Source organism: Heptranchias perlo, chromosome 2 (assembly GCF_035084215.1).
Source record: "Heptranchias perlo isolate sHepPer1 chromosome 2, sHepPer1.hap1, whole genome shotgun sequence".
NCBI lineage: Eukaryota > Metazoa > Chordata > Chondrichthyes > Hexanchiformes > Hexanchidae > Heptranchias > Heptranchias perlo.
The window spans coordinates 3756355-3828443 of NC_090326.1; the positions used below are offsets into that span (position 1 = coordinate 3756355).

The 72089-nt window shown below is 45.8% G+C and overlaps 2 protein-coding genes across 2 annotated transcripts; both read right to left on the reverse strand.

The window, feature by feature from the left end:
- Positions 1 to 3732: 3732 nt before the first annotated feature.
- LOC137331579 (probable G-protein coupled receptor 139) lies at positions 3733 to 12747 on the reverse strand. The gene is made up of 3 exons (XM_067995470.1): positions 12742 to 12747; positions 7033 to 7183; positions 3733 to 4637 (listed from the first exon to the last, which is right to left on the reverse strand). The coding sequence occupies exons 1-3, from the start codon at positions 12745 to 12747 to the stop codon at positions 3733 to 3735; spliced, it is 1062 nt and encodes a 353-aa protein (XP_067851571.1).
- Positions 12748 to 21291: 8544 nt separating this feature from the next.
- LOC137331587 (probable G-protein coupled receptor 139) lies at positions 21292 to 26978 on the reverse strand. The gene is made up of 3 exons (XM_067995479.1): positions 26852 to 26978; positions 25701 to 25826; positions 21292 to 22196 (listed from the first exon to the last, which is right to left on the reverse strand). The coding sequence occupies exons 1-3, from the start codon at positions 26976 to 26978 to the stop codon at positions 21292 to 21294; spliced, it is 1158 nt and encodes a 385-aa protein (XP_067851580.1).
- Between the last annotated feature and the right edge of the window lie 45111 nt (positions 26979 to 72089).

Genomic DNA, 72089 nt, shown 5'->3' on the forward strand with positions numbered 1-72089 from the left:
AGCCTGTGGGATGAAAGGGAAAGTGGCTAATTGGATCCAAAATTGTCGCAGTGGCAGGAAGCAAAGTGTAATGGTTGACAAGTGTTTTTGTGACTGGAAGGCTGTTCCCTGTGATACAAGGTCCCTTGCTTTTTGTGGTATATTTTAATGATTTGGACTTGAATGTGGGGGGCTTGATCAAGAAGTTTGCAGATGATACAAAAATTGGCTGTGTAGTTGATAATGAAGAGTAAAGCTGTAGACTGCAGGAAGATATCAATGGACCGGACAGGTGGGCAGAGAAAATGGAATTCAATCCAAGGAAGTGTGAGTTAATGCATTTGGAGAGGGCAAATAAGACAAAGCAGTAGACAGTAAATGGGAGGGTACTTAGAGGTGTAGAGGATCAAAAGCGACCTTGGAGTGCACGTCCACAGATCCATGAAGGTAGCAGGACTGGTAGATAAAGTGGTTAAAAGGGCATAAGGGATACCTTCCTTACTAGCCGAGGCATACAATATAAGAGCAGGGAGGTTATGACAGAACTGTATAAAATACTGGTTAGGCCACAGCTTGAGTACTGCGTACACTTCTGGTCACCACATTACAGGAAAAACGTGATTGCACCAGAGAGGGTACAGAGGAGATTTACGAGGATGCTGCCAGGGCTAGAGAATTTTAGTTATGAGAAAAAATTGGATAGGATGGGGTTGTTTTCTTTGGAACAAAGGAGGTTGAGGGGTGATTTAGTTAAGGTATGTAAAATTATAACAGGACTAGATAGAGTGAAGAGAGATGACCTATTTCGCTTAGCAGAGGTGCCAGTGAACAGGGGGCATAGATTTAAAGTGATTGTAAGGGGATTAGAGGGGAGCTGAGGAGAATCTTTTTCACCCAGAGGGTGGTGGGGGTCTGGAAATCACTGCCTGAAAGGGTGGCAGAGGCAGAAACCCTCACGTCATTAAAAAGTACTTGGATGTGCGCTCGAAGTTCTGTAGCCTACAGGGCTATGGACCAAGTGCTGGAAAGTGGGATTAAACTGGACAGCTGTTTTTCGGCCGGCACGGACACGACGGGCCGAATGGCCTCCTTCTCTGCGGTAACTTTCTATGATTCTGCCTTTTTTACATCTGTCTCCCTGTGCCCCTCTCTCTCTCTCTCTCCCTCCTGATTTAATCCGTCTTTTTGTCTTTCCACCTCTGTCTCCATATCCATCACTCTCTTTCTGTTTGCTTCTGTTTATCTCTGTCTTTGTTTCTCTGTGTGTGCCTTTTCATTCTCTCCATCTCTTTCGTCCTCCTCCCCTTTGTTTCATACTGTTTGTTTCTCAATCTCTCCAACTCTGCTTCTGTCCACTTCTTTCTCTCTGTTTCTAGTTGATTTCTCGAACTCTTCTTTGCATCTGTATCAGTATTTCATTCCATTTCTGTCAATCTCAGTTTTAATCATTATAATCCCCCTATCCTGCTTCCTATTTTTCTCCTTGCTTTCTATTCCTCTTTCTCTCTTTCTCTTACTATTTATTTTACGCCGGACGCTATCCTGCCCTGCCTCCCTCTCAGTCTCTAATTATTTTGGTTTGATTTGTTGACTATTTAAGCCTCCGTTTCTAACACTTTGTAATTCTTTGTCAGTGTCTCGCTCTCGAAACATCGATGTCTCCTTCCTCGCTCTCTCTCTCTCTCTATATATATATATATATATGCATTTTTCATGTCTTTATTTTTCTCTCCTGTCTTATTAACTCTATTTATCTCCGTCTCTGAGCAACTCTGTCCCTTCCCCTCTTTGATTCTATCTCTGTCATACGCACACACTCCCACCCTTTTACGTGAATCGTTCTTAATTTTCTTTGCGTTCTTAATCGTTCCATTTCTTTTGTCCTTTTGTTCTCTCTCCGTGTCTATCTTTCTATTTTTATTTTTGCCTCTCTTCATATCACTTCTTTTCTCTGGCCCACTTTCTGTCTTCTCTGTGTCTCTTCACTTCATTCTTTTCCCTTTCTTTCTTTTTTCTGACTATCTGTGTTTCTTTCTCCGTCTAGATCTTTGTCTGTCTTTATGTCTTTCTAGTGTTCTCGTGTTTTTTTCTTATCTTTACCTTTCTCCTCCTCAGTCACTGTCTACTATCTTGCATTTCCCTCCCTCCTCATTTCTATCTCTCTCTTTCCTGATCTCCCTCTCTAAATCTCTATATCTGTTTCTGACTTTAAATCTGCCATTCTCTCACTCTCCCTTTCTGTCTGCCTGCATTGGTATGTTGTCTACTTGTGTAACTATGTCTCTTACGTTACATGCCGCTCTCCCTATCACTCGCTCTCACTCACTCACTCACTCTCTCACTCTCTCTCACTCACTATCTCACGTCTCACTCTCTCACTCTCTGTCAACCTCTCTCACTCTAACTCTCTCGCTCTCTCACTCTCTCTCTCACTCACTTTCTCTCGCTCTCTCTGTCATACACTCCCTCACGCTCTCTCCAACACTTTCTCTCTCTCGCTCTAGCAGTCGCTCTCTCTCACTCACACACACTCAAGAACAGACGCACCCATTCAATCGCCAGAAGCAGTGATGAATATCCTGCAGCTGTTGTACTACACAATGCAGTTACAGGATAGTAGCAGACTTCAAGAGGACATAGACAGACTGGTGAATTGGACCGACAAGTGGCAGATGAAATTTAATGCAGAGAAGTGTGAAGTGATGCATTTTGGATGGAAGCATGAGGACAGGCAATATGAACTAAATGGTACAATTTTAAAGGGGATGCAGGGACTGATCGATCTAGGGATTTAGGTACACAAATCATTGAAGATGAAAGGACAGATTGATAATGCTCAAGGAAAACATACAGGATCCTTGACTTTATAAAGATTGGTCAGGGGAAATTTAGAGCGGGAATTATCGAAGGGGAGTTCAATATAGGGTGAATATAAAAGTGATTATAACTGTAAGGAATAGGCACCACCTGCAACACTCCATTTCTCTTTTGGTCTCCGTCTCCACTGCTCTGGACTTCTCTCTCCTTCTCTTTTGCATACTTTGTTTTTCTCTCTCGGTTTACCTCGTTCTTTCTCTCCCACCTCTCTCACTATCTCTCTGTTTATCGCTCGTTTTCTCTTTCTCTCATTCGGGCTCTCTTTTCCTCTATTTTTCTCTTTTTGTTTCACTGCCTCTTTCTCTGTGTCCATCCCTTTCTCTATGTGTGTGGCTGTTTCTCTCTTTCTCATTCTCTTTCTCTCCCCCATCTCTCTTTTTCTCTTTCTCTGTCTCTCTCTGTCTCTGTCTCTCACTCTGTCTCTCTCTCTGTCTGTCTCTCTGCGTCTCACTCTGTCTCTGTCTCTGTCTCACCCTGTCTCTCAGTCTCTCTCTGTCTATCTGTCTCTGCCTCCCTCTTTCTCTCGCTCTCTGTCTCTCTGTCTCTCTCCCTCTCTCCCTCCCTTTATGTGGAGTGCACCCATTCTGATCAGCCCCACATCAGCTACTTTCATTGGCAGGTTTGCCCATTTTGCAGGGCGGTCATTTAGATGAATTCAGCTGAGCTCTTCGGTGCAGCCATTTTAAGCTACAATTCATGTGCTGCCTGCAGAGCAAATCCTGCCTCAATAGGTCAGATAATCAATAAAATATATCAGAACCAGATTTAAGGTCATTTCATGGCTCCGTGCTGCTAACATAAAATGAACTTTCAGTCTCCAGGGGATGGTGTATGAAATGGGATTTAATTCTATTGCTTGAAACCCTTTAACTTTCTCTATGATTTCACTAATTTAACAATTAGATTGAATGGGTATTTCACCGCGTTCTTCAGCTCCTCCCTGAATTTAGTCTGGGTCAGGACATAAATACACGTATTTGTGCAGGAACTGAGAAGCTGCAGCATAACTGATGCCTGTTCTGTGATATAACGAGGGTCTGAGTAGGAGTAATAATACTGAATGTCTGTAATTCGTGCATAAATATAAAATGCAACATGTGTCATCCATAACAGTATAAAACTGCCCGATATACTAAAGAGTAAAATGATGGATTTCTTTCGGTTTTCCATCTCTGGATCCTTGTGATTCTCTCCATTGCTGCGGCCCCGGAATCCCTTGCGAACTCGACTGGACACTAAAATACGTCTGACCGTCAGAACATTGAGCAGCAAAATCAGACAGAACGGGACACAAGGGGTTAAAATGAGGTGAAACATGTCAAATGCGGCCCACGTGGGGGAAGTAAAGAAGCTGGCTTTAGTCACACAACGCCAGGGAACATTATAACTTATATATCGAGGTTCACATGTAAAGTTCCAAGGGACGTTCTCTAAACAGCCCAGCACACTCACTGTTCCCAGAACCACAGCCGCCGTTTTCTCGGTGCAATATTTAGTTTTCAGTTTCTCACAACAAATGGCCACAAATCGATCAAAGGTGAACGCGACTGTGAGCCAGACAGAAACCACCGTGGCTGCATAACCCAAGAACTTAATAAAACTACACACTGGCGTAATGTCCAGGAATGACAATGGGAGATAAATCACCTTAATCCGCACCAATATCACATCAGCGATAACGACCATGAGATCGGCCACTGCCATTCCCACCAGGTAGACACTGATACATTTGGAGAGACCGCACTTTCCTCGGGACAGGATCACAATCGCCACCAAGTTAACTGTAAGAGAGAGAAAATGAAGCAGAGAAATTACTGATCAGACCCGGAGCCAGAGCAGCAGTTTGAGTCGATCTGGGGGAAAATTTCCAGTTTTGTTTCATCATCAAATGGTGGAAAGTGGTTCACTGATCTGGGCTGCGTTTTTGGGCAGAGAGATATTTTTAAACACAAAGATCAATAATGAATTGGGCGATCGATACAGAAAACGATTAATGTGAGCAGCGGATCCACTGGAAGGGCTGAGTGAGGGCGCAGTGCCGGTGGGGAAATGATATTGGCTTTTACACGCCGGGAATCCATCGGATTAAAGCCGGATTAGGGCTCCAGGTGGAAGGGAATGAGAGCGAAGTGTCGGGAATGTGAGTGGACAGGGGGAGGTGCAGTTGTTTTGTTGCACTGGGTCATGAGGGCCGAAAGGGGCTGACACAAATCGGGAAAGGCAGCTGGGGACTCAGCCAGTGAGTGAGATTGGGCGTATGACAAGGAAAAGGACATGTCGGAGCTGGAGGGGAGTCAGGAGCAGATGGTTTGCGAAAGAGGATCAACTGAAACAAGGGATGAGGAGACAGAGGATTCATTGCATTGGGAGGAGAGGCTGGGATTCACAGGGAGAGACTGCAGCAGAGTGTTAGAGGAAATTTAATCTATAGGCCCCACTAACACAATTCAACTAATACACTCAACAGTTCACTTCTGTGGTTATTGGTGTCAGTGAGCCTGTGTTGGGTATAAAATGTGTTCAATAAATTTACTTTGTACATTCAATTAAAATTAAATTTAGAAGTATTAATTAAATCAAGCTCGTTGTTTATTGATATCTGCCAAGCTTTGAAAATACAATATCCTATTAATTCTTATGATCAAGAAATTATTGATTCCATTCTTGAAGTTAACTTCAATTACGTTTAGTGTTAAGTTGGAAAACAAGGAACGTTCATAGAAACAGACTGAGGACCTGACAGAGATATAAACATGAGGAGCGAGTCCCACAATAAAAACTCACCCAATCTGACCACATCATAATAACTCCTTCAAATCACCTCTTTTATGTTGAATTGTACTGGAAGATTCAGCAGTTCATTCTGATGAATTATTCACACCACAGCCTCTTTATCTCTCACTCTACTCTCTTTCTCAAGTCCATTTTCTTATCTAATTAAATTCTATCATCCTGTGCCTGCATTCTGTTCACCAGTCCCATGTTCCACCGATCCTATTCTCACTGTCAGTTTGTTAAATAGTGAAGCCTCTGTGGAATAGTTTCATGTTTCTACAGATCATTCGGGTCTCCACCTGTTCACCCACACTGTTCACTTCATCTACAAATCATGGAATAAATAGCATCAAAAGCCTCTTTCAGATAGATCACAAAATAATTGAGATTCCTGTAATTATACAGTAAAGCGATAGATGGCGGGATTGTTCAATTAACAAAACGCCAACATCATACTTATAATCTACAAATAAAGAGAAGGGCTCCTGATTGCAACAGATACAGTGCAAACTGAGACAACATGACATCAAAACATTTCAGTTTTACAATGAATTCCAATGATTGTCAGTGAATTCACCCACAGTGAAGCAGAGCAGGAGATGTGCAAGAGTCAGCAGCAAACTCAGCTCAGTGGCCAGACATCTGAAGCGGCGTCAGATACAAACCTAATGGAATAATATTTCATAACTGTGATAACCAATAAATACATTGCAATCCCAGTTAAAGGGAAACATGTTATTTGGCGAGGGAGGATATTGTGCCTCCTCCTTGTAGCACTGAGACCGTGAGCTGTCTCATTATCAATCACTGAAAACACACTGATAAAAACATATTCCAGGATGAGTTAGTTCCACTATATGAAACTGTTAACAACTCCTGATGGTCTGATACCAGCTCTTAGCTCAAATGCTTGATTCCAATATATTCAGTACAGAGGATAATCCAGTAACAATGGATATGCAAAGGTCATTACAGATATAATGCAACTCCTACAATACCGGACGTCGAGAAGCCAAGGGAACACCATTATTCAACATTGCATTCACTACAGAGAATAATCTAGTAACAATGCCAGGTTTGGATATACAAAGGTCACTACAAATATGTTGCAGCTCCTACAAGACCGAACGTTTAGACGTTAAAGAGATACCATTATTCAACAATACATTCAGTACGGAGAATAATCCAGTAACAAAGCCAGGGTTGCATACAGAGAGTTCATTACGGATATAATGCAACTCCTACAAGACCGAAAGAGCAGAGAATTAACACATTACATCATTCAGCCAGTAGAATAGAACATGTTACTGTGTAAAACATGCAGGGAGAAAACTAATTTGCCAAGTACAGCAGCAGAGTTATCATCGATTTACACCATTAACAGATAAGATAACGGCTTACCTGGAACTCCAATGGCTGAAAGAACAGGATAATAAATTAATATTATCTGACCGATTACCGAAGAATGCATTTCTGTGAGAAGCAGTGACTTCTGTTCGCCTGGAAAGCACAGCTCCGGCAGGCACTCTGAGATGATCCATTCCAACAAGCCCTGATTTATACACAGGATAAGTTTCCACTGACATGGTTATACTTCTGATCACTGCTATTAGTTAAAGTTACTTGAACAAACACATTACATCACAGCTTTGACTCCGATGTAAATAATGTTATGAATATAACACATACATCTGAAAGTCCAGGACATTATCTTAATCAGAACTCTCCCAGGAATAAAGTTAAAATACGTGCTCGTATAGGACTGAACCAATAATAATGAGCGGATTCATTTATATTTTCCATATAATTTTATGGACCATGTTCACTTCTGGTGATTCACTTATAAATGTTACCGATTCTCCGTGGGCGTAGACTGAATCCAGGGACACAAGCAGACCCGTTTCACTCTGTTCCTGCTATTTCCCAGTTAAAATATGAATTGTGAGTCTCTGACACGAGAATAGTTAAAGGGCGGGATGGGGAATGCAGCCTGTAAATTCCTGTGGGGAATATTAGGGGACGGACACTGAACGTGCCACATTGTCATCCCTCTCTCCGCTATTTCACTGCAAATGTTTACCCGTTGTCCAACATTGGTTAACGGCTCCAGTAAAATTGGTCCCTTGTAACACCGAGCTGAGCTCATGGTCCAATTTATCTCCATCACAAAGGTCCCGTGATTCCCTCACCCGACTCCATTCCTTCCTCAGCCCATTGCCATTGAAACTCTCCTCAATGCATCTGTCCCCTCCAGACTCCACTCCTCCAATACACTCCTGATCGGCCACACAAACTCCACCTTCCATAAATGTGAGCTCGTCCAAAACTCTGGTGTCCGTGACCAACCAGCACCAGGTCCTGCTCCACCTCATTGACCCTCACTGGCTCCCAATTCAATATCCCTTAAATTTGGAATTCTCATCCTTGGTTTTAAAGCCCTCCATGGGCCACAATTTCCTACGGTTAACAATTGGGAAGTCATGAACTTGGGTCCCACAATCCTTGCCGCAGATTCCATCCCACCCCTGGCTCACCAATCACGCAAGCCCTTTCTAACCTGCATTGAATTCCAGTATCCAAAGCCTGTAGTTTATTTATATTCTTTCTTACACTTAAATCTATCAGGGCCTCATCCCTCCCTACCTCTCTGACGACCTGCAGCCCTGCAGCCCCTCCCAACACTGTGTTCCTCCACCTCTGGGAGCTTGTAAATCTGCAGTTCCTTTTGCCCTACATTTCACAGTCATGCCTTCAGCCATATCCACGCTCCAGGATGCCCACCACGAGCCCCTCCATTCCCCACCCCCACATTCAGGTGTCAGCCGTGGCTCAGTGGTAGCAGTCTTGTCTCTGAGTTAGAAAGTTGTCAGTTCAAGTTCCACTCCACAGGCTTGAACACATAGTCCCGGCTGACATTGCAATGCAGTGCTGAGGGAGTGCTGCACCGTTGGAGCGTCAGGACTGAGGGAGACCTGCACCATCGGAGGGTCAGTACTGAGGGAGCACTGTACTGTAGAAGGGTCAGTACTGAGGGAGCACTGCACTGTCGGAGGGGTAGTACTGAGGGAGCACTGCACTGTCGGAGGGGTAGTACGAATGCAGTGATGCGCTGTAGGAGGTGCTGACTTTCGGATGACACATTAACTGAGGTCCCCTCTCAGGTATAAGTAAAAGATCCCATGGCACTATTCAAAAAAGTGCAGGGAGTTCTCCCCAGTGTCCTGGCCAATAATTTTCCCACAACCAAAATTATTAAAACCGATTTTCTGATCATTTATCTCATTGCAGTGTGTGAGAGCTCGCTGTTTGCAAAATGGCTGCCGCGTTTCCTACATTATCACGCTGACCACACTTCGCAATGTACTTCGTTGACTGTTTGGGACGTTCTGAGATCTTGAAAGGCTCTATATAAAGGCAAGTTCTTTCCTTCTTTCGGACCTCCTATGAAACCCATCTCTTGCTTCAAGCTTTTGTCATCCCTCCTAATATCTCCTTCTTTGGCCAGGCGTCCATTTTTGTCCATCAGACATCTGAATTCTCCTCTTGAATATCAATCCTATCCCCTCCGACTCCCCATTTATTTTTCCTCCTTTTAAATCCTCCTTCAACCCACTCTTTGACCAAGGTTTTCGCCAGTCCTCCTGATATCTTCTTATTCCTTTTGTGCCTGTTTTCCCTCACTCCTCCATGAATCGCCCGGGAATGTTGATTGCATGAAAGGCGATCTGTGCGAGCAAGTTGTTGTTAACTTTCATTGGAACGTGTTCATTAGTTGCCCATTTTATGAGCAAATGTAACATCTGGGATCATATTCTTGTACAAGAAAGAGATTTATGTCATAGACGGACTTGTTGAAATAAATTAACGTTGTCAACTATTCGTGGACACCGCTTTTTTAGAACCACATAACTCGGCTTATGTACAGACATCGCACTGAAATAGGTTTGTACAACTCTGAGGCAGGCTTTAGGGAGTCCTCTATCTAATAGGAGGCCAGCAACACTGAGTAGGATGAAGCTTTATCAGTTATTTGTCTTTTTCCTCTTTGATTATAACCCATTTTACTGCTCCCTGGGACTGGTGACTAGGATCAACATTTATTACTTATACTCTTTTGTCAAAGCCCGTAGCTCCAGAATATAGTGTGCATTTTTGGGCCCCATTATGGTGTTGACCGGAGGTCACCGGTTACAGTTATTGGCTTAGTACAAAGAGGAGCAGAGTCAATTCTCTCTTAACTCTCAATTCGCTTTATTCACGTCGTTAGATCATATACATATAGCTTATACGTCTGGTTAAATATAGACATGCAGTTTGCACCAGATCATACAGTTTTATACCCAAAATAGGATCTAAACGCACACACTAGGTTTCTCTGACACTCCCTGAGTGGTCACAGAATATAAAAGATAATACCCGAAAAGGAGAGCTGACGCTGGCCAGGCGTTCTGTTCTCTCTGTCTCTCTCTCGACGTCATCTCTACGTTCCTGTAGCAAGACCTAGTTACTCTAACACTCCAACCGTCTTGCAACAAAGGCTAACATACCATTTGCCTTCGTAATTGTTTGCTGTAACTGCATGTTAACTTTCTGTGTTACGTGTGCAAGGACCACCCAAATCCCTCTGACAACACTTAATAGTTTCTCATCATTTAAAAAATACTCCGTTTTTCTATTTTTCCTACCAAAGTGAATAACCTCACATTTCCCCACAGTATACTCCATCTGCCACCTTCTTGCCCGCTCACTTAAACTGTCGATATCCCTTTGCAAAGTCTTTGCGTCCTCCTCACAGCTTACCTTCCCACCTAGCTTTGTATCGTCAGCAAATTTGGATACATTACACTCGGTCCCCTCATCTAAGTCATTGATATAGATTGTAAACAGCTGAGGCCCAAACACTGAACCTTGCATCACCCCACTAGTTATAACCTGCCACCCGAAAATAACCCGTTTATTCCTTATCCCTCTTTTCGGCCCATTAACCAATCCTCAATCCATACAAATATATTACTTCCAATCTCTGAGCCCTAATTTTGCATAACAACCTCTTGTGTGACACCTTATCGAATGTCTTTTGAAAATCCAAATATACTAACTCCTCTGATTCCCCCTTATCTACCCTGCTAGTTACACCCTCATAGAACTCTAATAGATTTGTCAAATACGATTTGCCTTTCATAAATCCGTGTTGACTCTGCCAAATCTTATTATAATTTTTAAGTGCCCTACTACTAAGTCCTTTAGAATAAATTCTACCATTTTCCCTACTACTGATGTTAGGTTAACTGTTTTCTCTCTCCCTCCTTTCTTGAATACTCTCCAATCTACGGGGAACGTTCTAGATTCTATGGAATTCTAGAAGATCAACACCACTATCTCTGCAGCCACCTATTTTAAACTCCTAGGCTGTAGGCCATCAGGTCCGGGGGATTTGTTAGGTTTTAGTCCCATTAATTTCTCCAGTACTTTTTCTTTACTAATCTTAATTACTTTAAGTTCCTCACACTCATTAGCCCCTTGGTTCCTCACTATTTCCGGTATGTTTTGTGTCTTCTGCTGTGAAAACATATACAAAATATTTGTGTAACGTCTCTGCCATTTCCTTACTCCGCATTATAATTTCTCCTATCTCTGGATCTAAGGGACCGACGTTTACTTTCGCTAATCACTTCCTTTTTACATACTTCTCAATATCGATTTCTTGGCCATTGCTGACTTGTAAAACCCTCCCAATCCTCACGCTTACTACTCTTTTTTTGGCAACATTTTAAGCCTTTCTTTTAATGTATTCCATGAACTCGTCATCCAAACTATCATTGCCAATTTGGTTTGCACAGTATGTATGAAGATTGAAGTCCCCCATGATTATTGAATTAACCTTGTTATATACTCCTCTCATTTCCTGGTTTATACTCTGTCCAACACAATAACTACTGTGAGGGGGACACCTGTGTTTTCTGCACCTTTTTATTTCTTAGCTCCACCCATATTGAATTTCTGAGCTAAGATCCTTTCTCACTACTGTCCTTATTTCATCCTTTATTATCAAGTCTACCACTCCTCCTTTTCCATTTTGCCTATCTTTTCTAAACGTCAAGTAGCCTGCAATATTTAATTCCAAACCTTGGTCACCCTGCAACCACGTCTTAATAATGGCTACTAGATCAAACCCATTTATCTCTATTTGCCCCATTAATTATCTAGCATGTTACGAATTCGTCGTGCATTCAGATATAGAGCCTTTAATTCTAACTTTTTACAAATTTTCCGTGATGTGACCTTAGTCACAAATGCCCGAAAACCTTTGTTAAACACTCTGTCCCTTCTTGACACACTCTGCATGCTTTTACCCAAATCGCTACTCTACTCCACAGCCGTGACTGTTTTATTTAGACTTATAAACTTATCTTTACCTAACCCCCACCCACCCCACCCCCACCCCCCTTACGTGTTTCAAGTCCTGTCTACCTACCTAGCAATTTGTTTCGCCAGGACACTGGTCCCAAGCCTGGTTTAAGTGGAACTTGTACCAATTCAACAGCTCCCTCTCTTCCCAGCACCAGTGCCAGTGTCCCATGAATTGAAAACCCTGCTTCCCACACCACTCTTTCAGCCACACATTTAACCATCTATTCTCTTTGTCCGGAAGCAATTTGTTCAGGTAGTATTCCAGAGATTATTACCTTTCAGGTTCTGCATTTTAATTCGGACCCTAGCTCCTCAAATGCCCTCAGCAGAACCTCATTCCTAGTTCGACCTATGTCATTGGTTCCTATATGGACCACGACAACTGGATCCTCCCCATCCTGCTCACGTTCTTCTCCAGCCGCAAATAGATATCCTTAACCCTGGCACGAGGCAGGCAACACATCCTTAGGGACTCCCGATCGCAGCTGCAGAGAACAGTATCTATTTCCCTGACTATACTACCCCCTAATAGTACAACATTCCTTTTCGCTCCCCCCACTTGAATGGCCTCCTCTATCATGGTTCCATGGTCAATTTGTCCATCCTCCCTGCATATTTTCGTTCACATCCGTATCTTGCACCTGTTAGACAAGGGCAAAGGCTGAGGCGCCCCCAGCACTGCATCTGGGGTTCCCTTACCTCCATGACTCGCAGTCACATCCACCTGTCCCTGACCACTGACCAAATCTAAACTAGTACCTAACCAAAGGGGTGTGACTGCTTCCTGAATCAAAAGTGTCCACATAACTCTTCCCGCTCCCTGATGCATCACAATGACTGCAGCTCAGACTCCAGCTGGACAAGTCTGAGCCGAAGTTCTGCGAGTTGCAGACATTTACTGCAGATGGTATTGCCTGGGATCAAGTTGTTTTCCACAAACTCCCACATGTTACAGTTATAGCACACCACCTGCCTTGGCATCTCTATAGAACCTTGTTTTATTTATTTGCCTCATTAAAGTCTTTATATAATTAATTCACTCGGTTTATTTTTGGTTATTTTTAATTAATTTATTTATCTAATTTAAGTTATTAATTTAATACAATATTAGCAAGTTATAGATTTCTTCTTAACCCACTCCCCTAGCTTAGAGAGCAAAACAAATGTATTACTCACCAACCAGTCACCAACATGCTGTCCTCTGATTTTATCTGCTAACGCTCCTGTGAAGCGACTTGGGGGGGTTCATTACGTTAAAGGCGCTATATAAATGCAAGTTGTTGTTAATTGTAAGGTCTCACACCATTTAAAGAAGTAAAGATATGACAGTAAGCTTCGTAACTCCGAAGCATCTTTTGCGGCACCAGATTCACCGTTTCCATTACTAGCCCAGATGCCCCCTTCTCGAGAGGATGTCTATAGTGAGACTGAGGGTATATCACACGGTGAAGCACCGAGCACCAATGAGCAGGAGGAGCTGGAAATAATTCTCTGTTCATCCCCTGGCGAGGCCGAGAAATAACTGCCTTTGGCTGAAGAGCCCAAAGCCCCAGATCCCAGGACCGCAGTCTTCAACAGAACTAAGGCTTGGTAGCACAGACCTAATGTGCAGGCCGTGGAGACAGTCACCTCCCACATTCTGGAGATGGCCGTTCATTTGGGGGAGTTCAAGATCCGCATTTGTAAGACAACACAGGAGATATGTAAGGCCATGCAGAGCAACCTGGACAATATGGCAGTCAAGGTGATTCATGCAGCCGCAAGGGATCTGATGGAGAATCGAAGGGCGTTCGTTACTTCGGGAGTGGCAGCCATGACCGCTTAATCCAGGGCTTTCACAGCTTCATTGTAACAATTTGATCTGTCTCACTCTGACCTTTAGCCCAACCGAGCCCAATCCCAGCACCAGTGACCTGCATGGAACCGTTGCAGATTTCACTGTTTCTGATGGCGTCGTTTCTAGTTTCGTTCCAGTGTGTGTTTCTGGACTAAACCCAGTAGGCATTGCATGGATAAGTGAGATGAGAGCAGAAACAGTTCCTGCAAGCGCATCAACATCCCATCAGCCCAAGTTCCATTGCTGTTGCTGTGTTGGACCTGACACGGAATGGCTCGAGTGAAGATAGTTTGCGTTACATTGATAATAGGGGTAAAAGTAATATGTTATATTCCGCAGACTCAATTTGAGGAACCCAGAAATAAACAGTGTATTGGTACAGGGATAAAGTGTCTGACTATTCGAAATGTGGAAAGTGACTTGAAACTTTGGGCTGCTTGACAGATGTTCAGTGATCCTGCTGAGTGCCCCGAATCAAATCGGAGGCTGGTGGCTGCGCCCTATGGATTATCATGGATGAATATAACTTCGGCGGGGCGGAATTACAGGCGGTAGCTAATCGGCCGCCCGTTTTACACCCCGTGAATTCAGTGGAAAGGAGAATTGAGTTGGATGTATGATAGGCGGCCCATCCACTACCGCCTGTGCTGCGCCCTGAAGTCGAGTAGCGGGGTGGATAAATCTCTGGCCCACAGACGGGTTTCTTCTGTGTCCAGCCGGTTTAAATTAGTGGGTAGAAAATAAATAGCTGCGGCCTTGCGGTTTATAGATCGGCTCTCCCCGAGAGTGGCGCTCATCGCTCGGAGCGCCCGTTCGTGGAATGAGCCCTGGCATCAACAGCACTTTCGGAATGAAATTATTCCATCACAAGCTTCCCTCTGGCGGACTGTAAACCCAATCGCAAGATATCCCATCGCACACTGTTTCTCCCGATGAATTACAGAATTCAATGCTATTTGAAAAAAACTGGGGATAAAATTGGTCTTCGGCAGTGATGCAGAATGAGCGATGGTGAAAAATGAGTGATGGCGTAAAATGAGTGAGAGTGCAAAATGAGTGATAGTGCAACATGAGCGATGGTGAAAAATGAGTGATATTGCAAAATGAGCGACAGTGCAAAATGTGCGTTAGTGCAACAGCACCCCGTTTTGTTGTTCGTCTGATTTTCCCATCAATTGACTTCAATGGAAAAGGACATCGGGCTGATTGTAGAAGGGGCTGCTGATTGGTGCCGCCCGTTTTATACTACTGCCCAAGACCAATTTATACCTTAAGGTTCAAAAAGTTTTCCACAGTTCATGTCTGGGTCTGCTGGAGACCAATTTATGCCCTAAGGTTCACGAAGCTTTCCACAGCTCATGTCTTTGTCTGCTGTCGACTCATTGGGGTAGATTGTGACCTTGTGCGATAGTGAAAAACGGTAATAGCGAATCCACAGCTGGTTTTACATCTCTCCCCATTTTATTTCCATTGACTTCAATGAAATAAAAATTGGAGAGTTGTAACAGGAACTATCGATTTACTCTCACCCGTTTTACACTATCGCAACATGTCACAATCTACACCTTTGATGGAGATCGATTGTTAAGATTAATCACCAACTCCGTTATCATTGTATCGAACAAGATGGACCGTACTCATTTTATGTCCAGCAATTCTTATGTTCGTATGTTCTCCCTTCCGAGGTGATATTTATATATAATTCTCTTCATATCTCCACTTTCAGTCCCCTACACTCTGTTATTTCACATCTGCTCCCTGAGGTGATTTATATATTTAAGTCCTTGTTTATTCCCAATATTTGCCCCTTTCTTCATGTTTTCCCTCTCTCCCTGCTATCGTGATTTTGCTATTGAAATTAGTATTCCCACTTTCAGACCCTATCGCTGTGTTTATCCTTGTGTCACTCTAGAACACAATTTTAGATTTAAATCTTTGTCATTTCCAAGTATCAGATCCTTATACTAATTTATTCGCTCTCTTCTTCCTGGGTGATTTTCATTCTCAATCTCTGTTCATTCCTTAATTCATTCCCTCTCTGCAGGTTATTCCCACTCTCCCTCCTGAGGTGTCCGTGACCAGTTTCAGGCCCTCTCTGCAGGTTATTCACATTCTCTCTCCTGAAGTGTTCGTGACCAGTTTCAGGCTCTCTCTGTATGTTATTTCCTTTTTTTCCTTCCTTTGGTGATTTTTGTCTTTAAGTTTATGTTTGTCCCCCAGTTTCAGACCGTCTCTCCATGTTTCCCCTATTCCCTTCCGGCGGAGATTTGTTTTATATTTAAATCTCTGTACCCATGTGGAGCACAGTGTATAATATAAGAAAAATGCGTTAAGAATATAAAAGTCAGTATTAATGTATTACGAGAATGAATTCTGTGTGATATAGGTTGTTAGGATTCCACAGAGAAGGAAAATTAAGAAGGTGTCAGTTTAATGCAATTAAATGAAGCAATAAAGGGTTTGTGTAAACATTAAATCTAGTTTGGAGACAACATGTCTTACGTGTCAACTGTATGATGTTTATAACCATGCAAAATTGTCTCATATTATACATGAACAAAACACACATTTCAGTTAAAGCTTGTTATGGTGAGACACAGAGAGGGTTCATTTGCTGTTCTTGTCAAATCACTGTTGCACTATAATTAAAGATACAAACTGAGTGAGAATGGCATTAGCCAGTGTTTAAAAGAAAGACAGCTTTGCAGTGTGGTAATTAAACTACCATGTGAACTTCTCCAAAACAAAATCAATTAATATTTGGTTATTTCCATGTAATGCTTATGGAGAAGGACAGACCAGACATTCGGAGGAAAGGTCAAATTAGCCATTTCATGTAGAGAATGCAATTCTAGCTCCTATTAAATAAATCAGAGTAAAATTGGACTCAATCTCAATCGGATCTAGGATTCTGGTAATTTCTCCATATTCATATTTTTCTTCAATCTGAAACAATAACCGTATTTGTAACAGTAACACAGCAGGAAAATGCTGCCGGACTCTGTCCAGTTTAGTAACACAGCAGAAGGGGTAAGAGTACATTGTGATTTATTACAGAATCCAGCAGCTCACTGGGAATGTTACATATGGTCCAGATGGAGGAGAAAAAAGGGGCAAAGTTAATTTACATTATAATTTGGGGCAATGCTTTTTATCTCCAAGGTTTAATGTTATGGGCTCTTTATCCTAAAGAAACTTCAAACACAAACTATAGCTTTATTAAAAAAAACAATCATTTATCATTAATACACTATAAAATTGACATTAGAATTTGAACAACATCTTGGGTTTATGCTCGATAGCATTCGATTTAACAACAATAAAACAACACACTCTGAATTACCAAAATACATATCCGTTTGGAAATCAAATGTCTATCTTAGACTAAACCAATAACGAAAATTATCTCCTTATGGTTGGCTCAAGCTTACCGGGAAGATGGAGACCATTGTAGTGTAACGCGGCTCTCTCTTGTAACCAGGTCATCTGATTCAAAGACAATCTGTTAACCTGCATCGAGGCATGAACTGGGAGGTGGCCAGCAGTCAGGAAGATCCCAGGTGAGGTGGTGCCGCCAGGAAGCGAGGGTGAGGTTGAAGCAGTCGTGGTGGATCTGTGTCTCGCCCCACTCAACTTCTGCCCAGCCTTTAAAGACCTTTTTTTGAACACAGAACCACACCTCTGGGACGGTGGTTTGTCAACAAAAGGTTTCTACAAATACAGCCCACGATTGATTGACACTTCATTTATTTTCTTTCAGTTTCCACAACGCAACTAGGTTAAGTCGGCAGGTGTTCAAACGACATCGAGCCGTCCTGGGATCGTTCTTGTCGCTATGGTTATTTATCGTCTGCTGTGTGATTGTTTACACTGTGTCGTTAACAATCTTTCTAACAATCCTTCCATCTTTTGACAGTCTTTTCCCTTCAGACATGCTGAAGCCGAATTAATATCAGACTTTCGTTTATCAAAAGAATTTTTATAACAGAGCAGTGGGGACACTCCTGCAGTAAGTAATGGTCAGGGTCAGGTACACAAGACTGAGGGGCTTTATTGTGCAGTCTTCCGGAATCATTTTTAGAAATGTCAAAATTAAATCCACAAGAGTGTTACCCCGGAACAAACATGAACTGTCTGGCCTGCTCCATCTGCTGGTGTTCTGCTAGTCAGAACTCTCACACACTCCAGGTTATACAGCTTGTTTGGTTATTTAATGTTTTTATTTATGTTCTATTGTCACCCTCTCTACCCTCCTTTCACTTTATATGTTTGTCCATCTTTCATTGTTTTCTGTGTATATTATTTATCTCTTCTTTTTTCTGTATGTTTTTCTATTTTGTTATTTCCACTTCTACTTTAACTTTCACCTCGCTGTCGCTGTTCATGTCTCTATATTTTTCTATCTGTTACTCTTGGCTTTTTTCTACGCGCGTCTCTCTGTCTCTTTGTCGCTGCCTGTCTTCTATCTCTGCCTTCTCTGTATTTTGCATTTGCCTCCCTAGCCCCATCGCTCGCTGTCTCTCTCCTAATTTCATCCGTCTTTTTGTCTTTCCACCTTTGTCTCCGTATCCTTCTCTCTCTTTCTGTTTGCCTCTGTTTATCGCTGTCTTTGTTTCTACTTTCCCCTTTTCTTTCTCTCTATCTCTTTCTTCCTCCTCCCCTTTTCAACAGTCTTTGTTTCATTCTGTTTCTTTCTCGATCTCTCCAACTCTGCTTCTGTCGACTTCTTTCTTTCTGTTTCCAGTTGATTTCTCGAACACTTCTTTCCATCTGTTTCTGTATTTCATTCCATTTCTTTCTATCTCTGCTTCACACTTTATGTTTCTCCCCCTCTCTCCTGTTTTCTATTTTTCTCACGGCTTTCTATTCCTCTTTCTCTCTTTCTCTAATTGTCTTTTTATGTCTGCCACTTTCCTGCTCCGCCTCTCTCTCAGTCTCTAGATATTTTGAATTGATTTCTTCTGCCTATTTATCTTTCCGCTTCTATGACTTTGTAATTCTTTGTCAGTGTCACGCTCTCCGTCCATCCATGTCTGCTTTCTCGCTCTTTCCCTCTGTGTGTATATATATAAATAAATATATATAGATATTAATATCTATAAATATCTATATATATTTACATAACTGCTTTCTTCCTCTCTTTAATTTTCTCTCCTGTCTTAACAACTCACTTTAATGCTCTCCGTCTCTGAGTAACTGTCTCTACCCCTCTTAGTTTCTATCTCTCGCTCACACACACTCCCTCCCTTTTATGTGAATCTGTCTTAATTTTCTCTGTCTTTTTAATCGTTACATTTCTTTTGTCCTTGTGTTCTCTCTCCGTGTCTTACTTTCTATTTTTATTTTTGTCTCTCTCCATCTCACTTCTTTCCACTGGCCCACTTTTTTATTTTCTCTTCACTTCTTTCTTTTCCCTTTCTGTCTTTTCTTCTAACTATCTCTGTGTGTTTGTCCATCTATATCTCAATCTGACTTCATGTCTTTCTCGTGGTCTCATATTTTTTCCCTATCTTTACCTTTCTCCTCCTCAGTCACTCTATTATTTTGTATTTTCCGTCCTTCTCCTTTCAATCTCTGTCTTCCCTGATCTCTCTCTCTCTATATCGGTTTCTGATTTTGACTCTGCCATTCTCTCAATCACCCTTTCTGTCTGCTTGTATTAGTATGTTTGTCTCCTTGTGTAACTGTGCCTCTTACTTTCCATGCCTCTCTTCCTATCAAATTCACTCATTCGCTCACTCACTCACTCTTACTACAATTGTAGCGGGCTTTGGTGAGACCTCACTTGGAGTACTATATACAGTTTTGGTCTCCTTATCTAAGGAAGGATATAATTGCCTTAGAGGTGGTGTAACGAAGGGTCACTAGATTAATTCCTGGGATGGGAGGATTGTATTATGAGGAGAGGTTGAATAGAATGGGCGGATACTCTCTGGGGTTTAGAAGAATGAGCGGTGATCTCGATGAAACATAAAATTATGAGAAGCTTGACAAGGTAGATGCTGAGAGGTTGATTCCCTGGCTAGAGAATCGAGAACCAGGAAGCACAGTCGCAGGATAAGGTGTCGTCCATTTAAGACTAAGATGAGGAGGAATTTCTTCACTCAGAGGCTTGTGAATCTTTGGAATTATCTACCCCTTAGGGCTGTGGATGCTGAGTCGTTGAATATATTCAAGGCTGAGATCGATAGAGTTTTGAACTCTAAGGGAATCAAGGGATATGGGGATCGGAGATAAAAGTGGAGTTGAGCTCGAAGATCATCCATAATCTGATTGAACGACGGAGCAGGCTCGAGGGACCGTATGACCTGCACCTGCTCCTGTTTCTAAGCTCTTATGTTCCTACGTTATCTTCCACTGACTCGCTCAATCTCAAACTCTCTCTCACTTGATCTCTCTCTTCCACTCCGTCACTCACACTTCCTCTCTCACTCTCTCTCGTTCACTCACTTTCTATCTCTCTCATGCTCTCTCACCCAAGCACGCTGAAGAACAGAGGCACCTACACACTCTCCAGAAGCAGCGGTGAATATCCTACAGGGATACTTCTGCACAATGTAGAATAGTAGCAGATTTCAGGAGGATATAGACAGACTGGTGAAATGGGCAGAAACGTGGCAGATGAAATTTAATGCAGATAATTGTGAATTGGTGCATTTTGGATGGAAGAATGAGGAGAAGCAATCTAAACTAAAGGGTACAGTTTTGATGGGGGTGTATGAACACAGAGACCCGGGGTTTAGGTACACAAACCATTAAAGATCGCATGACAGATTGATAAGGCTCATTGAAAAGCATACGGGATATTAGTCAGGGGTAATTTAGAGCCCGCATTATAGAAGGAGAAATCTATATAGGAGGGATATTACACTGATTATACTTGGAAGGATTCGGCACCACCTACACATTTCAATTTCCCTTTTGGTCTCCATCTCTGCCCTTCTGGTTTTCGCTCTCTTTCATACTTCGTTTTTCTCGATCTATCTCTGTCTCTTCCTCCGTCTCCGCCTCTGTCGCTGTTTCTGTCTTTCTGCGTCTGTCTCTCTCTGTGTCTCTCTCTCTCTGTCACCCTCCCTCTCTCTCTCCCTTTATCTGGAGCATACACATTCTGATCGGGCCCACAGCAGCTCCTTTGATTGGCAGGTTTGCCCTTTTTGCAGGGCGGCCATTGAGATGAAGTCCAGCAGAACTCTTCAATGCCGCCATTTCGAGCAACAATTCATGTGTCGTCCGCAGAGCAAATCCCGCCTCAATAGGTCAGATTATCAATAAATATGAAATCAGAACCAGATTTTAGGTCATGTCATGGCTCTGTGCTGTTAATATAAAATGTACTTTCCGTCCCCTGGGAAGTGTAGGGAATGGAGGATGAAATGGGATTTATTCCAGTGCTTGAAACCCTTCAGCTCTTTCTATGATTTCATTAATTTAACGATTAGATTGAATGGATATTTCATCGCGTTTTTCAGCTCCTCCCTGAATTTGGTCTGGGTGAGGACATAAATACACGTGTTTGTGCAGGAACTGAGAAGCTGCAGCATAACTGATGTCTGTTCTGTGATATAACGAGGGTCAGAGTAGGAATAATAATACTGAATGTCTGTAATTCGTCCATAAATATAAAATGCAACATGTGTCATCCATAACAGTATAAAACTGCCCGATATACTAAAGAGTAAAATGATGGATTTCTTTCGGTTCTCCATCTCTGGGTCCTTGTGATTCTCTCCATTGCTGCGGCCCCGGAGTCCCCTGCGGACTCGACTGGCCAGTAAAATACGTCTGACTGTCAGAATATTGAGCAGCAAAATCAGACAGAACGGGACACAAGGGGTTAAAATGAGATGAAACATGTCAAATGCGGCCCACTTGGGGGAAGCAAAGAAGCTGGCTTTAGTCACACAACGCCAGGGAACATTATAAATTACATATCGAGGTTTATATGTAAAGTACCAGGGGAGACTCTCGAAACAGCCCAGCACACTCACTGTTCCCAGAACCACAGCCGCCGTTCTCTCGGTGCAATATTTAGTTTTCAGCTTCTCAAAACAAATGGCCACAAATCGATCAAAGGTAAAAGCCACTGTGAGCCAAACAGAAACCACCGTGGCTGCATAACTCAAGAACTTAATAAAACTACACACGGGCGTAATGTCCAGGAATGACAATGGGAGATAAATCACCTTAATCCGCACCAATATCACATCAACGATAACGACCATGAGATCGGCCACTGCCATTCCCACCAGGTAGACACTGATACATTTGGAGAGACCGCACTTTCCTCGGGACAGGATCACAATCGCCACCAAGTTAACTGTAAGAGAGAGAAAATGAAGCAGAGAAATTACTGATCAGACCCGGAGACAAAGCAGCAGTTTGCGAGGATCTGCAGTCAGATTTCCAGCTTTGTTGCTACGTCGAAGGGTGGAAAGTGATTGATTGACCTGGGCAGCGCTTTCAGACAGAGAGATGTTTTTAAACACAATGATCAATAATGAATTGGAAGATGAATAAAGAAAGTGAATAAAGTGAGCACCGGATCCACTGGAAGGGCTGAGTGAGAGCGCAGTGCCGGTAGGGAAGGGAGAATGGGTTTTACACACTCGGAATCCAGCGGAATTAAAGCCGGATTTGAGTTCCAGAAGGAGAGGAAAGAGAGCGAAGTGTAGGGAACGTGAGAGGACGGAGAACGGGGGGAAGGGGACGGGGGGAGGTGCAGCTGGTTTATTGCTCAGGGTTAAGAAAGCTGACGAGGCAGGCTGCAAACGGGAAAGAAAGCTGGAGACTGAGCCAGTGAGTGAGATTGGAAAGGAGACAAGGAAAAGGACATGCAGGAGCTGGAGGGGAGTCAGGAGCAGATGGTTTGGGAAAGCGGACAAAATGAAGCAAGGGATGAGGAGACAGAGGATTCAATGCAATGGGAGGAGAGGCTGGGATTCACAGGGAGAGACTGCAGCAGAGTGTTAGAGGGAATCTAATCTATAGGTCCCAATAACACAATCCATAGAGTCATAGAGTCATAGAGTTATACAGCACGGATAGAGGCCCTTCGGCCCATCGTGTCCGCGCCGGCCATCAGCCCTGTCTACTCTAATCCCATATTCCAGCATTTGTTCCGTAGCCTTGTATGCTATGGCATTTCAAGTGCTCATCCAAATGCTTCTTGAATATTGTGAGGGTTCCTGCCTCCACAACCCTTTCAGACAGTGAGTTCCAGACTCCAACCACCCTCTGAGTGAAAAAGTTCTTTCTCAAATCCCCTCTAAACCTCCCGCCTTTTACCTTGAATCTATGTCCCCTTGTTATAGAACCCTCAACGAAGGGAAAAAGCTCCTTAGTATCCATCCTATCTGTGCCCCTCATAATTTTGTACACCTCAATCATGTCCCCCCTCAGCCTCCTCTGCTCCAAGGAAAACAAACCCAATCTTCCCAGTCTCTCTTCATAGCTGAAGCGCTCCAGCCCTGGTAACATCCTGGTGAATCTCCTCTGCACCCTCTCCAAAGCGATCACATCCTTCCTGTAGTGCGGCGACCAGAACTGCACACAGTACTCCAGCTGTGGCCTAACCAGTGTTTTATACAGCTCCATCATAACCTCCTTGCTCTTATATTCTATGCCTCGGCTAATAAATGTAAGGAATCTTACAACACCAGGTTATAGTCCAACAAATTTATTTTAAAATCACAAGCTTTCGGAGATTATCTCCTTCGTCAGATGATTGATTTCAATCATCTGACGAAGGAGATAATCTCCGAAAGCTTGTGATTTTAAAATAAATTTGTTGGACTATAACCTGGTGTTGTAAGATTCCTTACATTTGTCCACCCCAGTCCATCACCGGCATCTCCACATCTCGGCTAATAAAGGCAAGTATCCCATATGCCTTCTTTACCACCTTATCTACCTGTTCCGCCGCCTTCAGGGATCTGTGAACTTGCACACCAAGATCCCTCTGACCCTCTGTCTTGCCTAGGGTCCTCCCATTCATTGTGTATTCCCTTGCCTTGTTAGTCCCTCCAAAGTGCATCACCTCGCACTTTTCCGGGTTAAATTCCATTTGCCACTGTTCCGCCCATCTGACCAACCCATCTATATCGTCCTGCAGACTGAGGCTATCCTCCTCGCTATTTACCACCCTACCAATCTTTGTATCATCAGCGAACTTACTGATCATACCTTTTACATTCATATCCAAGTCATTAATGTAGACCACAAACAGCAAGGGACCCAGCACCGATCCCTGTGGTACCCCACTGGCCACAGGCTTCCAGTCACAAAAACAACCTTCGACCATCACCCTCTGCCTTCTGCCACTAAGCCAGTTTTGTATCCAAAGTGCCAAGGCACCCTGGATTCCATGGGCTCCAACTAATACAATCAACAGTTCATTACTGTGGTTATTGGTGTCAGGGAACCTGTGATGGGTACAAAACGTGGTCAATAAATTACTTTGTACATTCAATTAAAATTAAATTTGAAAGTATTAATTAATTCAACCACGTTGTTTATTGAATTCAGCCGAGCTTTAAAAATACAGTATCCAAAAAATTAATTAGGGTCAAGGAATTACTGATTCATATTCTGAAAATAAATGTTAATTATATTTGGTGTTAATTTAGAAAACAAGGAACATTCACAAAAACAGGGCCTGACAGGGATATAAACATGAGGAGCGAGTCCCACAATAAAAACTCACCCAATCTGACCACATCATAATAACTCCTTCAAGTCACATTTTATATTTTTAATTGTACTGGAAGTTTCAGCAGTTCATTCTGATTAATTATTCACACCAGAGCCTCTCCCTTTCCCTCTCAATCACTCACTCTACTCTCTTTCTTAAGTCCATTTTCATATCTGATTAAATCCTATCATCCTGCGCCTGAATTCTGTTCACCAGTCCCGTGTCTCACCGATCCTATTCTCAGTTTGTTAGTGAAGCCTCTGTGAAATAGTTTAATGTTTCTAAAGATCCTTCAAGTCTCCAGCTGTTCACCTACACTGTTCATATCATCTACAAATCATGGAATAAACAGCATCAAAAGTCTCTTTCAGACAGATCTCAAAATAATTGAGATTCCTTATCATGTATTTATAATGTAAAGCGATAAATACCGGGACTGTCCAATTAATAAAACGCCAACACCTTAATATTCCAGCATATGTTTGTTCCACAACATGGTACATGGAACATGTTAACAGCTCCTCCTGGTCTGATACCACCTCTTAACGCCTGATTCCGATACATTCATTACAGAGAATAATCCAGTAACAATGGATATAAAATGTCATCACAGATATAATGTAACTCCTACAATAATGAACGTTTGGAAGCTAAGGAGGTGCCATTATTCAGCAATACAGTAAGTACAGAGAATAATCCAATAACAATGCCAGGGTTGGAAAAGCAAAGACCATTACGGATAGAATGCAGCTCTTACAAGATTGAACCTTTTGAAGTTCAAGAGATACCATTATTCAACAATACATTCAGTACAGAGAATAGGCCAGTAACAATGCCAGGGTCGGATATACCGAGTTCATTACGGATAAAACGCAGCTCCTACAAGATTGAACCTTTTGCAGTTCAAGAGATACCATTATTCAACAATACATTCAGTACAGAGAATAGGCCAGTAACAATGCCAGGGTCGGATATACCGAGTTTATTACGGATAAAACGCAGCTCCTACAAAAATGAAAGAGTAGAGACTTAATACATTCCATCATTCAGCTGTGTAAAATATGCAGGGAGAAGAAATATCAGCAGAGTTAACATCGATTTACACCATTCGCAGTGAATATAAAGGCTTACCCGGAACTCCAACGGCTGCAAGGACAGGAAAATAAATTAATATTATCTGACGGATTAATGAAGAATGCATTTCTGAGAGAAGCAGTGACTTCTGTTGGCCTGAAAACCACAGCTCTAACAGGCAACCTGAGTTGATCCATTATAACAAGTCCAGAATTATACACGGGATAAGTCTCTACTGACAAGGTTATGCCCCTGATCATTGCTATTACTTATAGTTACTTGAACAAACATGTTACATTAGCAACTTTGACTCCGATGTAAATAATGTGGTGATATAACACAAACATGTCAAAGTTCAAGACATTATCTTAATCAGACTTCTCTCGGGAATAAAGTTGAAAGCTGTGCTCATACAGCACTGATAAAGCAATAATGAGCGGCTTCATTTACAGTTTCCATACAATTGTATTGACCATGTTCACTCCTGCCAATTCAATTATAAATTTTATCGATTCGTCCGCAGTTTAGTCTGAATCCAGGGACACAAGCAGACCAGTTCCACGTGTTCCTGCAGTTTCCCAATTAAAATTTGAATATCTAGTCTCTGACATGGAGACCGTTAAAGGACAGGTTGAGGATTGCAGCCTCGAAACGACTGAGGGTGATATTAGGGGACGGACACCGAACGTGCCTCATTGACATTCCTCTCTCCGCTATTTTACTGCAGATGTTTACCCGTTTATTCTACATTGGTTAACGGCTCCAGTAAAATTGGTCCCGTGTAACACTGAGCTGAGCTCATGACCCGATTTGACGTTCATCACAAAGGCCCCTTGATTCCCTCACCCGCCTCCAATCCTTCCTCAGCCCATTGCCATTGAAACCCTCATCAATGCCTCTGTCCTCTCTCGACTCCATTCCTCCAATACACTCCTGACCGGCCACCCAACCTCCGCCTTCCATAAACAGGAGCTCGTCCAAAACTCTGTTGTCCGTGTCCAACCAGCACCAGGTCCTGCTCGGCCTCACTGACACTCACTGGCTCCCAGTTCCACATTCATTATATTTAAAATCTCATCTTTGGGTTTAAATTCCTCCATGGCCCACCCCTCCCCATCTCCACACATGCAGCAATCCCACCCGTTAACTCGTCATTCGTCGGACACTGGCCTCTTGTGGTGGGACTCCCCTCGCTTGGTTCCACTCACCTTTCTGATCAGAGCCAGAAGAAGCTTCTCTTCCCACCCTATCATCGTTATCTCTGATGTTTCTAAATCTGCAATCCTTGGCTCCCTCCGCTTCCTGCTGCCCTTTGGTGACATCGTCCACAGACATTGGCCGGCTTTCAGACGGACGCTGACAAAACACTCGCCTCTCTTGACCCTTCCAATGAATTTGTGTTGTCAGACCCACATTCTGTTTGAGATGAGCCACAATTTCCTCAAGTAATAAATGGGAAGTCATGATCTTTGACCCCACAACCCCCCCATCCTTCCAACTGATTCCATCCCCACCCTGGCTCTTTGGTGAATCCCTCACCAATCACTCAAGCCCTTACTGACCTGAAATGGATTCCAGCCTCTGAAGTCTGTAGTTTATTTTCATTCTTTCTTACACTTAAATCCATGAGGGCCTCACCCCTCACTATCTCTGTACAATCCCTCCCAAACATTCTGCTCCTTCACCTCTGGCCACCTGTGCATCCACAGTTCCTTTACCTTCAGCCATATTCACGCTCCAGAAAGCCCCTCCACCCCCTCCCCCTTTCAGGTGTCAGCCGTGACTCAGTGGAAGCATTCTCGCCTCTGAGCCAGAAGTTGTGAGTTCACGACTCAGTCCAGAGACTTGAACACAGAATCCAGGCTGACACTGCAGCGTAGTGCTGAGGAAGCGCAATACTGTTGGAGGGTCAGTAATGAGGGCCTGCTGCACTTTCAGAGGGGTAGTACTGGGGGAGTGCGGTACTGTTGGAGGGTCAGTACTGAGGGAGCGCTGCAATGTCAGAGCGGCAGGACGGAGGGAGTGTTATAATGTCAGAGGGTCAGTACTGAGAGAGCGCTGTACTGTCGGAGGTGCCGACCTTTGTATGGCACGTTAAACCGAGAGCCCATCTTCCCTCTCAGTTAGATGTAAATGATCCCATGGGACTATTCAAAAAACAGATGAGGTGTTCTCCCCGGTGGCCTGGCTGCTATTTATCCCTCAACCAACATTACTGAAACCGATTTCCTGGTCATTTATCTCATTGCAGTGTGTGGGACCTTGCTGTGTGCAAAATGGCTGCCGCGTTTCTTACATTAGAACAGTGATTACACTTCACAATTTTTAATTCATTGGCGGTTTTGGGAAGTCCTGAGGTCTTGAAAGGCGGTATATAAAGGGAACTTCTTTCCTTCATTCCGACCTTCCATGAAACCCATCTCTTGCTTCAAGCTTTTGATATCCCTCCTAATATCGCCTTCATTGGCCGGGGGTCCAATATTGTTCTTCAGACACCTAAATTCTACCCTTAAAACCAACCTTATCCCCTCCAACTTTCCATTTACTTTTCCTCCTTTTACACCCTCCTTAAACACACTCTCTGGCCAAGGTTTTGGCCAATCCTCCTGATACCTTCTTATTCCTTTTGTGTCCATTTTCCTCACTCCTCCGTGAAGCCCATTTGGAATGTTTGTTACATTAAAGGCGGTCTGTGAAAGCAAGTTTTTGTTGACTTTCATTGGAATGTGTCATTAGTTGTCCACTGTACTAGCAAAATTAATTTCTGGGCGAATATTCTTATGCCAGGAAAAGATTTATATCATGGACCTATTTGTTGAGATAAATTAACATTGGCAACTACTCGTGGACACCGACTTGTAGAACACATAACGACATTTTTGTAGAGACATCGCACGGAAATCGGTTTGTACAAGTATGAGGCAGCCTTTTGGGAGACCTCTAACTAATAGGAGATCAACAACAGTGACTAGGATGAAGCTTTATTAGTTATTTGTCCTTTAACTCTTTGGTCATAATCCGTTTTGCTGCTCTCTGTGACTGATGACGAGGATGAAGCTTTATTAGTTATTCTTTTTGGTTGAATCCGTAGTTCCATAGTTTTATGTGCGATTTTTGTGCCCCATTATAGAAACAACATTAAAGCCATAGAGAGAGCACAGTGTAGATTCACACGAATGAGGCCAGGGCAGGGAAACTTATCAGGGAAGAGTTTAAATACCGGGATTACTTCCACGGGAAAATAGAAAAGATTTAAAATTTACGGACCAGATGGGAGTGAATCGTTCCCTTTTACCCACTCCCAAACTCTCTGTCTCTATCTTACTCTATCTGTGTATTGTACAATTACATAAGCTGACACTGAGAAACACATGAACTGTGCATTGTGAGACAGGAGTGAATCGTTCTCTTTGGTCCACAGTGTACTGTACATGTACAGGAGCTGACACTGAGACACACAAGGGCCGTACATTACCAGACGGGAGTGAATCGTATCCTTTTACCCTCTCCGTACTGTACATGTACGAGAACTGATACTGAGACACACATGAGCCGTACAGTACAGAGAGGGGAGTGAATCGTTCCCTTTGACTCGCTGTGTGCTGTATAAGTACAGGAGCCGAGATTAAGATACATAAGGGCCGTACATTACCAGACGGTAATGAATTGCTCCCTTTTACCCGTTGTGTACTGTACATGTACAGGAACTGATACTGAGACACACATGAACCGTACAGTACAGAGACGAGGTACAGACTGAGAAAGACATTTTGTTTAAATGTAAATGCAGTGATTTTGTTTCAGCTGCAAGCCTCAATTTTGTGTTTATTCAGGGCCACCATTTTGTATTAACACAGCACTGGGACATTTATTACGGGGTACCTCTCCTCACTGGGAAAGACACACACTTTGTACTGGGCAAGAAATACAAAGGGAAACACAGATACAGGTCTGAACGGAGATCAGAAAGTGTACAAGTAAAATGCAAGTGCAGGTCTTGTCGTTATGTTTAAAAACTGCTTTTTTTAATTTAAAATATTGAATAAATATTTGTCAAAACGACATCCGACATCCTCCAACTTGCATACCAGACCCGACCAATCTGACAATCTGAGTTTGTACCAGTCCATTTCTCTGTTTCTGTTTCAGTCTCTCTCTTACTTAAACCCTCTATCGCATTCAGTCTCGCTCTGTTTCTCAGTTTCCCTCTCTTTGTTCCTCTCTCCCCCTGACTTTCTTTCTCTCTCTTTTCCGTGACTCTTTGACTCCCTATCTGCTTTTTTCTCTCTCTCACCCTCTGCCATTATCTGTCCATCTCTGTCCTTTTCACTCTCTGTTTCTTGCTCTCTACCTCTTTCCCTCTGTCTCACTTTCTCTCACACGGTGTCTCATTGACTCTCCCTTTCACTGTCTCTCTCTCCAGCTGTCTCTCTCTGCGATACTCACCCTGCCTGTCTCTCGGTCTCATTCCCTCTGTCTTTTTCTGCCTCATTGGGCATGGTTTTAGCTGGGAGCGGGGAACCCAGCGCATCAGCAGATAATCGCATGGCAAACCCGAAAGCCAATGGAGTGCGCCGCAATCTGCAATCGCAACACAAGGGAAGTTCAGTATTTGTGCCTTCGTGTTTCCCACGCACCAAGTAGCCAGATTGACAAGCTGGCTGCCTCTCGGAAGAGAAAGAAGGGTGGCGAGAGGGAGAGAGATCGTGGGCGGTGGAACAAATCAGAGGGGTGGTGGGAGGTGCGGAAATATGAATGAAATGGGGTTGGCCTTTAAGATCGGGGAGCATCCACCATGGCGGGGGAGGGGATCCAGTATTGGGGACATCCATTCTCGGGGGGATTCCAGCATCGGGGGTGTTCAGTATCGGGAGTGGGGGCAGCATCGTGGGGGGGGGGGAGCAGCATCGGGAGGGGGCAGCATCTGGAGAGGCAGCAGCATCGGGGTACCAGCATCAGTGGGGGGGGTCACCAACATCGGGGGGTGGGTGGTGATTCCACCAGCATCGGGTTGAGGGGCAGCAGCATGGGGTGGGTGGGGGGCGTTTCCACCATTTGGGGATGGTGTCTTCCGATCTGGGTGACCTGTCGGCCAGGTGAGCTTGTTAGGCTTGGATGGAATACTCCTTCACCTCTGGGCTCACAAGCAGTGCAATAAAGGCCCTCACCAATCTCATGGACCCGGACCTTGCCGCCTGCTTTCACCTGACATGAATCGGAAGCGATGGGAAGCTAAGGTTAAATTAATTTTACTTTTGTAATGTACAAGAAATTAAATGCCCCAACGATTCCAATGAGGTACATTGCCCTTTATGTATCGGTCCGCCGGCTTTAAGTGCGGTGGACTTCTGGGTGTCTGTTAAGCGCAAGCTTCCGAACGCACCTGGGTCAAACGCATATTGTTCTACTCCAAAAAGCTGTTATTTTAAACTCAGATCCGCCCCCAACCCACCCGCTCTTGGGGGTTAAAATTACTCCCGTTCTCTCTGAATCTATCTTATTCTATCTGTGTACTGTATAATTACAGGAGCTGACACTGAGGAACACATGAGCTGTGCATTGTGAGACAGGAGTGAATCGTTCTCTTTTATCCACAGTGTGCCGTACATGTGCAGGAGCTGACACTGAGACACACACTGACAGGACAGTACCAGACGGGAGTGAATCGTTCCCTTTCACCCGCCGTGTACTGCACATGTACAGAAGCTGATACTGAGGCACACAACGGCCGTACAATACAAAGAGGCAAATAAGACTGACAGAGACATTTTATTTAAAAGTAAAATCAATGATTTTGATTCAGATGCAGGCCTCAATTGTGCGTTTATTCAGGGCCACCATTGTGTGTTAACCCAGCACTGGAGCATTTATTACAGAGTATCTCACCTCACTGGGAAAGACACGCACTGTACAGAGGGCATGAAATACAAACGGAAACATAGATACAGGTCTGAACGGGGATTGGAAATTATACAAATAAAACATAGATGCAGGCCTTGTTTAAAAACTGTTGTTTTATTTAAACTACTGAATAAAGGTTTCTCAAATCTACATCCTACATCCACCAATCTGCAAGGCAGACCCGCCAAATCTGCCGATCTGAGTTTACACCAGTCCATTTCTCAGTTTCTGTTTCAGTCTCTCTCTCACACACACTCTTTACCTCATTCAGTCCTACTGTTTCTCATTGTTTCCCTCTTTCTGTTTCTCTCTCCCTCTCACTTTTTTTAATCTTTCTTTCTTTTCCATGAATCCTTGATTCCCTGTCTGCTTTTTTCTCTCTCTCACCCTCTGCCATTATTTGTCTCTCTCTGTCTTCTTCGCTCTCTGTTTCTTGCTCTCTACCTTTTTCTTGCTGTCTCACTTCCTCTCACACGATGTCTCATTGTCTCTCGCTTTTACTGCCTCCATAGGACCATAAGAGATAGGAGCAGGAGTAGGCCATTCGGCCCTTCGAGCCTGCTCCACCATTTAGCGAGATCATGGCTGATCTGATTTTTATCTCAACTCCACTTTCCCGCCCTTTCCCCATATCTTTTGACTCCCTTGCTGATCAAAAATTTGTCCAACTCAGCCTTGAATGTATTCAATGTCTCAGTCTCCACAGCTTTTTGGGGTAAAGAATTCCAAAGATTCACGACCCTCTGGATGAAGAAATTCCTCCTCATTTCGGTCTTACACGGGCGATGCCTTATTCTGAGACTATGTCCCCTAATTTTAGATTCCCCCATGAGGGGTAACATCCTCTCAGCAACTACCCTATGGAGTCCCCTCAGAATCTTGCATGTTTCAATAAGATCTCCTCTCATTCTTCTAAACTCCAATCAGTATACACCCAACCTGTCCAATCTTTCCTCATAAGAAAACCCTTCCATACCCGGAATCAACCGAGCGAGCCTCCTCTGAACTGTCTCCAATGCAAGTATGTCCTTCCTTAAATAAGGGCACCAGAACTGTACGCAGTACTCCAGGTCTGGTCTCACCAGCACTCTGTACAGTTGTAGCACGACTTCCCTGCTTTTATACTCCATCCCCCTCGAAATAAAGGCCAATATTCCGTTTGCCTTCCTGATTTCCTGCTGCTATGTTGACTTTTTGTGTTTCATGTATGAGGACACCCAAATCTTTCTGTACTGCAGCATTTTGTAGTATTTCTCCATTCAAATAATATTTTGCTTTTTTTTTTATTTTTCCTCCCAAAATGGATGACTTCACATTTTGACACACTCTTTTTATCATTACCCCCATCACTTTCCTGTACTACTTCCTTGTCTTTTCTCTTTATCAATTTAAACTCCCCCCTCTATTCAGTTTAGTGCCTTCTCTACCGCCCTAGTTATTCAGTTTGCCAGAACTCTGGTCCCAGCATGGTTCAGGTGAAGCCTGTCCCAACAGAACAGCTCCCTCTTTCCCCAGCAGAACATTTTTTCTTAGTCCGACCTATTTCGTTGGTACCTACATGGACCATGACAATTGGAACCTCCCCCTCCCACTCCAAATTTCTCTTCAGCCCTGAGGAGATGTCCTTTACCCTAGCACTGGGTAGGCAACACATTCTTCGGGACTCTAGCTCTTGGCTGCACAGAACGTTGTCTATCCCTCTAACTATACTGTCGCCTACTAAAACGACATTCCTTTTTATTTCCCCACTTGAATGACCCTCTGAACCACGCTGCTGTGGCCAGTTTGCTCATCCTCCCTGCAGTCACTGCATTCGTCCATCTATTGGACAAGTGCAGAGGCTGAGGCTCCTGCATTGCTTCCTCCTGGATCCCCGTAACTGCCTCACTCACAGTCACACCCTTCTGTCCCTGACCACGTGTCAATTCTAGGGGCGTGACTGCCTCCTCCATCAAAGTGTCCAGGTAAATTTCTCCATCCCTGATGCATCGCAATGTCTTCAGCTCGGACTCCAGCTCCTCAACTCGGAGCCGAAGTTCCTCGAGCTGCAAACACTTACCACAGTTGTAGTCGCCCTGGACAAAACTGTCCAGTAGCTCCCACATATTGCAGCTGCCTAACACATCTCCTGTCCTGTCATAACTATTTATTTAATTGATTACTACAATGCCAATCAAATTATTTTTAGGTTGAACCAAGTACTGGCCTTGTTAAGTTTAGTTTTTTTAATTTAGTTTTATACTATAAGTTATTTAGCCCACAGTCCTAAGAAAGAAGAACACAGAAGAGATGCTCACCACCAACCATCTACCTGCCTTACCTGTATGTTTTGTTGTTGCTGTGTCCCGCTCTCGGTACGCTCCTCTCCGCTCTCGGTACGCTCCTCTCCGCTGAATAATCAAATGCACCTCACCCATTACTGCACCGAATCCCCTCACTCAACAAATTCCGAATTATAGACTCTGTCGAAACTAGACTTCACCGATAGCTGCTACTCCGTGCGTTTGCAAAACCCTTCTGAATTTATGATAGCTGGAATGCCAATCACCTGAGTCAGCCCCAGCTGACAGTAGATTACCAGTTCTAACCAGTCACCTAACTAACTAGGTGACCAACTGCCACTTCAGGCTGCTTGTTTACCATTAACTGAAAACTGCAAGTAAGGATTAAGTTTAAGTTAAATGCTTGATGCCAAACTTAGTCAAATTTTAGATAAAGATCAACCCTTAAAAATCCCCTCACTCACCTAATTCCCAATTATAGACTCTGTCTCTCTTTCCCTCTGTCTCTCTCTCTACCATACTATGTCTGTTTCTCTGTGTCAATCGCTCTTTCTTTGTCAATCTCATTCGCGCTCTCTCCCTTTCTGTCTCTCATTCTGCCTCTCTGTCACTTTTTCTCTTTGTCTCATTCTCTTTCTCTGCCTGTCTCTCTGTCTCATTCTATCTGTGTGCTGTACATGTACAGGCGCTGACACTGAGTCAACATTTCTCTCTCCCTGTCCACATCTCTGGCCCTCTTTCTCTGCTTTTTTTAATTTCACCCTGTCTCTCTCCCTCGCTCTCTGATTTTTTTCTTGATTGAAAAGTACTGTGAAATATTTCAGTCTCATTGTTTAAAATGACAACGATGAAACAAATTTCTATAGCATTTTAATATATTAAATCATAGAATCATAGAAAATATACAACATAGAAGTAGGCAAATCGGCCCATCGTGTCCGTGCCGGATGAGAAACGAGCCAACCAGCCTTATCCCACTTTTCCGCATTTGGTCCGCAGCCTGCAGGTCACAGCTCTTCAGGTGCACATGCAGGTATTTTTAAATGAGTTGAGGGTTTCTGCTTCTACCACCCTCTCAGCCAGTGAGTTTGAGGCCCCCACCACCCGCTGGGTGAAAATGTTTTCCTCTTTTCTGCTCTAATCCTTCTACCAATCACTTTAAATCTATGCCCCCTGGTTATTGACTGCTCCGCTAAGGGAAATAGATCCTTCCTATCCACTCTATCAAGGACACTCATAATTTTGTACACCTCAATCAAATCACCCCTCAGCCTCCTTTGTTCCAAGGAAAATAACCCCAGCCTATCCAATCCATCATAGCTAAAATTCTCCAGTCCTGGCAACATCCTCGGAAATCTCCACTGTACCCTCTCTAGTGCAATTACATCCTTCCTGTAATGTGGTGACCAGAACTGTGTGCAGTACTCAAGCTGTGGCCTAACTAGTGTTTGATAAAGTTCTGGCATAACATCCCTGCTTTTATATTCTATGCTTCGGCTAATAAAGGAAAACATTCCATATGCCTTCTTATCCACCTTATCTACCTGTCCTGCTACCTTCAGGGATCTGTGGACATGCACTCCAAGGTCCCTCACTTCCTCTACACCTCTCAGTATCCTCCCACTTATTGTGTATTCCCTTGCCTTGTTTGGTCTCCCCAAATGCATTACCTCACACTTCACCGGATTGAACTCCATTTGCCACTTTTCTGCCCACCTGACCAGTCCATTGATATCTTCCTGCAGTCTACAGCTTTCCTCCTCACTATCAACCACACGGCCTATCATTGTGCCATCTGCAAATTTCTTAATCATGCCCCCTACGTTTAAGTCCAAATCGTTAATGTATACCACAAAACGCAAAGGACCTAGTACCGAGCCCTGTGGCAGCCCACTGGAAACAGCTTTTCAGTCACAAAAACACCCGTCGACCATTATCCTTTGCTTCCTGCCACTGAGACAATTTTGGATCCAATTTGCCACATTCCCTTGGATCCCATGGGCCTTTACTGTTTTGACTAATCTGCCATGTGGGACCTTGTCAAAAGCCTTGCTAAAGTCCATGTAGACTACATCAATTACGCTACCCTCATCGATCCTCCTTGTCATCTCCTCGAAAAATTCAATCAAGTTAGTCAGACACGACCTCCCCTTAACATATCCCTGCGACTGTCCTTGATTAGTCTGTGCCTTTCTAATTGACAGTTTAACCTGTCCCTTAGAATTGATTCCAATAATTTGCTCACCACTGAGGTTAGACTGACTGGCCTGTAATTACTCAGTCTATCCTTCGCTCCCTTTTTAAACAACGGTACAAAGTTAGCAGTCCTCCAATCATCCGGGACTATGCCTGTATCCAGTGAAGTTGGGATAATGATTGTTAAAGCCTCCGCTATTTCCTCCCTGGCTTCTTCTAACAGTCTGGAATACATTTCATTCGGCCCTGGTGATTTACCCTGGTGACTGTCAAAGATGCTAACCCTCTTAATACTTCCTGTCTCACTGTGTTTATCCCATCCAATATTTCACACCCCTCCTCCTTAACTTCAATCCCTGCATCATCCCTCTCTCTTGTGAAGACAGATGCAAAGTATTCATTAAGAACCATACCCACTTCTTCCGCCTCCACATATAGTTTACCTTCTTGGTCTCTAATAGGCCCTATTCTTTCCTTAGTCATCACCTTGCTCTCAACGTATTTATAAAACACCTTTGGGTTTTCCCTGATTTTGCCTGCTATTTTTTTCATGCCCTCCCTTTGCTTTCCTAATTTCCTTTTTAACTTCACCCCTGCACTTTGTATACTCCTCTAAGCATTCCGTTATATTGAGTTCCCGGTGTCTATCATAGGCTTTCTTTTTCTGTGCTTTCTTACCCTGATTACTTCTTGACATCCAGGGGACTCTAGGTTTGACAGCCCATCCATTTTTCTTTGTGGGAACATGTTTACTCTGAACCCCTTGAATCTCCCCTTTGAATGTCTCCCACTGCTCTGACACTGATTTACCTTCAAGTAACTGTTTCCAGTTTAATTCTGCTAAATCACTTATTAGTTTAGTAAAATTGGCCTTTCCCCGATTGAAAACTTTAACTGCTGCTTTGTCTTTGTCCTTTTCCATAACTATGCTAAAACTAACAGTATTATGATCACTATCACCAAAGTTCTCCCCGACTGCTACTTCTTCCACCTGCCCCTCTTCATTTCCTAGAACTAAATCCAGAACTGCCCCCACCCCCCCACCTCCTCTCTCTTTGGGCTTGCTATGTACTGGCTAAAAAAATCTCCCGTATGCAATTTAAGAATTCTGCCCCTCTATATCATTCACACTATTTGTATCCCAGTTAATATTAGGGTAGTTGAAATCCCCTACTATTACTGCCCTATTGTTTTTGCAATTCTCAGAAATTTGTCGACATATTTGCTCTTCTCTCTCCCTCTGACTGATTGGGCGTCTATATTACACTCCCAGTAGTTTGACTGCCCTTTCTTGCTCTTTAGCTCAACCCATATGGCCTCATTTCATGCTCCTTGTAAAATATCATCCCTCCTCACAACTGCAATTGTTTCCTTAACCAAAATTGCCACCCCTCCCTTTTTAATCCCACTCTCTAGCGCGTCTGAAAACCCTGTAACCAGGGATGTTGTGCTGCCAGTCCTGGCCCTCTTTAAGCCATGTTTCTGTAATAGTTAAGATATCATACTGCCACGTGTCTATCTGTGCCCTCAGCTCATCCGCCTTCTTTCCTATACTCCTTACATTGAGGTAAATACATTTAAGGACTGCCAAACTCCTCTGTTGTTTATTTTCTAACCTTCGTTCTCTCTGCCTTCTGGATTCACTCACTAATTTTCTGCCTTCTATTTCCAGTTCTGACTTTATCTCATTTGAATCCACACTCATGTTCCCATCCCCCTGCCAAGCTAGTTCAAACCCTCCCCGACAGCAATGGCGAAACTTCCCGAAAGGATATTGTTCCCGGCCCTGTCCAGGTGGAACCTATCCGGCTTGTACAGGTCCCACCTTCTCCCAGAACCGGTCCCAATGGCCCAGGAATCTAAAGCCCTCCCCCTTGCACCACTTTTACAGCCACGCATTCCACTGATCTATCCTCCTATTTCTATACTCACTAGCATGTGGCACTTGGAGTAATCGGAGGTTCCTGCCTTTGAGGTCCTGCTTTTCAATCTTTTTCCTAACTCCTTAAACTCTGCCTGCAGGTCCTCATCCCTCTTTCTACCTCTGTCATTGGTCCCGATAAGGACCATGACCTCTGGCTGTTCACCCTCCACTTCCCCCCCCCCCGCCTCCCCAAGAATGTTCTGCAGCTGCTCAATGACATCCATGACCCTGGCACCAGGGAGGCAACATACCATCCTGGAATCGCACCTGCAGCTGCAGAAACGCCTGCCTGCTCTCCTAACTATGGAATCTCCTACCACTGTTGCTCTCCCGACCTATCTCCTCCCACCCCACCCTGTACAGCTGTGCCACCCATGGTGTTCTGGTCTTGGCTCTGGCTGCACTCCCCAGGGGAACCCGTTCCCCCACCAGTATTCAGAACTGAATATTGGTTAGAGAGTGAGATGCCTGGTCCTCCCTGTCTGTCTGGCGGTCACCCAGTCCCCCTCCGCACTCTCTTAAGCTGCCAGGTGACCACCTCCTGAAACGTGCTATCCACGAAACTCTCAGCCTCCCGGATGCACTACAGTGACGCCAGCTGCTGCTCAAGGTCCAAAACCCTGAGCTCGAGCTCCTCCAGCTGACGACACTTCCTGCACACGTGGTTGTCCAGGACACCGGAAGCGTCCTCGAGTTCCGACATGGCACAGGATGCGCATTGCACGGGTCTGAGCTGCACTGCCACGCCTCTGTTGTTAGATTATTAACTAAACTAAAGCAAATCAAGCCTTAAAATCGGTTATTTATAGTTTTATTAGTCTAGTTAATAAGCTAGTTTCAGTTTTCTTTATACGATCTTTTAAAGATTGAGTTAGCGGCTGGAAATCTGTCAGGTAAATTTAATTTCTCAACCCAAAAGATTTTAATGTTTAAAATTGTGCTGGGACCTGAGATCAGAAGCTGTTTCCCATTCAGGCATTCCAGAATTTTGGAAGTCCCTGTTATCGTTACAAAGACAGGAGATGGGATTGTTCTATGGAGATGGAAGATTTGTTCAACTAAATAGAGTTGCAATTAAATTGTGTCCCTCACATCTACACAGGATTGAAGCTGTTTACAGTATACAGCCTGAGACAGTGAAACATACAAAACCTAAGGGCCAGACCAAAGCAGAAGGAAGGTGTCAGCTCCAATTCCAGTTCTGCATGCATTGTATCTTTGGAGAAGATTCTGTTTAACTTTAGTTCCTTTATTATCGTTGCTGGACAGTGTGGGATGCGCCAGGTGTCCGTGGGCTGCTAGGGCCTCAAGGGGAGGGGGAGACAGCCTGCGAAAAGACCTGGAGGGTTTGTGCCACAGGAGGAGGGAGAGAGAGGCTGTGAGAAGGCCCTGGAGGGTTTGGGCTACAGGGAGAGGGGGCGACAGGCTGTGTGAGGCTCCTGGGTTGCATTATGCGAGCAGTGACACCGATACACACACATATTGAATAGTCAGTAACACACGTCCCCTGTATGTGCTGACCTATTTATGACCCAATGAGGGGATCCAGGGGATGGAGAGTGAGTTGCGAGGAATTGCAAGGTCTGATTTTACATCGCTATCTCCTCTCTCGGTGGTGGTATGGGGGGAGGCAATGAACCCCCACAAAACAAAACCCCTCCCTGGGGCCGATGCCCTCGCCCCCAGTCACAACTGTTGCCTTCTCACTCGGGATCGGGCCATGATTGTAGCCAGGAAGAGGGGAGGGGCGGAGGTGGAGGAAGAGAGAGGAGGGCCGAGGCCCATCTGAAGTTGGCCTCAGGCTTCAGTTTAATAGCAGTGACTTTCATTTGCAACTGTCAATCTATCCGAAGGCCTTGATTTCAGGCGGCCGCCAGGGTGGGCCCAAGTAAAACAAAATAGCGGGTAGACATTGTTTGACCTCCATCCAAGGCCTCATCCCTCCCTGTCTCTGTAACCTCCTCCAGCCCTACACACCTCCGAGAAGTCTGTGTGACACAAACTCTTACCTGTGCATCCCCCACATCCTTCGCTCCACCGTTGGCGGCTGTGCCTTCAGTTGCCTCGGCCCCGAGCTCGTTGACCAATTTTGGTCACTTGTCCTGATATCGCCTTCAACCAGCTCGGTTTCAATTTTTTGATATAACGCTCTTGTGAAGCGCCTTGGAGCGTTTTACTACGTTAAAGGCGCTATGCAAATGCAAGTTGTTGTTGCTGTGCTTCCATTGGCCTCAGATTTGCCAGACAATATCAGCCAGGAATTATGGCTGCGATGCTCCCCTTAAACTGGCAGCTCGCTGAACAGGCCCACAAGTTCAGAATTATCACTTGACAAGGTACCGGAGGGAAAACAGTGACAGGGGCCTGACCCCATCATCACACAGCACCTTCAGGGGAGAGAAACAGTGACAGGGGCCTGAACCCCATCATCACACAGCACCTTCAGGGGGGAGAAACAGTGACTGGGACTGAACCCCATCATCACACAGCACCTTCAGGGGGAGAGAAACAGTGACTGGGACTGAACCCCATCATCACACAGCACCTTCAGGGGAGAGAAACAGTGAGTGGGACTGAACCCCATCATCACACAGCACCTTCAGGGGGAGAGAAACAGTGAGTGGGACTGAACCCCATCATCACACAGCACCTTCAGGGGGAGAGAAACAGTGACTGGGACTGAACCCCATCATCACACAGCACCTTCAGGGGGGGGAGAAACAGTGAGTGGGACTGAACCCCATCATCACACAGCACCTTCAGGGGAGAGAAACAGTGACTGGGACTGAACCCCATCATCACACAGCACCTTCAGGGGAGAGAAACAGTGAGTGGGACTGAACCCCATCATCACACAGCACCTTCAGGGGAGAGAAACAGTGACTGGGACTGAACCCCATCATCACACAGCACCTTCAGGGGAGAAACAGTGAGTGGGACTGAACCCCATCATCACACAGCACCTTCAGGGGAGAGAAACAGTGACTGGGACTGAACCCCATCATCACACAGCACCTTCAGGGGAGAGAAACAGTGACTGGGACTGAACCCCATCATCACACAGCACCTTCAGGGGGGAGAAACAGTGAGTGGGACTGAACCCCATCATCACACAGCACCTTCAGGGGGGAGAAACAGTGAGTGGGACTGAACCCCATCATCACACAGCACCTTCAGGGGGGGGAGAAACAGTGAGTGGGACTGAACCCCACCATCACACAGCACCTTCAGGGGGAGAAACAGTGACTGGGACTGAACCCCATCATCACACAGCACCTTCAGGGGGGAGAAACAGTGACTGGGACTGAACCCCATCATCACACAGCACCTTCAGGGGAGAGAAACAGTGACTGGGACTGAACCCCATCATCACACAGCACCTTCAGGGGAGAAACAGTGAGTGGGACTGAACCCCATCATCACACAGCACCTTCAGGGGAGAAACAGTGACTGGGACTGAACCCCACCATCACACAGCACCTTCAGGGGGGAGAAACAGTGAGTGGGACTGAACCCCATCATCACACAGCACCTTCAGGGGAGAGACAGTGACTGGGACTGAACCCCATCATCACACAGCACCTTCAGGGGAGAAACAGTGAGTGGGACTGAACCCCATCATCACACAGCACCTTCAGGGGAGAGACAGTGACTGGGACTGAACCCCATCATCACACAGCACCTTCAGGGGAGAAACAGTGAGTGGGACTGAACCCCATCATCACACAGCACCTTCAGGGGAGAGAAACAGTGACTGGGACTGAACCCCATCATCACACAGCACCTTCAGGGGGGAGAAACAGTGACTGGGACTGAACCCCATCATCACACAGCACCTTCAGGGGAGAAACAGTGACTGGAACTGAACCCCATCATCACACAGCACCTTCAGGGGGGAGAAACAGTGACTGGGACTGAACCCCATCATCACACAGCACCTTCAGGGGGGAGAAACAGTGAGTGGGACTGAACCCCATCATCACACAGCACCTTCAGGGGGAGAAACAGTGACTGGGACTGAACCTCATCATCACACAGCACCTTCAGGGGGGAGAAACAGTGATTGGGACTGAACCCCATCATCAAACAGCACCTTCAGGGGGAGAGAAACAGTGAGTGGGACTGAACCCCACCATCACACAGCACCTTCAGGGGGGAGAAACAGTGACTGGGACTGAACCCCATCATCACACAGCACCTTCAGGGGGAGAGAAACAGTGAGTGGGACTGAACCCCATCATCACACAGCACCTTCAGGGGGGAGAAACAGTGAGTGGGACTGAACCCCATCATCACACAGCACCTTCAGGGGGAGAAACAGTGACTGGGACTGAACCCCATCATCACACAGCACCTTCAGGGGGGAGAAACAGTGAGTGGGACTGAACCCCATCATCACACAGCACCTTCAGGGGGGAGAAACAGTGACTGGGACTGAACCCCACCATCACACAGCACCTTCAGGGGGGAGAAACAGTGACTGGGACTGAACCCCATCATCACACAGCACCTTCAGGGGGAGAAACAGTGACTGGGACTGAACCCCATCATCACACAGCACCTTCAGGGGGAGAAACAGTGACTGGGACTGAACCCCATCATCACACAGCACCTTCAGGGGGAGAAACAGTGACTGGAACTGAACCCCATCATCACACAGCACCTTCAGGGGGAGAAACAGTGACTGGGACTGAACCCCATCATCACACAGCACCTTCAGGGGGAGAAACAGTGACTGGGACTGAACCCCATCATCACACAGCACCTTCAGGGGGGAGAAACAGTGACTGGGACTGAACCCCATCATCACACAGCACCTTCAGGGGGGAAACAGTGACTGGGACTGAACCCCATCATCACACAGCACCTTCAGGGGGGAGAAACAGTGACTGGGACTGAACCCCATCATCACACAGCACCTTCAGGGGGGAGAAACAGTGAGTGGGATTGAACCCCACCATCACACAGCACCTTCAGGGGGGAGAAACAGTGACTGGAACTGAACCCCATCATCACACAGCACCTTCAGGGGGGAGAAACAGTGACTGGAACTGAACCCCATCATCACACAGCACCTTCAGGGGGGAGAAACAGTGACTGGGATTGAACCCCATCATCACACAGCACCTTCAGGGGAGAGAAACAGTGACTGGGACTGAACCCCATCATCACACAGCACCTTCAGGGGGGAGAAACAGTGACTGGGACTGAACCCCATCATCACACAGCACCTTCAGGGGGGAGAGAAACAGTGAGTGGGACTGAACCCCATCATCACACAGCACCTTCAGGGGAGAAACAGTGAGTGGGACTGAACCTCATCATCACACAGCACCTTCAGGGGGGAGAGAAACAGTGAGTGGGACTGAACCCCATCATCACACAGCACCTTCAGGGGGGAGAGAAACAGTGAGTGGGACTGAACCCCATCATCACACAGCACCTTCAGGGGGGAGAAACAGTGACTGGGACTGAACCCCATCATCACACAGCACCTTCAGGGGAGAAACAGTGACTGGGACTGAACCCCATCATCACACAGCACCTTCAGGGGAGAAACAGTGACGGGGACTGAACCCCATCATCACACAGCACCTTCAGGGGGAGAAACAGTGAGTGGGACTGAACCCCATCATCACACAGCACCTTCAGGGGGAGAAACAGTGAGTGGGACTGAACCCCATCATCACACAGCACCTTCAGGGGGGAGAAACAGTGAGTGGGACTGAACCCCATCATCACACAGCACCTTCAGGGGGAGAAACAGTGACTGGGACTGAACCCCATCATCACACAGCACCTTCAGGGGGGAGAAACAGTGACTGGAACTGAACCCCATCATCACACAGCACCTTCAGGGGGGAGAAACAGTGACTGGGACTGAACCCCATCATCACACAGCACCTTCAGGGGGAGAAACAGTGACTGGGACTGAACCCCATCATCACACAGCACCTTCAGGGGGGAGAAACAGTGACTGGGACTGAACCCCATCATCACACAGCACCTTCAGGGGAGAAACAGTGACTGGGACCGAACCCCAGCATCACACAGCACCTTCAGAGGGGAGAAACAGTGAGTGGGACTGAACCCCATCATCACACAGCACCTTCAGGGGGGAGAAACAGTGAGTGGGACTGAACCCCACCATCACACAGCACCTTCAAGGGATAAACGGTGACAGGGACCGAGCCTCATCGTCACACAGCACCTTCAGGAAAGAAAGGGATGAGAATTGAAGCCTGCGATAAATCTGGATTTGGAACAGTGAGGTCGTGGCAAGGAGGGTGTGCGTGTGGGAAGGGGAATTTACAGCTTAGGACGGGCAAAGAGGGAGAGTGCGTGGGACGGGGAATTTACAGTTTAGGAGGGGCAAGGGGGGAGAGTGTTTGGGAAAGGGATTTACAGCGTAGGAGGGGCCAGAGATGAATGTTCCTTGAGTATATGAGATTAAGGGGTACTTTAATTGAGGTGTTTTAGATGTTCAAGGGAGTTGATAGAGTAGATAGAGAGAAACTATTTCCTCTGGTAGGGAAGAACAATACAAGGGGCCATAACATTAAATTAGAGCTAAGCCATTCAAGGTTGATGTCAGAAAGCACTTCTTCACACAAAGGGTAGTGGAAATCTGGAGCTCTCTCCCCCAAAAAGCTTTTCAGGCTGAGGGTCAAGTGAAAGTTTCAAAACTGATATTGATAGATTTATGTTAGGCAAGGGCATTAGGAGTTATGGAAATAAGATATAGATCGGCCATGATCTTATTGAATAGCGGAACAGGCTTGATAGGCTGAATGGCCAACTCCTATTTTTATGTTCCTACAAATAAAACATGAGGAAAGGCCCAAAAAAGGAACAGTCGGTATCTGGACATCAATTAGCCTGCTCTTTTTATTAGACTTAGTAATGAGTATGAGCCAGACTTGGTTAATAATCTAACAGTAAGGGAACATTTATCTAACAGTGATCATAATATAATCCAATTCAATGTTAGGTTTGAAAAGGAAAAACTTAACACAGTGACTAAGGTTGTAGATTTTGGTACGGCTAACTTTAACGGGATGAGACAGAGACTGACCACAGCAAACTGGTCAAAACTGTTATCGGGTAAAACTACTGATGAACAGTGGGAGGTGTTCAAAAAAGAATTTAGCTTAATACAGGTCCAGTATATATCCCTAAGGGGCAAGAGCTGGACTTACCATATAAAACAGCCACGAGCGACAAAACCTGTGAGTGATAACAAAGCTAAAGTGAAGATCATACGAAAGTGTGAAGAATAGTGTAGATCCAGGGAATGGGAGAGATATGAAGAACAACAAAGGAAGTCAAAAAGATAGTAAGAGCTGCAAAAATGGAACACGAAAGAAAGTTGTGAGGGTTGTCAAGATTAACACAGAGTTTTTACAGTTATATTAGAAGAAAAGGGGGTTGTCAAAGATAATGTGGGCCCTTTAAAAACAAAGAAGGGTAATATTGCAAAAAAAATATGGAAATGGCAGACTTGTTGAATAATTACTTTGTGTCACAGTAGAGGAAGAGGATAATATACCTTACATTCCAGCAAAACTATCAATACATCAAAGACTGTAACGTACTAAAGTTAAAGTAAACAAGAAAACAACATTAGCAAAAATAATGGCACTAAAGACTGATAAAGAGGACATAGATGCACTGGAGAAGGTGCAGAAATATTTCACAAGGATGATACCAGATCTGAGAGGATATACTTATCAGGAAAGGCTTCAAATAATCAAAAAAGCTAACGGAATACTAGCCTTTATATCTAGAGAGCTAGAATATAAAGGGAAAGAAGTTTTGCTGCAGCTATATAAAGCCCAGGTTAGAGCACATCTGGAGTACTGTGTTCAGTTCTGGGCACCGTACCTTAGAAAGGAAATATTGGCCTTGGAAGAAGTACAGTGCAGATTCATTAGAATGTTATCAGGGTTGCAAGGTTTAGATTATGAGGAGAGATTTCATAAACTAGGCTTGTATTGCCTGGAATATATATGGTTCAGTCTTCATTTGACTGAGGTTTTTAGGATTTTGAAAGGAATTGATAGGGTAGATAGAGAAAAACATTTTCCTCTGGTGGGGGAGTCTAGTAAAAAGGGGCATAACCTTAAAATCAGAGTCAGGTCGTTCAGGAGAGAAGTTAGGAAACATTTCGTCACACAACAGATTGTAAAAGTGTGGAACTCTCTCTCGCAAGAAGCAGTAGATGCTAGCTCAATTAATCATTCTAAATCTGACATCAATATATTTTTGCTGTGCAAGGCTATTAAGGGGTATGGAGCTAAGACGGGTGGTTGGAATTAAGATACAGATCAGCCATTATCTTACTGAATGTTGGAATGGGCTTAAGAGGCTGAATAGCCAACTCCTGTTGCTATGTTCCTAATTTGCCATGTTGCCATCCCCTTTGAGCCTGAGCTGAATATTAACTCCCACGTAATCTCCTTCACCATGAATACATACTTCCATGTATGGAATACTGTCAACTCTACGCTGCCACAAGCCTTCCCCTGCTGAAAGCCTTACACCGTCCTTTGTCACCTTCAAACTTCACTGCGCGAATTCAGCCTTGCTGGCCTCCCATCCACCAGCCTCCATAAATTCGTCCATGTCCAAAGCTCTGCTGTCCGTACCCTGTCCTGCACCAATTCCTGCTCACCATCAATACCATCCACCCTGACCTACGATCGCACTCTATCCCTCAATGAATTCAATTTACAATTCTCATCTTGATGTGAGGCCCTCCATAGCTTCAAACCATCCTATCTTTAATCCCCTCCAGGCCGATACCTCCTGCACACTTTCCTGAACAACTTGCTTCCTTGAGAACAGCCTTCTATCCATTCTCTCTTCTGGGCTCCAACACTGGTAACAGAGCTGTCGGAAATGTCGGTGCAACTCTCTGGAAGGCTCTAAGTATATGCACTGTATAAAGGACGGGAAACGCTACACACACTGTACAGTCGATGGGAAACGCTACACACACTGTACAGTCGATGGGAAACGCTACAAGCACTGTACAGTCGATGGGAAACGCTACACACACTGTACAGTCGATGGGAAACGCTACAAGCACTACAGTCAATGGGTAACACTGCATCAACTGTACAGTCGATGGGCATCGCTACGTACACTGCACAGTCGATGGTTAACTGCACACACACTACACAGTCGATGGATAATTCTTCATACATATGCATATACAAACACTGTCAACGGATCTTCCAGCTGTCCGCAACTACGTTGTAACTACCCTCCAGCTCCTGCGCTTCCTTACAGGTCTCAGAGCCCAGGCCAAACCCCAGCTTCCTTCCAGCTTCCTCTTCAAGGGCTCTTTTCAGGGGTGGACCTTTACTTCTCTTGACCTCTCACTTTTGTTCTCACCTGACTGAGAAAGGTCTCCACCCACTCCAGCCTCAATTACTTCTTAAGGGTGAGGTGTCTTAAAAAGGAACATACCCCTCCTCTTAAAGAGGAGTTCTCCTTAAAAGGTCCATACTCTTATTCAGGGATCAGAGTCCTCAGTTGCTCTACTGCACATCCTCCTCCGCCAACGCCCCCCACCACCCCCGCCCCCACCCCAGCATAGAGCCATGGGCTCTGATGGCCTGCGCCACGAGGCAATACACTCGGGAGAAGGCATCGGAATTCCCGTGAGCTCCTCCCGTCCGGTGTGCCACCTGGAAACAAAAGGGCTGGAGTGACAGAAGCGACCGGATAACCCGGGCATTTTTCTTCCTGTTCGACCGCATCAATTTGAGGGGTGCGTGATTGGCCACTAGGAGAAACCGGCGCCCCAACAGGTAGCATTTTAAGTTTCTACCGCCAATTTAATCGACAGGCACTCCTTCTCCAACATAACGTATCACTGCAACGGTTTCCTGCTCAGGTAAAGCACAGGATGTTCCTCTCCCTTCACTATTTGAGAGTATGGCTTCCAAATCTACGTTGGAGGCATTGGTTTGCAAGACAAACTTTTGACTACAGTCTGGGACCATAAGCACAGGATCATTACACAGCACTTGGCTCAGGACCCTTAAAGCAGCTTCCGTCTCAGGCTCCCACTGTACCAGGTTTGGTACCTTTGATGTAGTCAGGTCCGTATGAATGGGGGGGGGCGGCTTGGGAAGCAAAATCAGGAATAAAGCGCTGGTAGTAACCGACGACACCCCAAAAGGCCCCGACTTGCTTCTTATTCACCATTCGGGGCAAGTCTTCATAACTTCAACTTTATTCACCAGAGACTTCATCATCCCGCCCCCTACAGGATAACCGAGGTATTTGGCCTCCGACAAACCCATGTGGCACTTCGCTGGGTTTGCTGTGAGTCCAAGTATCCTTAGGCTGTCTAATACAGCCTCTACTCCATGTAAATGTGAACCTCAGTCCGGACTATCGACGATTTCATCATTCAGGTATGCAGCTGCATAGCAGGTACGAGGTCTCATCACTTAGTTCACGAGTCTTTGGAAGGTGGCTGGTGCTCCATACAATGCAAATGGCAAGACGGCGTACTGGGAGAGCCAACCCCCCACCCCCCCACCCCGGGGCCTGAACGCATTTTTCTCTTTCGCCTACTCTGTTAAAGGGACCTGCCAGTAACCTTTGCCCATATCGAAAGTGGTAAGATAATTGGCTTTTCCCAATCTCTCAATCAAACACATCCTTGGGAAAGCATCAAACTTAGATCCTCGTTCAGTTTCGGGTATCGAAACCAAATCAACGGGCTATTCCACTCACCATGTGATTCTTCAATCACACCTGGTTCCAACATCCTCTGAATCTCATGATTAACTTCCCTCCGTTTAGTTTCTGGGATTTGGTACGGTCTTATCTTCATTGTCACTACTGGTGGCGTCACCAGGTAATAGCAGATCGCTCTCATCCTCCCGAATATATGGAAATATATCGTTGTTCTGATCTACCATGTGCTGAGCCTGTCGATACTAATCCTCAGTCAGTTGACTCGAGAGGTGACTACATCGTGGTTCTGGTCTACAACATATATCAAGAAAAGCAATGGTCCTATTACCGACCCCTGGGGAACACCACTGTATACCTTCCACGAGCCCGAAAAACAACCGTTCACCACACTCTCTGTTGCCTGTCACTCAGCCAATTTTGTATCCATGCTGCCACTGCCCTTTTATTACATGGGCTTCAATTTTGCTGACAAGCCTTTTATTTGTGTCTTTATCAAACGCCTTTTGAAACTCCATATACACATCAACCGCATTGCCCTCATCAACCCTCTCCGTTACATCATCAAAAAACTCAATCAAGTTAAACAAGTTAGTTAGGCAGGTCCCTTTAACAGAGCAGGCGAAATAAAAAAAAATGTGTTCAGGCCCCCGGGGGGCTCTCCCAGTACGCCGTCTTGCCATTTGCCATTTGCAGCCACCTTCCAAAGACTCGGAAACCAAGTGAAGAGACCTCGTACCTGCTATGCAGCAGCATACTTGAATGATGAAATCGTCTATAGTACGGACTGAGGTTCACAAATTCGTGCTGGCTTTCCTTTATTAATCCACACTTGTCCAATTAACTATTAACTTTGTCCCGGATTATCGTTTCGAACTGATTTCCACCACCGAGATTCAACTGACTGGCCTGTAGTTGCCGGGTTTATCCATAAACGCTTTTTTGAGCAAGGGTGTGATACTTTCAATTCTCCAATCCTTTGGCACCACCCCCCTATCTAAGGATTGGAAGATTACGGCCAATTCCTCTGCAATTTCCTACCTTACTTCCCTCAGCAACCTGAGCTGGGCGTTCATGGAGTGATACCCCTTCCTGTTGATGAACAGTCCTGGCTCATGTGGAGGTGCCCGTATTGCGATGTGGGTGCAATCGATTACACCCTGCACCCGTGGGAAGCCAGCCACAGCATGGAATCCAACCACCCTCTCCATCTGGCTGCGGTCATCCATGGCAAAGTTGATGTAGTGCGAGGCCCTGTGGAACAACCCATCGGTAACCTGCCTTATGCACTTGTGTGCAGACGAATGACAGACCCCGGTGATGTCCCCGGTGGCACCCTGGAAGGATCCAGAGGCGAAGAAGTTGAGGGCAGTGGTGACTTTGACGGCGACGGGTAAGAAGATGCTGATTGGTCCATCCGGGAGCAGCTCGTCATGAAGGAGGCTGCAGATGTCGGCGACTACCTGGCGAGTGACTCTGAGCCTCCGTATGCACTGCTCCTCAGAGAGGTCCAGGAAGCTGAGCCTCGGTCTGTAGACCCTGTGCCGAGGGTAGTGCCTCCTGCGACGCATCTCTCTCTGCGGTTGTCCTCCCTCCTGCTGTGCAGGTGGATGTGCCACAGCACCGCGTTGTGGGGCTCCACGTGTCTGAGGCGGACGGCGTGGCCTGCGAGGCTGCTGAGGCTGGTGATGCTGTTCGTCCTCCGAGGAGGTCAAGGCGGCCCCCATCTGGAAGGTGTAGGTCTGAGGGGTTCTGCAAGGTCGGTAAGTGTGTCCTCGCACCAGGGTTGCGGTTCCACGTCGGTGTATCTTCTGTCTGGGAGGGGGGTGGTGGAGCGCAAGCATTGCCCTATGTGACGGAGTGGCCTCCTGCGTTGGTGAAGGGTCTCCCCCCGCCCCACCCACCTGTGGAATGCACCTTGGCAGCTGCCACAGGCTGCTGGCTGCAACACGTCCGTTTGGAGTAAGAGTGTTTCCCCCAGTATGGGAAACAGTCTCAGTTCAAGGTAAAATCCCACCCTTCCTAATAAAACAGCTCAATCAGGCCTGTAAACGACCTGAAGGAGCAAGATCAATACTCACAAGTGGCATCCCGCTGGCTTTAATTGCCTGCGGGATTCCCACCTGCCGGGTCTGCGCGCGCACGCCGGCGCGTCCGTGGGGAACCCGGAAGTGGGCGGGTTCGAGACGGGATCCGGTCCCGCTCCGGGAATCCCCGATTTTCGGGCCCCCCCCGCCGAGAACGCACCCGATATCGGGTGGTAAAATCAAGCCCCCGATCTTTTGATAGGTAGCCAGAAAGGGCAGGAATGGAGTGCATCGGATGTTTCGTGCTGCATGATCTTGGGATATCGTTGTGTGTACAGAAGTGACAGGTGAAGCAACCAGCGTGGATCATGAATAATGAAGATAACCTGAAGAACGGGTCCAAGACATGGTTAGTCACGCTGACAACACCACTATGGAATGGTTAAAGTGGCTCTGGAGAGGGAGAAGATGTGTACAATCAATGACTAGATATCTGTGCAATATAATAGTTCAAGATATATATGACTGATTAGCTTTGTTTCGTGTTGATCTAAAATACTCTAATGCCAACAGAGGGGGCACTGTAAGGAAAGGGTTAATCAGACTGTCCTTAAATCTGCTCATGTTAGACTGTATTGGTTTCTCTTTATCTTGTAGTGATGTTAACATTTAGCCATTGCTTTTAAGCTGGGAAGCAATAGTCAATTTAAAGTACCATTGAGCTGTCGGGCCAGGGATAATCCTGCAGCAATGATGAGTTTCAGGATGAAATAACAAAGATTTAATTGAAGTCATACCATTGCATACTGATTCATACATTTCAGAGAACATTAGTCATTTCAAGATAGTGTGGGAAAGGAATCAGTTCTACAAACACCTCGGCATACATCATAATTGTTGATTGGTATATATGTTACCAAAACAAAGACAGACGATAATTAAAGTTTTAATTTGTAGAATTGCAATTATATGGATCAAGAGTGAAATTATCGATAAGATAACGAACTAAGGGAGATATAATTCTTAGCTCAATGGAAAAATAGCTCGTTAAGAAAGGAGAACTATCGTTAATGTTAAAGGAGAAACTAATATCATTCTCCTTGTATAGAGTTGTATTTTAACTTCATATAATTATGTAATGCAGAATTGTGTGGAATGTCACGTGGAGGCAGTGGAGAAATGGATACAAACTAGATGTTTCTCATGAGTATTTGAATTCGTAAAGACCTAAGATACTGAGCTCAGAATTAGAAAACGATTGAGTTCCGAGCCAACCATCATCCGGTGTGATAATAAGTTCTACCTTTTAAGACCCACGGCAAGGAATCACTAAAGAGACTACACGATAACATCAACAAGTTCCATCCCACCATCAAGCTCACCATGGACTACTCCTCAGAATCAGTTTCTTTCTTGGACACACGAATCTCCATCAAAGACGGGCACCTCAGCACCTCACTCTACCGCAAGCCCACGGACAACCTCACGATGCTCCACTTTTCCAGCTTCCACCCTAACCACGTCAAAGAGGCCATCCCCTATGGACAGGCCCTGCGAATACACAGGGTCTGCTCAGACGAGGAGGAACGCGATGGACACCTACAGACGCTGAAAGACGCCCTAGTAAGAACGGGATATGACGCTCGACTCATCGATCGACAGTTCCGACGGGCCACAGCAAAAAATCGCATAGACCTCCTCAGGAGACTAACACGGGACGCAACCAACAGAGTACCCTTTGTCGTCCAGTACTTCCCCGGAGCGGAGAAACTACGCCATGTTCTCCGCAGCCTTCAACATGTCATCAATGAGGACAAACACCTCGCTATGGCCATCCCCACACCTCCACTACTCGCCTTTAAACAGCCACCCAACCTCAAACAGACCATCGTTCGCAGCAAACTACCTAGCTTTCAAGAGAACAGCGTCCACGACGCCACACAACCCTGCCACGGTAACCTCTGCAAGACATGCCAGATCATCGACACAGATACCACCATCACACGAGATGACACCACCCACCAGGTGCATGGTTCATACTCCTGTGACTCAGCCAACGTTGTCTACCTCATACGTTGCAGGAAAGGATGCCCCAGAGCATGGTACATTGGCGAGACCATGCAGACGCTGCGACAACGGATGAACGGACACCGCGCAACAATCGCCAAACAGGAGGGTTCCCTCCCAGTCGGGGAACACTTCAGCAGTCATGGACATTCATCCACCGACCTTCGGGTAAGCGTACTCCAAGGCGGCCTTCGAGACACACGACAACGCAAAATCGTCGAGCAGAAATTGATAGCCAAGTTCCGCACCCATGAGGACGGCCTCAACCGGGATCTTGGGTTCATGTCACGCTACACGTTACCCCACCAGCGAACAAATGTTATCTGTTTTTAATATAATGGGTCATTTGCTGGCTCTCTCTGCCTTCCGGATGTTTCTGCCTCTCTCTGTGTTTTTTTTTTCTCTGTTTTTTTTCCCTGTTTGTTTTTTTGTTGAATGTGTATTCGGAGGTTCTGCAGGTAACACCTCTCTGTCTGAACACGGTGATTGCCTTGGCAACGGGCAGTTGCAGGGGCAGTCTGTAAACACCATGTATTGTTCAATATGTATAAATGCGTAGGCTTCAAGGAGATCTTGAAACATTTGCCTGAGGAAGGAGAAAATCTCCGAAAGCTTGTGAATTTAAAATAAAATTGCTGGACTATAACTTGGTGTTGTAAAATTGTTTACAATTGTCAACCCCAGTCCATCACCGGCATCTCCACATCATACCTTTTAAGAGTATGTTTAAGTACTATTGCATGTACTGTATGGTTCGTAAAGCTATGATACCTCACTTCAATGTTCATGAACCTTTTTGAAAACCTTACACTGACAACAGCCTTAGCACTTCAATTGTGAATGAGCTTCATTGATTAAATTAGAAGAAATTTTGCACTCACTCTTTAACCTTCCGCTTCATCCTGAGGTTCTCCAAAAGCCAAACTCCACTTGATTTCAGGACCGCATGCAGCCGGGCTCTGTCAATCCGTCTGGCATCCAGCTTCTAGTGGAAGTGGTGATGGGTTGCCGGCAGTCGGTGCAATCGGCAGATTCTCATTTATCTGGATTCAGATGAACAACAGTATTTAAGACACAAATCAGGCAGCAGGTAGAGGTTTTAAGTTGATCGGTCAGCGATGTATCTGCACCAAGCTCCAATCGTGAGAAGGCGATGCGTAATCATCCAAATCACCCAATGTCAACAGGTAAAATAAGAAGCTAATTAAACCAATGCATTACCGTGTCATATACAATCCCTTATGGTTGTGAATCCCGCCCCATGTTTCCAATTAAATAGTTGTTGTGTTCTCTTGGCTTTCTCTATCGATGACTAAACAGTTGCTGAGACCGCCGAATATTCCATTCTCCCCTATTTCTAATTAAACCGTCACAGTCTTCCCCTGCCACAACTTCTAAATAAGCGGTTGCTATATTCCCCTATATTCCATTTTGTTCTATTTCTAATAAGACAGTTGCTACATTCCCGTGACCTCTATTTATAATTAAACAGTTACTGTGTTTCCCAGCCGCCTACTTCGAAATAAATGGTGATTGTGTTCCTCCGGTCCCCATTTCTAATTAAACATTTGCTGTATTCTCCTAATTTCCACTGTTCGCAAAGGTGTTCCCCCTATATTCCACGTTCTTCTATTGCTAATTGAACAGTTACTGCGTTCTCCTATATTCCACTATATTATATTCCTAATTGAACAGCTACTGGGTTGCCCATACACTCCACTTCGTTCCATTTTTAATTGAACAGTTACTATGTTTCCCCGATATTCCACTTTATTCTATTTCTAATTGAAAGGTTAATCTGTTCCCCTGTATTCCAGTCTATTCTATTTTAATTGAACAGCTACTGTGTTGCCCTAAATACCCCTATCCTCTACTTCTAATTAAAAAATTATTGTGTTCCCCACATATTGCACATTATTCTATTTCAAATTGAACTGTTACTGTGTTCCCCCTATATTCAACTTTATTCTATTTCTAATAGAACGGTTACTGTGTTCCCCCTATATTCAACTTGATTCTATTTCTAATTGAACAGTTACTGTGTTCCCCCTATTTTCCACTTTATTCTATTTCTAATTGAACAGTTACTTTGTTCCCCTGCATTCAATTCTATTCTATTTCTAATTGAAAAGTTACTGTGGTCCACCGATATTCCAAATTATTCTATTTCTAATTAAACTGTTACTGTGTTCCCCCTATATTCAACTTTATTCTATTTCTAATAGAACGGTTACTGTGTTCCCCCTATATTCAACTTTATTCTATTTCTAATAGAACGGTTACTGTGTTCCCCCTATATTCGACTTTATTCTCTTTCCAATAGAACTGTTACTGTGTTCCCCTATATTCCAATGTATTATATTTCTAGTTGATCAGTTACTGTGGTCGCCTGATATTCCACTTTATTCTAATTCGAGTTACACTTTCTCAAGGGCAATTATGGATGGACAATAGAGGCTGGCCTTGCCAGCGACGCCCACAGCCCATGAACGAATAAATAAAAACAGTTATTGTGTTCCCCCATTATTCCACTTTATACTATTTCTAATTGAAGCGTTACTGCTTTCCCCATTTTCCACTCCATTATATTTCTAATAGAACAGTTGCTGTCTTCACCTATTTTCCACTTATTCTACTTCTAGGTGAAGAGTTACTGTGTTCCCCCTATTATCCACTTTATTCTGTTTAAAATAGAACAAATGCTATGTTCCTCCGGTATTACACTCTATTCTATTTCTAACTGAATAGTTACTGTGTTTTTCCTATGATCCACTTTATTCTTTTTGTAATAGAACAGTTTCTGTGTTACCCTAACGTCCACTCTATTCTATTTCAAATTGAACAGTTAAATGTATCCCCCCATCTTTCACTTTAGCTAGTTCTAATTGAACCGTCACTGTTTTCCTCTGTATTCCATTTTATTCTATTTCTATTTGAACAGTCACTGTGTTGCCCCGATTTTCCACTTTAGTCTATGTATAATTGTGCATTTACTCTGTTCTTACCATATTACAATTTATACTATTTCTAATTGAACAATTACTGTGTTCCCCCTATTATCCACGTTATTCTATTTGTAATGGAACAACTACAGTGCTCCTGTGATGTTACACTGTATTTCATTTCTAACTGAGTAATTACTCTGTTCTCCCTATTATCCACGACATTAAACTGATAGTACAGAGATCTATATTGTTCGCTGCAACGTGACCTTTTAGCTCGCTGTATTGGTGGTGTTCTGTACCAGGCGCCTTGTCTCTGTGGCGCAATCAATTCGCGCGTTCGGCTATTAACTGAACAATTAGTAATTCAAATCCACCCAGAGACGATCGGGTCACATTCGTTGTCTCACATTTCCAGGTTTTTCATGTGAGTCTTGTTTGCAAGAAAATGTGGCATAAACATTGCCAGCTGAGCACGGCTGATGTTCCACGATTTAATCTGCGGTCGGATAGGAGGTCGAACAACATATAAAAAACCGAGGTTGGCTTCACTCAAATCAGAATTCTTCTTCACAGACAAGGTCCGAAGCGAGGACTCATTTGTCGCCCGATAGCTGGTTCGCTGTGACATGGATATTTGTGTAATGAGCGAGACCAGACTGTTTCCTTGTTTCCATAATGAATGTCATTCCCTCTATTTTGGAAAACAGTGTTCACATTCGCACAGGTTTCATTTGCTTTGTGAGAGATTATTAAGGATCCTACAAAACTGCCTCCGTTAATAACCGCAGTTCTAAGCCGCATTTCGGATGCAGCAACAAACCTATCAGTTTCTCGGTGTTCCCCAGCTCCCGGAGTGAATGAGACCGTGACAGCAGTAACATTCAGGCCGCCTGTCCGGCCCCGCCCTCTCCAACCACCCGCTGCTGACTAAAAGCAGCGAATGCAGTCTCAGACCGCATATTACTGTCCATCCCTGGGAAACTGGATACCACGGCCCGAACAAAACTCCCCATAAACCAAGCACAGGCAGAGGAAAATCCGGGGAGCTTGTATCCTGTTCACTCGGCCATCCAGCAGGATTAACAGAGAACCAGAGAGCGTGAAACTATCATTGGGCCTCAGTGCGAAACTGAGGGTAATTAAAAGCAAAGTTGCGGCGTTAGAATGGGCGAGCGGTCTAAAACACTATGTTTTTAATTGTAACATCCTTGTTTGGTAGGCGTGGATTCAAATCTCACTTCTGATATTTGTTCCTTTGCATTATATTTCATGTACTAAGTTGTCTTTTATGCCTTTGGCTGGACGGGATTTTTCTGCCCAGTTGATTTGCTCCTTCCAGAAAACCAACCAGACATCTGTCCACGTTAGTTTTGTTTTTATTTGCTATGATAATGTATAGTTTTGGGGGTCAGCAAAACACGGCCCGTGGAATCAATCTATTGTAACATTGACCAGTGTTGCCCAATAACTCAGCTATTACCCTCATATGGCTAAATGGGAATCCAAATATACCTAATTATATTTGCGATTACGAAATAAAAATTGGGTCATGGATACAGTGTTTGGGCCTGTGATCTCGATACTCATATTCGCATGACGTATGCATGTGAGCTTTAACCTTTTTTGTGTTGTTAGTAAAACGGTAAAATGAAAAGCAAAGTGTGCGAGTGTTGTTTCGCTGTTGTGAATGTTTTACTTTTTTGGTTAATGAATGGTGGTCGATATTTGTTACGGAATGTACATATGTGAAGTATATCTCCCTGTATTGTACGTGTGTAAGGTGTTTTCTACTAAAATTCGTTCATGTGGCTAAAATGGTGCCGCCATAGCCACACCTGCGACTCGTCAGCAATTTCTATTGGACAACACTGGCATTGAGCATGGTCGAGTGGTCTGAGCCCGGATATTGATGCTCCAGTATTGTCAGGGTGCGAACGATTATAAACTTTCCATAGACACAGATGGATTGATTGTTGCATAAACATCACAGTTAAACGAACACACTAGCACTTTGTGTATACATATTTCAGGTTGTACAATAGTGGAGGGCACTCGTTAAGATTCTTTAATTGAGGTGACACTAGTTGGAGTTGTATGATAGGGTGGAGCAATAGTTGCCCTTGTGTGTTAGTGATGAGGGGAATTTAACAAAGGCTGAACCAGATTCCTGGGGCCTGATTTTAGCAGGCCTGCGGGTTTCCGGCGGGTTGGGTTTCGGGAGCGTGGTCAACACGCTCGGTGAAATTAGTGGGTTGCCCGCGCGATCGTAGAAGGCAATGCACTAATAGGAATCAATTATCTGCTCCTCCGGGGTCCGCGCTGCTGGTCTGGGCGTCGGGCGGGCTGCGCATGCGCAGTACGATCTGTCAGCTGGAGGCTCTCGAGTTAAAGGGGCAGTCCTCCACTGACAGATGCTGCAACCAATGGAACAAATTTCAGCATGGAACAGCCCAGGGGGAAGGCTGCTCCCAGTTTAATGATGCCTCACCCCAGGTATCATCAGATGGGGTGAGGAGGAGGGCGAAGACAGAGATCTTCCACCCGGCGGGCGGGAGGAAGCGGCCATCCTCTGCCACCAATAAGGCCTGGCTCGAGGTGGCAGAGGGGGTCACCTGCGCAACCAACATATCGCCCACCTGCATACAGTGCAGGAGGCGCTGCAATAACCTCAGTAGGTCAGCCACAGTGAGAACACGAAGTCTTTCCCCTACACTCCATCTGCCACAACACTGCCCCAACCCCACATCTCCTTCGGCACCGCCAACACTACTATGTCACATCACCCCTCATACCCACTCAAACCCCATCCTCATCTTACCTCCACCTACTCACCTCACCAGTACTCATCCTGCCACTAACAAGCGACCCAATCCTCATACAATCTCATGGCTCTATCCCATACTCACCCTCTCGTGCATCTCCCTCATGGCCAGCCTCACTCAACCTGCCACCACCTGTGCTGCAGCCACAGGGCATGCATCACATATGTGCAGTAGGCAGCGTACGGCAAATGTTTCGTGAGCATGAAGGGGGTGCACAAGCGTGTCGGAGGGTTTGCCATGGGTGCTACCTATATTGAATTTCAGAGCAACAAACATCACACATTATATTGGCACCACTACTGCCATGTCTCCACGAATCCTGTCTGTTGTGTCCAATAATGCCTGATCCTGGGTATCAATATGAGGACCCACCACTGATGCCACCCATCGTGTTATTGCAGAGTAGGTGCAGTTGTATTTGCAGGGCTCTTCCGCGCAGACCACTGAGAGACATCGGCGGCGTAGCCGGTTGCACCCTGGAAGGATGCGGTGGAGAAGTTGTGGAGGGCAGTGGTGACTTTCGTAGCGACAGGTAAGCACTTGGTGCTGGGGCCAGCCAGGAGCAGCTCGGCATGAAAGAGCCTGCAGATCTCCACGACTACATGTCGAGCGAATCTGCGCCTCCGTGTGCACTGCTGCTCGGAGAGGTCCGGGGAGCTTCGCCTCGGTCTGTGGACCATGTGGCAAGGGTAGTGCCCTTTGCGATGCGTCTCTCTCTGCGGTAGCCCTCCCTCCTGCTGTGCAGGTGGGCGTGCAACAACACCGTGTTGGGGGGCTCCACGTCTCTGCGGCGGACCGCGTGGACTGCGAGGCTGCTGGGGCTGGTCATGCTGTTCGTCCTCCGAGGGTGTCCACGCACCACCCATCTGGCAGGTGATGGTCTGAGGGGTTGTGCAGGGTAGGTGGGTGGTTCCTCGGACTGGGGCTGCGGTTTCGTGTCGGTCTGTCCTCTGGCTTGGCGGGGGGTGGTGGGGGGCCGGGGTTGCCCTATGTGACGCGGTGGCCTCCTGCGTGGGTGAGGGCACTCCCCCGTAGAGTGCACCTTGGCAGCTGCCACAGGCTGCTGGCAGCAACACGCCTGGTTGGAGAGAGACTGTTTCCCCCAGTGTGTGAAACAGTCTGCGATGTAGGTAAAATCCCACACTTCCTCTTTTGACAGCTGATTCAGCTCATTAACTGACCTCAACAAGCAAGTGGAACCCCGCTGGCTTTAATTGCCTGCGGGATTCCCACCAGCGGGGGCCACGCACGCAGCCCAGCACGTCATCGGGGAACCCGGAAGTGGTCGGGATCGCGGCGCGATCCGGTTACATGGGGCTCGAATTTAGCAGGCCTGCGGGTTCCCAGCGGGTGGTCCTCCGGGAGCGTGGAAAACGCGGACGGGTAATTGTGTGCGTCCCCCACGCGATCGCGGGATAATTGGACCCATTAAGCCCTGCTTCCGGGTTCTGCGCTCCCCAGCTGCGTGCCGGTCGGCTGCGCATGCGCAGTACCGTCGACGCGATGTAGGAGCTCCAGTTAAAGGGGCAGTCTCCCAAAGCCCCTCCTGCTGCAAGCAAGAGGTCTGGGAGAATGGCTCAACAAAGGGGAAAGGCTGCGTCCCGTTTTTCAGATCTGGCACTGCAGCTGATGCTGGAGGGCGTGAGGAGGAGGAGGGAAACACTCTTCCCTGAGGATGGGCGCAAGTTCCCTGCCGCCGCAACCAGGAAGGCATGGGCAGAGGTGGCGGCGGAGGTGAGCAGCAGGGGCAACACCCCAAGGACTTGGGAGCAGTGCCGCAAGCGCTTCAATGACCTGACTAGGTCTGGCAAGGTGAGTACACCAACGCACCCTCCCACATCCCGTCCCCACCATCACGCCAAGCAGATCACAACCCCCTCCTGCACAGCCACCACTGCGCTCCATCAGCAATCCTCACAGCCACTCATTCACCATCCTCGCCGTGCACGCAAGTACCCACAGTCCCTGACCCCACCCGAACACTACCACACACCCCAATCCCCATGCAATGGGATGGGCACGTGGCCCACGCGTCCTCCCATCCGTTCCGCGCCACGCTCAACCCAACCACACCGATGCTCGATGCGTCTCACGATGCAAGACGCACCCACTCACACATCTGTGTTTTGCCTTCACAGGAGAAGAGGAGCAAGAACAATAGGGAAAGGGCACGCACCGGAGGTGGGCCGCCGCAAGTGGTGGAGCTCACCGACGCAGAGGTGGAGGCGCTCGACCTCGCCCGCACGCGACATTGCCTGTCGGTGGCAGATGGCGAGTGTGTCGCTGCCGAAACGGCCGGTAAGGGAAAGCTGACACTCAACACCCATGATCGCGAGTGACCGTCTCATCAACTGCCATCAGGCGCACTGTCAAGTTGGTCCACATGCCTCAAAGTGCCCTCTGTTCTCTTGCAGGTCCGTCTTTGGGTCAAGCGAGTGTGGAGGGCGATTCCTCAGAGGACATGGCGGTCTCTGAGGGTGCATCGTCACATCAGAGCCAACCATCCACCAGCGCAGAGACACGCACCTCGGTGGGTCCCCCTCGCCTACTAGTTGGGGTAGCACTTGGTGAGTCACTGCGCACGAGTGAGCATGTGCAGACCCTGGTGGCAGGGGCAGCCGCGGAGGGTCCGCGACGGAGGGAGCACTCATCTCCAGGCTGTGCTCAGCCGGACCCAGATGCTGAACCCAGGGGGCCACCAGAGAAAAGGAGAGTCGTCGAGGACCACCAGCTAATTGCTGAGGTGCTGGCAGAGGTGCCGCGCGCATTGTCCACAATAGCGCAGGCGATGGAGGAGTCCACCTCCTGCATGTGGGCATTGGTGGTGCAGGCACAGGAGGGTACCGTCGACACAGTGTCGCAGGTAGGTGCGGGACTGTCTGCGGTGGAGGACAGGCTGGCCTCCCTCGAGCGTCACGCACAGCTCCACTTCGAGTGTTTGCAGGCCCTCACAACGTCTGTACGGATTCAGGGTGAGCAACATTCCGACGCCACCAACAGGCTGAGGGATACACTAGGGGTGGCCTTGCAAGGCCTCACACATGCCATCCAAACTGCCGTCCAGCAGGGTGGAAGGGGTGATGTGGGCCGAGGCCAAGAGAGGGATGATGGTGACCGGGGACATGGAAGCGGGGACGCCTCTCAAGGCGTCCCCACGTCCCACCCGTCGCCCACCTCTCAACCAGCACCCGCAATGGTGCCTCCTCTCCAGGTGGCCGAGTCTGCCCCAGCCCCGGTGCAGGAGGAGCAGTCTGTGGAGGTGCCCTCACGGGCACCGAAACCCAGGGGCCGTCCGCCAAAAGCATCTACCCGGTCAAGGCAAGAAGACGAGCAACCTGCCACTACCTCTGCTGGAGCCACAGGGGTAGCACCACGTAGGGGTTCCCGGAGAAGAATTCCAAAGGCCTTATAATCACAAAGGGAATACACCAGGGTGTTTATTATTTTGTACTTTGTTTCTTAAATGATGTCACATTCCAGATATTAAATAGTCTATTCTCACCACTCCTGCCACCTCTCGTCTTTCTTCCGCGGCTTGTGCAATAGTTGCGTTCCGTGGAGGCCATCATGACGGCGAACACCTGCTGCCACCCATTGGGCACACTGCTGTGGGTGCAGGATTACTGGCAGCACTCTTCAGTGGAGGGGGCTGGTATGTCCGCTCGCATGTGCAGGTGAGGAGATGCGAGCGCCTCGCAGTGTCTGACTCTAGGAGAACCGTTGACGTATGAGTGCGTCCCTGGCCCGGCGACCATCCCGGTGAGTCGCGGCTCGGCGCATGGGTCGTCCAACATCCTCGGGCGCGTCCTCCTCCTCCGCCTCCTCCTCCTCCTCCTCCTCCTCCTCGCCCTCGCCTTCCTCAATGTGGGTGGCGGGTGTGGATGGGGCCTCCTCCAGCGGCACCCCTCTCTGTTGGGCCATGTTGTGCAGGGCACAGCAGACAACTATGATTCGTCCCACTCTGAATGGTGTGTATTGGAGCGCTCCCCCAGAACAATCAAGGCACCTGAAGCGCATCTTGAGAAGCCCTATGGTCTGCTCAATTGTAGACCTGGTAGCAGTGTGGCTGTCATTGTACCGACGCTCCGGCTCGGTGACGGGGTTCCTCAGAGGTGTCATGAGCCATGTGTGGAGGGGATACCCCTTGTCGCCGAGGAGCCAGCCGTTGCCGGCGTTGGGTGCCTGCAGGATGGGCGGGACGGCGGACTCCCTGAGGACGAAGGCATCGTGGCAGCTGCCAGGGTATCTGGCGCACACGTGTAGGAATCTCTGGCGGTGGTCACAGATGAGCTGGGCGTTCATGGAGTGATACCCCTTCCTGTTGATGAACAGCCCTGGCTCATGCGGAGGTGCCCGTATTGCGATGTGGGTGCAGTCGATTACACCCTGCACCCGTGGGAAGCCGGCCATGGCATGGAATCCAACCGCCCTCTCCATCTGGCTGCGCTCGTCCATGGCGAAGTTGATGTAGTGGGAGGCCCTGCGGAACAACCCATCGGTGACCTGCCTTATGCACTTGTGTGCTGAGGACTGACAGACCCCGGTGATGTCCCCGGTGGCACCCTGGAAGGAACCGGATGCGAAGAAGTTGAGGGCAGTGGTGACTTTGACGGCGACAGGTAAGAAGATGCTGCTTGGTCCATCAGGGAGCAGCTCGTCGTTAAGGAGGCTGCAGATGTCGGCGACTACCTGGCGATTGACTCTGAGCCTCCGTATGCACTGCTCCTCGGAGAGGTCCATGAAGCTGAGCCTTGCTCTGTACACCCTGTGCGGAGGGTAGTGCCTCCTGCGACGCATCTCTCTCTGCGGTTGCCCTCCCTCCTGCTGTGCAGGTGGGTGTGCCGCAGCACCGTGTTGGGGGGCCCCACCTCTCCGAGGCGGACGGCGTGGACTGCGAGGCTGCTGGGGCTGGTCATCCTGTTCGTCCTCCGACGATGTCAACGCACCACCCATCTGGCAGGTGTTGGTCTGTGGGGTTGTGCAGGGTAGGTGGGTGGGTCCTCGGAGTGGGGCTGCGGTTTCGTGTCGGTCTGTCCTCTGGCTTGGCGGGGGGTGGTGGAGGGCAGGGGTTGCCCTATGTGACGCGGTGGCCTCCTGCGTGGGTGAGGGCGCTCCCCCGTGGAGCGCACCTTGGCACCTGCCACAGGCTGCTGGCTGCAACACGCCTGGTTTGAAGGGTCCTGTTTCCCCCAGTTTGGGAAACTCACTGCCTTGAACCTAAAATCCCACACTTCCTCTTTTGACAGCTGCTTCAGCTCATTAACTGACCACAACGAGCAAGTTAAGTACTCTCAAGTGGAACCCCGCTGGCTTTAATTGCCTGCGGGATTCCCACCAGCGGGGCTTTCGCGCGCAGCCCCGCACGTCAGCGCGGTACCCGGAAGTGGCCGGGATTTCGTCCGAATCCGGTCACGTGATCGGAGATCGGGATTTTCGGGGCCCCCCCGCTGGAAACCCGCAGGTAACCCGACCCTAAAATCGAGCCCACAGTGTCATAAACCCTTAACATTTTAACCAACTCCTAAAATACCGTCTGTAAAATGAGAACGGATTCAACACATGCAAATCACAAGGAACTTTTTAAACTTTGGACTGTTACTCGGTAACCATGTTAGGATTTCCTTCAGTCTGAAAAAAGAATCTTTTCGGTTGATTAATGGCGTTTGTAACAATTTTCATCTTCTTACAGAGTTTAATGAGTTTTGTGTAATTAATACTGTTTTGTAAAAGTTAATTCGCTGAAGAGGAATCGAAAGCTGCGCTGAAAGCCTTTGTCGACCGCAAATACGGTTTCTTCTGAGTTGATCCCATAATAACTTGCAAGCAACAGTTTCCGGAGTGCAGTGATTATCCTGATCACTTAACATGCGAAATAGTCCCCAGTTCGAAGCTGAGGCGGGAACACTTTCTTGTGGAATCTTGTGCTATGGGGAATGCTAACTGAAGAATTGGGTTTCGTTTTCATGGCAGTTGGATCTTTTCTCTTAAAACAGCAATTATGATGTTAATTGAAACATACTTGTGACAGCCTCAATTTCAGCGGGGTCACATTGCCGGGAATTCAGAGTGGGGTTCGCCCGGCAAAGTAGCATATAACTTTCCCATACGTAGGGACATATGGGGCGTCCAAAGCTAGAGCTCCCTGCACGACAAAGGAAATAGACGTTATAGTAAAACAGAGAAAGGAGGTTTGTGACAAATGTCAGGTAAAGATAACAGTCGAAAATCAGGCAGAGTGCAGGGGGAAATTGAAAACGGATACGAGCAGGGCAAAGAGAAAGTATGAGAAAATATTAATGGGTAACACAAAAGGGAACCCAAAAATCTTTTACAAATTTATAAAAAAGTAAAAGGATAGTTAAAGGAAGGGTGGGGCCGACTAGGGACAGAAAAGGCAATCTTCTTGTGGAGGCAAAGGGCATGACTGGGATACTTAATTAATATTTGCATCTCTCTTCAAAAAAGATGGACGTTAATGTCGCAGTAGAGGAGGGCGGGAGTAGAGATATTGGATTGGATAAAAACAGACAGAAAGGAGGTGCCAAATAAGTTGACATAATTCAAAGTTAACAAGTCACCCTTTCCAGATGGATACATACTAGGTTGCTGAGGGAATCAAGGATGGGGATAGCAGGAGCTCTGACCACAATCTTTCAATCCTCCTTGGATATGGGAGTGTTGTCAGGGGACTGGGCGATTGCAAATGTTACACCCCTGTTCAAAAGAGGGGAGAGGGATAAACCGAGTAATTACAGGCCAATTAGGGAAAAGGCTATTTTAAACAACGTTTTGTGTAATGAGACATGTTAATTAATAATCAAACAGTAAATGATCTTCTGGGGAAGAATGACCAAAATATGTTTAAATTTCACCTTGAGTTTGAAAGTCACGTACTTAAGTCGGACACTAGAGTCCTAAACTTGAATGAAGCCAATTACATAGATAAGAGCGGCGAGTTGGTTAAGGTAAATTGGGAAATTAAATTAACCTGTATGGCAGTTGAAAAGCAATAGCAAACATTTAAATAAATATTTCAATATTCTCAACAATTTACATTCCATTGAGAAATAAAACTCCATGGGAAAAGTGATTCGCCTGTGACTAATTAAGGAAGTTAAGAATATATTAGATTAAAAGAAGAGGTCTACAATGTTGCCAAGAAGAGTAGGAAGTCTGAAGTTTGGGAAAGGTTCAAAAACTAGCAAAGGACGAACAAAAAAAATGAGAAAAGGGAGAAAATAGAATATGAAAATAAACTGGAAGGAAATATACAATTGGATTTTAAGAGCTTCCACAAGTATGTAAAAAGAAAGAGAGCAGCAAATGTAAACGTTGGTCACGTGGTGGCTGTCACAGGATAAATTATAATGGGGAATCAGGAAATGACAGATGTGTTAAACAGATATTTTGTATCTGTCTTCACAGTAGAAGGAAAAAGCATACCAGAAATAGTGGGGGACCAAGAGGCTAATGACAGTGAGGAACTTAAAGTAATTATTATCAGTAGAGAAAAAGTACTTGAGGAACTAACGGGACTAAAAGCCAATAAATCCCCTGGACCCGATGGCCTACATCCGAGGGTTCTAAAAGATGTGGCTGCAGAGGCAATGGATGCATCAGTTATGACCTTCCAAAATTCCCAAGATTCTAGAACGGTCCCAGCGGATTGGAAGGTAACAAATGTGACCCCGCGATTTAAGAAAGGACGGAGAGAGAAAATAGGGAACTACAGGCCAGTTAACCTGATATCAGTCGTGGGAAGATGCTGGAATCCATTATTAAGGAAGCGGTAACAGGACACTTAGAAAAACATAATATGACTAGACAGAGTCAACGTGGCTTTAAGAAGGGGAAACCGTGTTTAACAAATGTATTAGACTTTTAATGAGGTAACTAGCAGGGTAGATACAGGGGAACCAGTGGTTGTAGTATATAAGGATTTCCAAAAGGCATTTGATAAGGTGCTACATAAAAGGTTGTAACACAAGATAAGGGCTCATGGGGTTGGGGGATAACCTATTAGCAAGGATATAGGATTGGTTAAAGGACAGAAAATAGAGAGTAGGGATAAACGGGTCATTTTCAGGTTGTCAGGCTATAACTAGTGTGGTGCCACAAGGATCAGTGCTTGGGCCTGAGCTATTTACAATCTATAATGACTTGTATGAAGGGACCGAGTGTAATGTATCCAAATATGCTGGTGATACAAAGCTAGGTGGGAAAGTAAGCATTAAGGAGGACACAAAGAGTCTGCAAAGGGATATAGACAGGTTAAGTGAATTGGCAAGAAGGTGTCAGATGGATTAAAATGTTGGGAAATGGGAGGTTATTCATTTTGGTAGGAAGAATAGAAAAACAGAATTTTGTTTTAAATGTTGAGAAGCTATTATATGTTGGTGTCAAGAAAGACTTAGATGTCCTGGTAAAAGAAACACAAAACGTTAGCATGCATGTACAGCAGGCAATTAGGAAAGCAAATGGCATGTTGTCCTTTACTGCAAGTTGTTTGGAGTACAAGAGTAAGGAAGTCTTACTGCAATTGTATAGGGCGTTGGTGAGACCTGAACTGGAGTACTGCGTAGAGTTTTGGTCTCCTTACCTAAGGAAGGACACACTTGCCTTAGAGGCGATGCAATGAAGGTCCACTCGATTAATTCCTGGGACAAGAGGGTTTTCTTATGAGGAAAGGTTGACTAGAAACACAGAAACATAGAAAGTAGACGCAGGAGTAGGCCATTCGGCACTCCGAGCATGCTACACCATTTAATATGATCATGGTTGATCCTCCATCTCAATATCATATTCCCGCACTCTCCCAATACCCATTGATGCCTTTTGTGTCTGGAAATCTAACTAGCTCCTTCTTAAATATGTTCTGTGGTAGGGAATTCCACAGCTTCACCACCCTGTGAGAGAATAAATTTCTCCTCATCTCAGTCCTAAGTGTCCTACCCCGTATCCTGAGACTGTGACCCCTCGTTCTGGACCCTCCAGCCAGGGGAAACATCCTCCTTGCATCCAGTCTGTCTCGCCTTGTCAGAACTTTATATGTTTCAATGAGATCACCTCTCATTCTTCAAAACTCGAGTGAAACAGGCCGAGTCGAACCAATCTCTCCTCATATGACAGTCCTGCCATCCCAGGGATCAGTCTGGTGAACCCTCGCTGCACTCCCTCTATGGCATGTTTATCCTTTCTTAGGTAAGGAGACCAAAACTGCACACAATACTCCAGCTGTGGCCTCACCAATGCCCTGTACAACTGCAGTAAGACATCCTTGCTCCTGTACACAAATCCTCTTGCAATGAAGGCCAACATATCATTTGCCTTCCTAACTGCTTGCTGCACCTGCATGTTTGCTTTCAGTAACTGGTGTACAAGGACACCCAGGTCCCTTTGTACATCAACATTTCCCAATCTATCACCATTTAAATAATACTCTGCCTTTCTGTTTTTCCCTCCAAAGGGGATAATTTCACATTTATCCATATTATACTGCATTTGTCATGTATTTACCCACTCACTCAACTTGTCTAAATCGCCTTAAAGCCTCTTTGCATCCTCCACACAACTCAAGATTCCATCTAGTTTTTTGTCGTCAGGAAACTTGGAAATATTACATTTGGTTCCCTTATCCAAATCATTGATATATATTGTGAATTGCTCGGGCCCAAGCATTGATCCCTGCGGTACCCGATAGTCACTGCCTGCCACCCCGAGAAGGACCCATTTCTTCCTACTCTCTGTTTCCTGTCTGCCAGCCAGTTTTCAATCTATGCCAGTATATTACCACCAATCCCATGTGCTTTAATTTTACACACTAACCTCATATGTGGGACTTTATCAAAGGCCATCTGAAATTCCAAATGCACCACATCCACTGGTTCTCCCTTATCTATTCTACCATTTACATCCTCAAAATTCCCCAATAGGTTTGTCAAACATAATTTCTCTTTCATAAATCCATGGTGGCTTTGACTAATCCCGTTGATATTTTCCAAGTGTCCTGTTATCACATCCTTTATAATGGACGCTAGCATTTTCTCTTCTACTGATGTTAGTCTAACCGGTCTGTAGTTCCCTGTTTTGTCTCTCCCTCCATTTTCAAATAGTGGGGTTACATTTGCCACCCTCCATTCTTCAGGAACTGTTCCATAATCTATAGAATTTTGGAACATGACAACCAATGCATCCATTATTTCCATGGCTACCTCTTTTAGTACTCTGGGATGCAGATTATCAGGTCCTGGGGATTTATTGGATTTCAGTCCCATTAATTACTCCAGCACTATTTTTTTAGTAATATTAATTTCCTTCAATTCCTTCTTCTCACTAGTCCCTTGATTCCTTAGCATTTCTGAGAAGTTATTTGTGTCCTCTTCCGTGAAGACAGAAACAAAGTATTTGTTTAATTGTTCTGCCATTTCCCTGTTCCCCACTATAAATTCCCCCGTTTCTGACTGTAAGGGACCTACATTTGTCTTCACTAATCCTTTTCTTTTTACATACTTGTAGGAGCTTTTACAGTCCACTTTTATGTTCCTTGCAAGTTTACTCTCATACTCTATTTATCCCCTCTTAATCAATCTCTTGTTCCTATTTGCTGATTTCTAAACTGCTCTCAATCCTCAGGCTTGCTACTTATTTTGATAACATGACATGACTCATCTTTGGATATAACACTATCCTTAATTTCTTTTGTTTGCCATGTTTGGGCCGCATTTTCGTTTGTGTTTTTTTGCGCCAGAAAGGAATGTATAATTGTTGCAATTCACGTATTTGTTCCTTAAATGTTAGCCATTGCCTATCCACCATCATGTCTTTTAATGAAGCTTCCAAATCTATCATAGCCAACTCGCTCCTCATAACTTTGTAGTTTCCTTTGTTTAGATTTATGACCCTAGTTTCGGAGTGGACTGCTTCACATTCCATCTTAATGAAGAATTCTAGCATGTCATCGTTACTCTTCCCTAAAGGACCAAGAAAAACAAGATTATTAATTCACCCCTTCTCATTGCACAATACCCAATCTAGGATAGCCTGTTCCCTGGTTGGTTCCTCAACGCACTGGTCTAAAAAAACATCTCGTAAGTATTCGAGGAATTCATCCTCCACAGTATTTTTGCTAATTTGGTTTGGCCAGTCTACATGCAGATCAAAGTCACCGATGATTACTGTAGTACCCTTGTTACATGGATCTCTAATTTCCTGTTTGATCCCATCCCCTACATTATCACTACTGTTTGGAGTCCTATACACAACTCCTACCAGTGTTTTCTGCCCCTTGGTGCTTCTTAACTCCACCCAGACTGATTCTACATCTTGATTTTCTGAGCCATTATCCTTTCTCACTAATGCTTTGAGTTCATCCTTTATTAACAACGCCACCCCACCACTTTTTCCTTTTTGCCTGTCCTTCCTAAATATCAATTAACCTTGGATACTCAGTTCCCAGCCTTGGTCACCCTGTAGCGATGTCTCTGTTATTGCTATTATATCATATCCATTTACATCTATTTGAGCTGTTAATTCGTCTAACTTATTACAAACGCTTTGTGCTTTCAGATACAATGCCTTTAGATTTATCTTTTTAACATTTTTAGACATCTTGATATTTTGTGTACTATGATCCTATTTGTCTTATGACCATTTTTTCTGACTCAGACCCTATTTTTTGTCTTTTGTTGGTACCCTCTGTCCCTTCCTGACACAATCGGGTTTTCCTTACCCCAATTACTTTCCAGCGCTGCTTCTTTGTCTTTTCTCTTTAGCATTCTAGACTTCCCTCCATCGGGACCCTCCCCTCCCCCGCTTATTTAGTTTAAAGCACTATCGACCTCCCTAGTTATTCGATTCGCTAGAACTCTGATCCCAGCATGGTTCAGGTGTAGTCCGTCCCAACTGTTGTTAGTACTGGTGCCATTGCCCCACGAATCGAAACCCAGTTCTCCAAAACAATCTTTGAGCCACGCATTCATCTTCCTGATCCTATTGACCCTGTGCCAATTTGCTCGTGGCTCAGGTAATAATCCAGAGATCATCACCTTTGTGTTTCTGCTTTTTAATTTAGTCCTGAGCTGCTCAAGATCTCTTAGCAGAACCTTATTCTTAGTCCTCCCTATGTCGTTGGTACATACGTGGACCACGACAACTGGATCCTTCCCCTTTCACTTCAATTTCTTCTCCAGCCCGGAGGAGATGTCCTTAACCTTGGCACCGGGTGGGCAACATAACCTTCGGGACTCTGGCTGCAGTGAACAGTGTCTATCCCCCTAACTATACTGTCGCCAACTACAACCACCTTCCTTTTCACTCCCCCGAATTGAACGGCTTCGTGTTCCACGGTGCCGTGGTCAGTTTGCTTGTCCTCCCCGCAGTCGCCGCACTTGTCCACAAGGGTTGCAAGAACCTCAAATCTATTGGACTAGCGCAGGGACTGAGGCTCCTTCAATACTAACTGCTGGATCCCCGTACCTGCCTCACTCGCAGTCAAACCTTCCTGTCCCTGACCACGTGTCAATTTTGAAGTATTTAATCTAAGGGGTATGGTTGTGTCCTGAAGCAAAATGTCCAGGTAGCTTTCTCCCTCCCTGATATCTCGCAATGTCCACAGCTCGAACTCCAGCTCCTCAACTCGGAGCCGAAGTTCCTCGAGCTGCAGACAGGGCTGTCGTCGCCCTGGACAAAATGTCCACAAGCTCTGACATATTGCAGCAGCAACACATTTCCTGTTCTCCCATTATTGTATTTAATTAATTTAGTGTTGATCAAATTATTTACCTTGTTTAATTTTAGATTAATTAAATTAAGTTTAATTGTTAAAATTTAGTTATATGCTCCATGTTAACTTAAATCTTAGCCCACAGTCACTACCAATCACTTACCTGTCTCACCTGTGAGTCACACTGCAGTGTTCTCTTGTTGCAGGTCTGCTGCTTTTATCCCCGCTCTCGATCTTCTGCTGCTCAGGTCCGCCGCCGCTCTGCAGAACAAGCTAGGAAAATCAAGGCAAATCAGCATCTCCATCCACCACTTCACCGAACTCCCACACTTACCAACCTCTGAAGCTGTTCACCCTGTGCTGGTTGCACTCACAAGCCCCTGTATTTCTACTGTTTTTGACTCAGATGAGTCAGCCCTGCTCTGCTACTGATTCAGGAACCAGTTTAATCTAGCTAACCAATTAACTAACTACAGCAGCTCTGCAGTAGGAGAGCTTGCTTGTTTGTCTCTGCTTAAGCCTGACAGATACTTAAAAAATTAACGTTTAAAATTGAACTTTAACAGTTCATTCACACTAGATTTTAAAAGCGATTCACTCTTAAACTCCCACACTTACCAAACTCTCAAGCTGTTCGCTCTGTGCCTGCTACACTCAGAGAATGGGTCTATATTCTCTGGAATTTAGAAGAATGAGAGATGATCTCATTGAAACTTATAAGGTTCTGAGGGGGCTTGACAGGGTAGATGCTGAAAGGTTGTTTCCCCTGGCTGGAGAGTCTAGAACTAGCCGGCATAGTCGCAAGAAAAGGGGTCGGCCATTTAAGACTGCGATGAGAAGGAATT

Excerpts from the sequence above, each read along its gene's own strand:
- LOC137331579 (XM_067995470.1), bottom strand. Across the intron at positions 4,638-7,032 it reads TTCAGCCATTGGAGTTCCAG|TTAACTTGGTGGCGATTGTG; the intron begins GTAAGCCGTTAT and ends TCTCTCTTACAG.
- LOC137331587 (XM_067995479.1), bottom strand. The coding sequence starts at position 26,978 with ATGTCTGTGGACGATGTCACCAAAGGGCAGCAGGAAGCGGAGGGAGCC. Across the intron at positions 25,827-26,851 it reads TTCTGGCTCTGATCAGAAAG|GTTGCCTGTTAGAGCTGTGG; the intron begins GTGAGTGGAACC and ends GGATCAACTCAG. Across the intron at positions 22,197-25,700 it reads TGCAGCCGTTGGAGTTCCGG|TTAACTTGGTGGCGATTGTG; the intron begins GTAAGCCTTTAT and ends TCTCTCTTACAG.